Consider the following 72,089-nt stretch of genomic DNA (forward strand, 5'->3'; position numbering starts at 1 on the left):
CAGAAAAATGTTTCTGAATTCATCAAGGTGGCTGAAATTTCTCAACAGGATTGTACTAAGCTGCCACCTCAATACCAGCAGTTTAACGATGTCTGCAGCAAGAAGAATGCTGACCAACTACCACCTCATCGCCCTTATGATTGTCCTATTGAGTTACTACCTGGAGCAGCCATTCCTTTTGGGAGAATTTATAACCTCTCTGAACCTGAATTAAAAGCACTCAGAGAATACTTAGATGAAAATCTTAACAAAGGCTTCATTCGACCTTCTACATCTCCAGCTGGGGCACCTATATTCTTTGTAGAAAAGAAAGACTCAACCCTACGACCATGCATTGACTACAGGGAGCTAAATAAGATAACTGTGAAAAATCGCTACCCTCTCCCCTTAATTCCTGAGCTGTTGGAAAGACTCCGCTCTGCAAAGATCTTTACCAAACTAGATCTAAGAGGGGCCTATAATCTTATACGCGTTCGCCCAGGGGATGAGTGGAAAACTGCATTTAGAACTAGATATGGACATTATGAATATCTGGTAATGCCATTTGGCCTCTGTAATGCTCCTGCCACTTTTCAGCATTTTATCAATGATGTGTTTCGAGATTTCTTGGATCAATTTGTTATTGCTTATCTTGACGACATCCTCATATTTTCTGATAGCTTGGATGAGCATCGTAGACATGTAAATTTAGTCTTGGAACGTCTACAGAAAAATCACCTTTATATCAAACTGGAAAAATGTGAATTTGAACAAACTCAGATTCAGTTTCTTGGATATATAATTTCCCCAGAAGGTCTGACTATGGATCCCAGTAAAGTCAAGGCTGTCGTTGATTGGCCTACTCCAAGCAATTTAAAAGAAGTTCAGCGTTTTATTGGATTTGCTAATTTTTACAGAAAATTTGTAAAAAATTTTTCAAAAATCATTTTGCCAATCACTCATCTCACAAAGAAAGCAAACACATTTAATTGGTCTCCAGAAGCACAGGTTGCATTTGAGAAACTAAAGACTCTTTTCACTTCGGCACCCTTACTAGTTCATCCAAATCCGGAATTACCTTTTATTGTTGAGGTTGATGCCTCAGAATCTGCAGTGGGAGCAGTATTATCCCAACGAATCGGTGACAAGATGCAGCTTCATCCGTGTGCATTTCTTTCTCATAAAATGTCATCTGCAGAAAGAAACTATGACATTGGAAATAAAGAACTTTTAGCCATAAAGGTTGCCTTCTCAGAATGGAGACATCTCTTGGAGGGAGCTAATCATCCAGTAACAGTCCTTACAGACCACAAAAATTTAGAATTCATACGTACTGCAAAAAGGCTATCTGCAAGACAAGCACGATGGGCCTTATTCTTCTCTAGATTTAACTTCATCATCTCTTATCGGCCAGGTTCAAGAAACGGCAAAGCCGACGCCTTGTCCAGGACTTTTACTGAGTCTCAAGAGAGATACAAGTCAGAGGGTACCATTTTGTCTCCTAAAAACTTTCTAGGAATACTTGACTTTAAAGAATTTTTGACAATGCTTAAAGATGGCTACCAAGATGATTCTTTCCTTAATCATCCTCCTAATGATGTGGATCTCTTTTTTAAGGAGGGGTTTTGGATGCAAGAACATAGGCTATATGTCCCCGAATCTGTTCGACTTGAAATCCTCAAGTTGGTCCATGATTCCAAACTTGCTGGACATCTTGGAATCAATAAAACTTATGAATTACTACTCCGTTCATTTTGGTGGCCTAACTGCAAGAAAGATGTTAAAAAATATGTATCCTCTTGTTTAACATGTGCACGAAACAAGACCCCACGATACCCCTCTTTAGGACTTCTTCAACCACTTCCAATTCCATCCAGGCCTTGGGGCTCAATTTCCATGGATTTTATTGTTGATCTTCCCTCTTCTAAAGAAATGACTGCTGTCCTCGTGGTGGTGGACCGACTTACAAAAATGGCTCATTTTATTCCAACTAAAGGGATTCCAACTGCTGAGCAAACTGCAGAATTAATAATCAAAGAAATATTTAGACTACATGGAATTCCTGATAATGTGGTTTCAGACAGAGGTGTACAATTTACTTCAAGATTTTGGAAAAGTTTCTGTACAGCCTTAGGAGTAACTGTTAATTTGTCTTCGGCCTTTCATCCACAATCTAATGGTCAGACTGAAAGGACCAACCAGACTCTTGAACAGTACCTTCGCTGCTTTATTTCATATCTTCAAGATGATTGGGTAGATTATCTACCAACAGCAGAATTTGCATACAACAACTCTGAACATAGTTCTACCTCTCAAAGTCCATTCTATGCTAATTATGGCTTGCATCCTGTGTTCATTCCTAACCTCCCACTCAATACTCCAATTCCTGCTGTTACTGAAAGATTATCAATGTTGCAAAAATCTCACAAAAAACTAGTAGAGATGTTACAAGAAGCCCAAAAGAACTACAAGAAAGCAGCGGATAAACATCGCAAAGCTCCACCTACATTTCAGGTTGGTGATCAGGTCTGGTTGTCCACAAAGAATTTGAAGGCTCATGTACCATCTCCTAAATTGGGGCAAAAATTCATTGGTCCTTTTAAGATTTCTGCAAAAATCAATGAAGTTGCTTTTCGTTTAGAACTTCCAAACAAACTGAAAATTCATCCTGTATTTCATGTATCTCTGCTTAAACCATTTAATGAAAATCCTTTTCCAGGAAGAAACCAGCCACCTCCTCCACCTGTAAATGTTCAAGGGGAAGAAGAATTTATTGTTGACAAGATTCTGGACTCTAGAATTTTTAGAAACAAATTGCAATATCTCATTCAATGGAAGGGATATGAGCCAGAAGAAAATTCCTGGGAGCCAGAGGAAAATGTCCATGCTCCTAGGTTAACAAAAGCATTTCACCAACAGCATCCTGAAAAACCAGCTCCTAGGATGTCCAGAGGCCATCTTGGAAGGAGGGAACTACTGTCAGGATTTGAACCTAGTGACTCCTGCACTCCAGGCTGCAGCTCTACTCACTGAGCCACTGAACCTTGCTGGACAGCTCCAGTTCTGAATATATTGGTCAAGATCATGTTTCTTTAGTTCCCAGTCTTGAATCCTTAATTGGCTCCACCCCTGGACTTCCTATATAAACCCAGCCTTTCCACTTCCTCCTTGTGAGATTATTGTGCTTTTGCCCTTAATCAAGCTACTCCTTACTCTGCTCTGCTGTTGTTACTTACCTGTGTACCGAACTCTGGCTAGTTATCTGACTCCGATTCTGCCTTATCCTCCAACTATATTGCTGCTCTCTGTGCACCGGACTCTGGCTAAGTATCTGACTACGCTTTGTATAAACCTCCAAACACATTGCTGCTACCTGTGTATGGACTTCTGGCTGACTGCTGACCACGCTTGTCTCCACCACTTCACTGCAACCTGTGTAGCGACCTCCAACTAACCAAGGTTAGTCTCTTGTACTTTTGTCTACATCCAGTGTTGTTATTGCTATTGGGCTCCAACCCAGACTAGACCACTAGACCGTTACAATTAGTGACGCAAAAAATAAGGGGTCATGGGGGTTTCTAGGTGGAAAAATGCAAGTGCTATGACCTTTTAAACACAAGGAGGAAAAACCGAAAACGTAAAAACGAAAATGGGCCATGTCCTTAAAGGGTTAAGAGCGGCTTGGGTACCGTCTCTTTAAGAGCGGCTTGGGTACCGTCCCTTTAAGAGCGGCTTGGGTACCGTCCCTTTAAGAGCGGCTTGGGTACCGTCCCTTTAAGAGCGGCTTGGGTACCGTCCGTTTAAGAGCGGCTTGGGTACCATCCCTTTAAGAGCGGTTTGGGTACCGTCCCTTTAAGAGCGGCTTGGGTACCGTCCCTTTAAGAGCGGCTTGGGTACCGTCTCTTTAAGAGCGGCTTGGGTACCGTCCCTTTAAGATCGGCTTGGGTACCGGTTCTTTAAGAGCGGCTTGGGTACCGTCCCTTTAAGAGCAGCTTGGGTACCGTCCCTTTAAGAGTAGCTTGGGTACCGTCCCTTTAAGAGCAGCTTGGGTACCGTCCCTTTAACCCATAGCTGCACCAGGACGTTATTGAACGTCCTCGTGCCGCTATGGGAGTTCAGAGGGGGGTCGCGCGGCGACCACCCTCTGAACTGCCGCGATCCCGGGTGCCGCGAGTAGCCCGGGCTCGCGGCTATTAGCGGGCACGGTCCGATCGCCGTGCCCGCTAATTAAGTACTTAGAAGCAGCTGTCAAAGTTGACAGCTGCTTCTAAATACTTGCTGTTATACATGCCTGGTGGTCTAGTGGGGGGATCGCCCCCCTGCGGCGCGATTGCGGGGGGGCGATCCCCGCATCCATCACGGGCCGGGGTCTGCTCCGTAATGGCGCTGATCCCGGCTCGGCATTCTATTACTTTTGGCTGCAGCAGCCAAAAGCAATAGAACACCGATCTCATGGATTCATGCAGTATAACTATACTGCATGGATCTCTATGAGAGATCAGAGTACATATACTAGAAGTCCCCCAGGGGGAATAACCCTAACCCCAGGGGGAATAACCCTAACCCCAGGGGGGCTTCTAGTATATGTGTAAAGTAAAAGAAAAATGTATTTTTAATAACACAAAACCCCCTCCCCTAATAAAATCTGAATCACCCCCCTTTCCCCATTTTATAAATAAAAATAAATAAATAAATTAATAAACAAACATGTTTGCTATCGCCGCGTGCGTAATCGCCTGAACTATTAATTAATCACATTCCTGATCTCGCACGGTAAACGGCGTCAGCGCAAAAAAATCCCAAAGTGCAAAATTGCGCATTTTTGGTCGCATCAAATCCAGAATAATTGTAATAAAAAGCGATCAAAAAGTCATATATGCGCAATCAAGGTACCGATAGAAAGATCATATCATGGCGCAAAAAATGACACCTCACACAGACCCATAGACCAAAGGATAAAACCGCTATAAGCCTGGGAATGGAGCGATTTTAAGGAACATATATTTTCTTTAAAAGGTTTTAATTTTTTACAAGCCATCAAATCAAATAAAAGTTATACATGTTACATATCGTTGTAATCGTAACAACTTAAGGAACATATATAACGAGTCAGTTTTACCCCAGGGCGAACATAGTAAAAACAACCACCCCCCAAATAAAAAAAAACATTTTTTTTTTCAATTTCACGACACATATAATTTTTTTCTGGTTTCCCGGCACATTTTAGGCAAAAATTACATCTGCCTTAGCAAAGTACAATTAGTTGCGCAAAAAATAAGGGCTCATTTGGGTCTCTAGATGGAAAAATGCAGGCGCTATGGCCTTATATACACGAGGAGGGAAAAACAAAAACGCAAAAATGAAAACTGGCTGTGTCCCCTAAGGGTTAAGAGCGGCTTGGGTACCGTCCCTGCTACATGGCTGCCTCAGCTCTTCTTTTTTTACTGACTGACCTCTGCTACTTATAATGGTAAAGATCATTGCTCGGTTACCATGACAATCTTACTCATGTCAGTGAGACAAAATCGTTAAAGACCTTCCATGTATTACATCTTCTATTGGCCAATAGTGGACATGTGACTGTGGATGGTGTGATACATTGCCTGACAAGACCTTAGAGTTCCTATTGGCTGCTATATTTCAGCTATTAATAAATAACCAACACCGCACTCTCTAAGCAGTATATCAGTCCATGCACATCAATCTTCTCAACCGCGTATATACATGGGCGGAAGAGAGGAGGCGGATTAGACAAGATAGACAAAAAGAAAGAAGTATAAGATCTTCAGAATCCACAGATTACTTATCAGAGGCTTCGAGTGGGGCTGACAGTCGCTCAGGAAAAACACAGAAAAAACAATTGCGTTTTTTAGAGAAAACAACAAAACAGAAAGACATTGCAGGAGATCCGGAGACGAGCTCACAGTCAGAAGAGGTGGAGATACAAAACACAACGAAAGAAAAGAGAGAGGTTGTAAAAACCCGAGGAAAAGAAAGAAAGAAAAAGTGAAGAGAATTGGAGATATGTGTAAAGGGGACAGCCTAGTGGTTAATATTTCGGATAGACCACTTAGCCAAATGGAACTCCAGGTTCTAGACCGTGGGTTGGGTTTTGTCCCGACCAAGGACATTACCGAATTTGACTTCCGCGTGGAATTGTATAAATTCTGCAGGCAGATGAGGATCAAGGTTCATTTTTTTGACATAAAAAGATCCGAGAGATGTTTTTCATCTCCATTAGATGTGGTCCCCATCTCCTTGCAGAAACATAGTACTTTTGATCCTATGGTCAACAATGAATCTCTGCTGATGTTTGAACGCATGGTACTGGATGAAGTACATAGTAAATGAGAAGGTATCCCAAAAGGTCATGGTAACCTCACTAGAGCAGAACAGCAAGCTCTTCAGGATTTAAGGAGTGATCCTTCCATAGTTATTAAGAAAGCAGACAAGGGAGGTGCGATTGTGGTTCAGAATCGCACCTCCTATGTCGCTGAGGCCATGCGTCAACTTTCGGATGAGAAGGTATATCGCAAGTTAAGCCAGGACCCTACGGTAAAATTTAAAAGAGAGGTTGACACATATGTAGAAGATGCTTTGATGTCAGAAGTTATTACAGAAAGGACCGCTAGAATGCTGCAAGTAGATCACCCTAGGGTTCCTGTGTTATATCTCCTCCCCAAAATCCATAAGGACTCCAGCAGCCCACCTGGTCGCCCCATTGTTTCGGGGTCCGGGTCGCTGCTGCAGTCCTTATCGGTGTATGTGGACTCGTTTCTCCAAGACATAGTTAAAAACCTGGGACGTTGCTTGCGTGACACTGGACACTTCCTCGACATCCTGGATAGTGTAAGTTCCAAGGAGGTGAATTTTATATGCACGTTAGATGTGCAAAGTTTGTACACCAACATTCCCCAGGACGAGGGGATGTCCTGTGTCAGGCAGCAACTTTGCAGGAATGCCCGATTGGACAATAGGATGATTAATTTTCTTATGGGATTGTTAGACTTGGTGCTTACCAGAAATTATTTTAGGTTTGACAATGATTTTTTCTTACAGTTACATGGTGTGTCCATGGGGTCTTCGGTAGCACCAAGTCTCGCTAACATTTTCATGCACGAATTTGAAGAAAAGTTCATTGGTGAGTGTGGCATGCCCACATCGTCCACATGGGTTCGTTATGTGGACGACGTGTGTCTGTTCTGGACAGAAAGTGAGAGTGCTTTAGTACAATTTGTCTCTAGGCTGAATGCCTGTCATCCTTCTATACAATTTACACTTGAATACCACTGTAGTGTGATTCATTTTCTAGATGTTGAGGTGAGGAAAAATGAGAGCGGTTTTGATACCACTCTGTACTCGAAACCCACGGATAGGAACAATACACTGTTCCGCAGTAGTCATCATGCCCCACATGTGTTTAAAAGCCTTCCTAAATCGCAATTTATCCGTGCCAAGAGGATTTCGAGTACAGAAAGTGAGTATCTAAAAAACGCAAAGGTACTTAAAAATAAATTTACACAGAGAGGGTATAGAGAACGAGAATTAAAACCTGTTGAAAGAGAAGTCAGAAAAATGAAAAGAAGTGAAGTGAGAAAACAGAAAAAGAAGGAAAGTAAGAGGGACAGTAGGCTATTGTTCAGCTCGACATATGATAGACATGCGAATTTGATTAAAAGTTCCATATTGAAGCACTGGGGCTTGCTGGCTAGCGACCCCCAGTATGGTAAAATTTTCAAAGAACGTCCTATTTTTGGTTATAAGAAAAATACGGCAATAGGTAATCTACTAGTTAAAAGTGACATACAGAAAAAGAAACAAAACAGACAGACCTTTCTGGCATCCAGCAGAAAAGGTACATTTGCGTGCATGAATTGTCAGCACTGCCATAACATAATTAGAGGAGACACGATCTATCACCCAAGCAAGGGGACAAAAATAGACGTAAGAGGATTTTTCACATGCAATGATAAAAATCTAATTTACCTGCTGAAATGCCCATGTGGGCTAGGCTATGTTGGCCAAACTAGCAGACAAATTAAAATACGCCTGAATGAACATAAGTCAGCAATTAGGAAGTTCAGCGACAATAAGGATAAAAAGGATACAAAGGAATTCGGAGAAACCACAGTGGCACGCCACTTTTTTGAAAACCGTCACAGTGTATGTGATCTTAGATGGCAAATATTGGAACAACTTGAGTTATGTAGCGATGTGGAGGAGAATCGCAAGCGATTGCTCCGGAGGGAAACATGGTGGATTCTGAGGCTGGAGACTCTCAGTCCTATTGGTCTGAATGAAGTCTGCAGCTTCAGAGCCTTTTTATAATATGTATGCGGGAATTTAACATGGTTTAGTATTCTCTTCCATCATGCATCATGCGTCTTTACTATGTGCAATATATAATGTTTGTATATAGATATTAGGTATTTCACCTGGATGATCCAGGTAACGTTGGATCATGTGATCTTTGTTAGAGTCTTAAGGCGTTCCTTACCTGTACGTCCTCGCGCATGAGGAAGGAGGAGCCTGTCCTCCGAAACGTCCGCCGCGAGGTTGGATGGTTTGGACTGAGAGGAGAACACGCCAGCCTGTGAGCATTTGAATTTGTCCTGTACGAGATACCGATTAAAGACAAATAATTGAAAGCAAAGTCTGCATCTGTGTGAGTACACGTCCTGATGATTTGGAGTGAACACCGATAAGCTGCAACATTAAGGTATTTCTCGTACATTAGACACATCTTACTAAAAGTATATTTCAGCTATTTGCATATGTGCTGTGATTGGCTGTTAGCGGTTAGAGTGTGGCCATTATTTGCAATAGGCCATTATTTTCTATGGGAAATTCGGGGTCTTTAAACGTAAATTTCTTAAAAACGACAAATCCGATCGAAACGAAAAATAGCACACCACACACCGCCGAGGGCTTCGAAACGCAGTTTGAACAGAGTGTGTGCACAAAGCGGTTCGGGCTGTATTACGCGCAGAAAAATGGCTGGAAGAAGAAACGGAAGAAGAAGAAGAAGAATACGGATTACAATATAGGGATTTTCAAGCACTATAATTAGCCTGGATAGAACAAAAATAACGCAAGGTCTACGTATTCTATCTCGCAATGCAGGTGACACCAGGAAACTTCGGACACTTAGCTTCACTCAGAATAACCGTGATAGTTAAAAGCATCGCAGAGTTATCACTACATAGAGTGACAGGTCAGATTTGAAAAATAGCCCCCGGGTATTAAGGCCAAAACAGGCTGAAGAGGCAAGGGGTTAATAATTTATATTGTTCAATACTAAATGTTGTTAATCTGCGTCCATAAAGTTTATCCAATTTATTTAGTTTAGTAAGTTGTGGGGTTTGCACTTCTGTGTACACTGAACTATTTCACTATAAAGTGGCCAACCCCTTTAACCCCTAACTGCCTGCAGGACTAACAGGCTATCTATAATTCTATATTCTGTCACTGTCCTCCTCATTTATAAGGTTAAGTAAAGGAAGTGATAGTAGCAGAAGCCGACCCCTTCAGGACACATGGACCAAGATCTACGGCATTATAGAAAAAAATGGCAGATCGGTACGTGGCTGAACGTGGGATATAAATAGACATTGTGAAACTAAAAATCCCCCTCCCCCTCACTTATAGTTCACGGCAGCCCACATAATATCAAGACCAACAAAAGAAACCGACTGATGGATGAACAAAGACGTCACTAGGCAGGTAAGTTAAATAAGTCGTTTTTGGTTTATTAAATACAGTTCTATGTTACAATGATACATATTTGTTATACTGCGGCTGCTTCCCGGCAATGGAGGATCCCAGCCAGGATGTGTGTAGAAGATAAGTCAGCCATAGAGATAAGAACGCTCCAGTTACACTCATGTCTCTTTCACTCTTAAAGGGACCCAGGTCACTCTTAAAGGGACCCAGGTCACTCTTAAAGGGACCCAGGTCGCTCTTAAAGGGACCCAGGTCGCTGTTAATGGGACCTATTTCGCTCTTAAAGGGAACAATTTCACTCTTAAAGGGACCCAGGTCACTCTTAAAGGGCCCCCGTTGCACTTAAAGGGACCCAAGTGCCTCTTAAAGGGACCCAGGTGGCTCTGAAAGGGACCCAGGTCGCACTTAAAAGGACCCATTTTGCTCTTAAAGGTACATATTTTACTCTTAAAGAGCCCCAGGTCGCTCTTAGAGGGACCCAGGTCACTCTTAAAGGGACATATTTTGCTCTTAAAGGAACCCATTTTGCTCTTAAAAGGACATATTTCGCTCTTAAAGGGACACATTTTGCTCTTTAAGGGACATATTTCGCTCTTAAAGGGACCCAGGTCGCTCTCAAAGGAACCCATTTTGCTCTTAAAGGGACATATTTCGCTCTTAAAGGGACCCATTTTGCTCTTGAAGAGACCCATTTTGCTCTTAAAGGGACATATTTTGCTCTTAAAGGGACCAATTTTGCTCTTAAAGGAACATATTTCGCTCTTAAAGGGACCCATTTTGCTCATGAAGAGACCCATTTTGCTCTTAAAGGGACACATTTTGCTCTTAAAGGGACCCAGGTAGCTCTTAAAGGGACACATTTTGCTCTTAAAGGGACCCAGGTAGCTCTTAAAGGGATCCATTCTGCTCTTAAAGGGACCTATTTTGCTCTTAAAGGGACCCATTTAGAGCGACTTGGGTCCCTTTAAGAGCTACTTATGTAATTCCCCTTACACAGCGACTTGGTTACCGTCCCTTTAAGAGCTGCTAGGGTACTGCCCCTTTAAGAGTGGCTTGGGTACCGTCCCTTTAAGAGCGGCTTGGGTACGTCCCTTTAAGAGCGGCTTGGGTACCGTCCCTTTAAGAGCGGCTTGGGTACCGTCCCTTTAAGAGCGGCTTGGGTACCGTCCCTTTAAGAGCGGCTTGGGTACCGTCTCTTTAAGAGCGGCTTGGGTACCGTCCCTTTAAGAGCGGCTTGGGTACCGTCCCTTTAAGAGCGGCTTGGGTACCGTCCCTTTAAGATCGGCTTGGGTACCGTCCCTTTAAGAGCAGCTTGGGTACCGTCCCTTTAAGAGCGGCTTGGGTACCGTCTCTTTAAGAGCGGCTTGGGTACCGTCCCTTTAAGATCGGCTTGGGTACCGTCCCTTTAAGAGCGGCTTGGGTACCGTCCCTGCTACATGCAGGGCCGCCATCAGGAATTTCGGGGCCCCATACAACCAAAGTGTCTGGGCCCCCCACATTAAAAAAAAAAAAAAAATAGTGTGTTGGCCCCACGCCTTGCTGGGAGGTATAATTTGGTTCTGGCTCATATTCCCCATTTCCCCCAGTGGCTTAAAATGTAACCTCTGTTATACAGTTATAAAATTGTAGAAACTAAATGTGAACAAGGTGCAATCTAAATGTCACCATACAGACACTTACTTGTATAGCTGCCTCTTGTGCTCTGTATGCAGTGCATTATATTCACCCTTGCAACGTACAATTTATAGCGTGTCTACAAGCCCAGCGGGGCTCATTATGATGGAGACTAAAACTTATACAAGAGTGGGGTAGGGGTTCCCCTGTATTCAGAATGCTGTTGAGTACTAGGCAATGCCCCGTTTGGGGTTACTGAATTTCGAGGGTCTGGGGGGCTGTTTGATTTGTATATGTTCACCAATATCAGCCCCCCCCCCCCCCCCCCCCCCCCCCGGTAAGCTCACTAACATAGAATAAGTTGATAAGGCTAATATAATGAGGCTGTTCCATGTTAGTGAGCATATACAAATCACCCCCCCCCCCCCCAGGCAGACTAGTTTAGCTCACCCAAGCCAGTGATAGCGAATACATGGCGGTGAGCAGGCCTGTATTTAGATTTCATGCTGCCCTAGGCACTTTGCACGCAGAGGCGCCCCCCCCCCCCCCACGTTGCTGTACATGCATGGTATATACCCTGGCACTTGGGTGCCGCTCTGCTTGATGCCCGCTGTTCTCATCAAACACGTGATGGAGGAAGGAAGGAGGCCGGGGACGTCTTAGTTTGGGGACTGGTTCTGTCCAGTGTTGGACTGGGGTACCTGGAGCCACCAATATACAACCAGTGAGACACGACATGCTGACCCGCTTCTTTCCTGAATTCATCTGTATCTGTGACAAATCTCAGAACACCCTCCATTTATACAGCTCTCAGGGTATGCTGGGAGTTGTAGTCTCTGAGAGGACAACCCTATAATAAACCACTGTGTGCAGAGGCTCCTGGTGGCTGCAATCTGTGGGTGACAACCATGAGCCCTGAAGGTCCAGCAATACATCTGTCTACAGCGGCAGTTATCATAGGATTGTACTACTTTACTACAACTCCCAGCATATCCTGAGGGCTGCAGACTGTCAGTACATGCTGGGAGTTGTAGTGCCTGCAGCTGTTGTAGTTGGGTCCTAGGTGCATTATACACTGGATGCTTTGTGGCATATAAGAATACATAGATCTGTGGGGGCTCAGTGCAGGGAAGTGACCCCAGAACAGCACTAATAGGGGATAGAACAAAAACATCTCCCCCTATATCTTATTAGTGATGTTCTGGGGTCACTTCCCTGCACTGAGCCCCCACAGATCTCTGTATTCTGATATGCCACAAAGCATCCAGTGTATGATGCACCTAGGACCCAACTACAGCAGCTGCAGGCACTACAACTCCCAGCATATCCTTAGGGCTGCAGACTGTTCTGGGAGTTGTAGTGCCTGCAGCTGTTGTAGTTGGGTCCTGGAGGCGTTGTGGGAGATCAGAATACATAGATCTGTGGGGGCTCAGTGCAGGGAAGTGACCCCAGAACATCACTAATAGGGATAGGGGGAGATGTTTTTGTTCTATCCCCTATTAGTGATGTTCTGGGGTCACTTCCCTACACTGAGCCCCCACAGATCTATGTATTCTGATCTCCCACAACGCCTCCAGTGTATAATGCACCTAGGACCCAACTACAACAGCTGCAGGCACTACAACTCCCAGCATTTACTGACAGTCTACAGCCCTCAGGATATGCTGGGAGTTGTAGTGCCTGCAGCTCTTGTAGTTGGGTCCTAGTTTAAAAGTTTGGGTTAGTGTACTGTAGTGTCCGCATGGCTGTGTCAGTACACTACCGCAAACAATACACTGACCCATTGAGACCCCAATGGTACACAGGCTCTGCACACTATAGAAGTGATTACAGTGCAGTTACTAATGACTCACAGGTGACGTCTTCTCGAATTGCTGTCGCTAACTTTTTGCTTTCTTCTCCATCTGGCGCAGCATCATGAAGACTTCTCTGACCATAACTCGTCTGCAGGCGGGCAGCTGGGGGTGACTGGGGCAGGAGGGCAGCTGGGGGTGACTGGGAAAGGGAGGCAGCTGGGGGTGACTGGGGAAGGGAGGCAGCTGGGAGGAGACTGAGGAAGGGAGGCAGCTGGGGGGGGGGACTGAGGAAGGGAGGCAGCTGGGGGGGGCAGGTGAGAGGCTGGGGGGGCAGGTGAGAGGCTGGAGGGGGCAGGGGAGAGGCTGGGGGGGCAGGGGAGAGGCTGAGGGTTAGGTGGAGAGGCTGAGGGATCAGGGGAGACGCTGGGGGGCAGGGGAGAGGCTGGGGGGGCAGGGGAGATGCTGGGGGGGGCAGGGGAGAGGCTGGGGGGGCAGGGGAGAGGCTGGGGGGGGCAGGGGAGAGGCTGAGGGTTAGGTGGAGAGGCTGAGGGATCAGGGGAGACGCTGGGGGGCAGGGGAGAGGCTGGGGGGGGCAGGGGAGACGCTGGGGGGGCAGGGGAGAGGCTGGGGGGGGGCAGGGGAGAGGCTGGGGGGGGGGCAGGGGAGAGGCTGGGGGGGGCAGGGGAGAGGCTGAGGGATCAGGGGAGACGCTGGGGGGCAGGGGAGAGGCTGGGGGGGGGGCAGGAGAGAGACTGGGGGGGCAGGGGAGAGGCTGGGGGGGGCAGGGGAGAGGCTGGGGGGGGGCAGGGGAGAGGCTGAGGGATCAGGGGAGACGCTGGGGGGCAGGGGGGGGCAGGGGAGAGGCTGGGGGGGGGCAGGGGAGAGGCTGGGGGGGGGGGCAGGGGAGAGGCTGGGGGGGGGCAGGAGAGAGACTGGGGGGGGGCAGGGGAGAGGCTGGGGGGGGGGCAGGGGGAGAGGCTGGGAGGGGCAGGGGGAGAGGCTGGGAGGGGCAGGGGGAGAGGCTGAAGAGGCAAAACAGGCCAAAACAGGCTGAAGAGGCAAGAGGTTAATAATTTATATTGTTCAATACTAAATGTTGTTAATCTGCGTCCATAAAGTTTATCCAGTTGATTTAGTTTAGTAAGTTGTGGGGTTTGCACTTCTGTGTACACTGAACTGTTTCACTATAAAGTGGCCAACCCCTTTAACCATACCCCCCAACTTTTGCTGAGAGGAAAGAGGGACAGTCACGGCAATGCACCGCGCCCCTGTAGCCACGCCCTCCCCATAACCACGCCCCCATAGCCACACCTATTACCATTATATAAAAAACAAATATCACCACATCATGACTTATACCCCCCATACCATTACTACATAACATCCACTATATAAAGACCAGTATCTCCACTACACTGACCCATATGGAGGTAGATACAAATGCTGCACAGGCTCCTTACACCATATACGTGATTACAGTACAGCTACAGTCAGTGACTCACAAGGGGCGTCTTCTCTGATCGGAATTGCTCACTTTTTCTCTTCCTCTCCATCTGGTACAGTCCATCATGAAAACCACCCCTGGTAATACCTCATCCCTGAACAATCTGACCGACAAATATTTTAGGCTTTTTGCTTTTGCACCATCCTCACCATCTATACTAAGTCCCCATCTATATCGCTTTGCACTGTAACAGTGCTCACTCTATGCCACCCTATAGTGTTAAGGCCTACTGTGGACCCTCAAATAGTACTTAGGCCCCTCTGTGCCCTCATATAGTAGATACACCACCTCTGTGCCCTCATATAGTGGATAAGCCACCTCTGTGCCCTCATATAGTAGTAAGACCCCTCTGTGCCCTTATATAGTAGATACCCCACCTCTGTGCCCTCATATAGTATATACGCCACCTCTGTGCCCTCATATAGTAGATACACCACCTCTGTGCCCTCATATAGTAGATAAACCACCTCTGTGCCCTCATATAGTAGATACCCCACCTCTGTGCCCTCATATAGTAGATAAGCCACCTCTGTGCCCCCCATAAGGAGATAAGCACAGGGGCACAGAGATGGTGGAGATAAGCACAGGGGCACTGAGAGCTGGTGGAGATAGGCACAGGGGCACAGAGCTGGTGGAGATAAGCACAGGGGCACAGAGCTGGTGGAGATAAGCACAGGGGCACAGAGCTGGTGGAGATAAGCACAGGGGCACAGAGCTGGTGGAGATAAGCACAGGGGCACAGAGCTGGTGGAGATAAGCACAGGGGCACAGAGCTGGTGGAGATAAGCACAGGGGCACAGAGCTGGTGGAGATAAGCACAGGGGCACAGAGCTGGTGGAGATAAGCACGGGGGCACAGAGCTGGTGAAGATAAGCACAGGGGCACAGAGCTGGTGGAGATAAGCACGGGGGCACAGAGCTGGTGGAGATAAGCACGGGGGCACAGAGCTGGTGGAGATAAGCACAGGGGCACAGAGCTGGTGGAGATAAGCACAGGGGGCACAGAGCTGGTGGAGATAAGCACAGGGGCACAGAGCTGGTGGAGATAAGCACAGGGGCACAGAGCTGGTGGAGATAAGCACAGGGGGCACAGAGCTGGTGGAGATAAGCACGGGGGCACAGAGCTGGTGGAGATAAGCACAGGGGGCACAGAGCTGGTGGAGATAAGCACAGGGGCACAGAGAGCTGGTGGAGATAAGCACAGTGGCACTGAGAGCTGGTGGAGATAAGCACAGGGGCACAGAGCTGGTGGAGATAAGCACAGGGGCACAGAGCTGGTGGAGATAAGCACAGGGGCACAGAGCTGGTGGAGATAAGCACAGGGGGCACAGAGCTGGTGGAGATAAGCACAGGGGCACTGAGAGCTGGTGGAGATAAGCACAGGGGGCACAGAGCTGGTGGAGATAAGCACAGGGGGCACAGAGCTGGTGGAGATAAGCACAGGGGGCACAGAGCGGGTGGAGATAAGCACAGGGGCACAGAGCTGGTGGAGATAAGCACAGGGGCACAGAGCTGGTGGAGATAAGCACAGGGGGCACAGAGCTGGTGGAGATAAGCACAGGGGCACTGAGAGCTGGTGGAGATAAGCACAGGGGGCACAGAGCTGGTGGAGATAAGCACAGGGGGCACAGAGCTGGTGGAGATAAGCACAGGGGGCACAGAGCTGGTGGAGATAAGCACAGGGGCACAGAGCTGGTGGAGATAAGCACAGGGGCACAGAGCTGGTGGAGATAAGCACAGGGGCACAGAGCTGGTGGAGATAAGCACAGGGGCACAGAGCTGGTGGAGATAAGCACAGGGGCACTGAGCTGGTGGAGATAAGCACAGGGGCACAGAGCTGGTGGAGATAAGCACAGGGGCACTGAGAGCTGGTGGAGATAAGCACAGGGGCACAGAGCTGGTGGAGATAAGCACAGGGGCACAGAGCTGGTGGAGATAAGCACAGGGGCACAGAGCTGGTGGAGATAAGCACAGGGGGCACAGAGCTGGTGGAGATAAGCACAGGGGGCACAGAGCTGGTGGAGATAAGCACAGGGGGCACAGAGCTGGTGGAGATAAGCACAGGGGCACAGAGCTGGGGAAGGAGGGGGGGATAAGCACCATGCACAGCTGAGGGACACCTGACAGACCCCCCTCCCCGGAGCACTCACCACTGCTCTGCTCTCCCTCCCTCCAGGCTGATGCAGGTCATGTGCTCTGGACCCTGGCAGCCTCCTCCTCCGGCCCCAGCTCTCTCTTCCAGGTACTGATGGTGTATAGGGGGCGCACCATAGACCTGTGATAATCCGGCCCTGGGAGCTATGGGGGAGAGAGCGGCCTCTTGTGGCCGGAGGCAGAATGACGCCTTCGGCCACAAGAGTTTTAGCAGAGCAGGAAGCTGATGTTTCCTGCTCTGCCAGTGTGCGGGGGGGCGGCGGGACACACGGGGGCTGTACCGGGACAGCGGGACGTGACCCCAAAATCGGGACCGTCCCGCTGAATCCGGGACAGTTGGGAGGTATGCGGGCTAACAGGCTATCTATAATTCTATATTCTGTCCTCCTCATTTATAAGGTTAAGTAAAGGAAGTGATAGTAGCAGAAGCCGACCCCTTCAGGACACATGGACCAAGATCTACGGCATTATAGAAAATAATGGCAGATCGGTACGTGGCTGAACGTGGGATATAAATAGACATTGTGAAACTAAAAATCCCCCTCCCCCTCACTTATAGTTCACAGCAGCCCACATAATATCAAGACCAACAAAAGAAACCGACTGATGGATGAACAAAGACGCCACTAGGCAGGTAAGTTAAATAAGTCGTTTTTGGTTTATTAAATACAGTTCTATATTACAACGATACATATTTGTTATACTGCAGCTGCTTCCCAGCAATGGAGGATCCCAGCCAGGATGTGTATAGAAGATAAGTCAGCCATAGAGATAAGAACGCTCTCTCATCGTCTCATCAACAACAACCATATCATCCCAGTACAGAACCTAGACACACCCAGTATACACTGCACACGCTGCAACTCTGCATGGACCAAAAGGACCTAGATAAATAGCAGGAGATGAACTATGTTTTCAAAAAATGGCTGGAGATTAGTAGAAAAGGCCATAGTATCGGTCATAGTAATTAAAGTGTAAAAAAAAAAAAAAAAAAAAGACGTGGAGCAAAAAGTAAACAAAAATAAATAAATAAAAACTGCTATTAGTAAGAACCCCTCAAATGAGGAAAAGTCAATGAACCACAAGTTTCAGAACCGCATAATGAATATTTAAAAAAATATCAAATTTCAAATTCGGCCATTTTTGACCGAACAGAACAGCAGGGTAAACTACTATACACGTATAATGTTCCGGTCATTTTTTAACGGGGCCTATTAGAGTGTGGATTTTTAACTAATTTAAGTGTTTTATTTGAATTTCTTTTGCATTATTAGGCTATGTTCACACATCGTATAGGACCGACCGGGTCACGGAGCCGCCGGTCTCTGCAAAGATCAGTAGTACCAACCGGGATGATCTTTCCGGCCGCAGTGTTCTGATGCGGGCGCATCAGCGCGCCCGCATCAGAACTCTCATAGCACACAATGAAGGATGTGGCCGGAGCCGCTCGCTCCATTGTGTGAACTGACAGGCCTTTACTGAAATGTCAGTTCTTTGCGCCGTTTGGGATCCCGGCCAGAGTGTATACTATGTATATACGCTCCGGCCGGGATCCCATAGAAGAGAAGTCAGTGTTCTTCAGCGTACAAAGTACGGCCGCTGTTGCCGATGGCAACAACGGCCGTACTTTTACCCTGTGTGAATATACTGTATGTGAACATGGTTGTTAATAAACAAATTAAAAATGAAATAAAAAACTTAATTTTTATTTTGTTGTGTCAAAAAATGTTACATGGTTTTATTGCATTATTCATGCGTATTGCATATTTGCACAAAAAAAATCTTTCTAAGACTGTAAACTATAACTAATAACATCAAACGGTATGTAAATCTATTTATAAAAAAAAAAATAAAAAAATAAAATAAAATAAAAAGTCTATTTTTTTCCATATAAAATGGGAAACGACAGCAATGATCATCAGCTGATCGTTGCCTTCTATTTCACGGGATGAATATTGGCCGTAACGGCCGATATCGGACGAATATGGCCGATAATCGTTCCGTGTAATAGGGCCTTAACACTCACAGTACTTGGCAAACAGAGAGGTAAAGCTTCTACTATCAGGAGGCAAAGAGTCGAACAAAGTTCCAGACAAAATGTGCCCCCCCCACCTGACCTTGAAAAAAAAGCTTTATCAAACATGGCGTTAAGTAGAACTGGCTCAGTTGCCCCTAGCAACCAATCAGATTCCACCTTTCATTTTCCAAAGAGTCTGTGAGGAATGAAAGGTGGAATCTGATTGGTTGCTAGGGGCAACTTAGACAATTCTTATTTACGATTTATTCCTTTAAACGCTGATCGTTATAAAAACCGAATAGTTGCTTCAAGATTGTTAAACGATCGATTGGGCGAATTATCGCTTTGTGTAAATGGACTATTAGAGACGGCTATACAAGTAAGAGTCATCTTGACATTTCAATTGCACCTTATTCACATGTGTTTGAATATTTTTAAGTTTTTAATAATAGAAGTTACACAGGGTATATACACTAGTTTTCTAGAATTGTTCTCAAACATTTGAGGGCCGACACTTTTCAGGCCCCCTTCTTACTTTCCCCCCATCTATAATGTCCAAAACAGTAATCCTGTCCCCTTTGTGATTTGCCTGGAGCTTGTATGGAGGCGTCTAGATTATATATACACAGTCCAGGCTTTCACTTTCTCTTCCCGTAACATGTACGTGGAAATCCCCAAACTATTTCTGTTTTGCTCAAGCTGGGAAGGGAGCCACCTGGTGGCCAAGACTTTACAGCTGCCGTTCTGTCACCTAAAAGTTACAAATTTTAGATATTTTTTGATCCTTTTTGTAAGGTTACCTTTATATTTCAGAAATAGGGATCGGCAGTATTGTAATATGCTTAAAATCCGATGGTAATATTTAATCAGAGTGTAGCTCAAAGGAGGTGATCACGTCATGACACATGCGGCATATATCTTCACATGATTTATTCAGAATCCAACATTAAAATGCCCATGCCAATACTAAACTTGCAGTACCGTACAGGTAGTCATGTACAATGCACCGAAATATCAATACCACTATCGATATTCCAGGGGGGAAAAAAACAGTTCGGTAGTAGGATTTCCTGGTATTCGATGCTTTATGTTAAGCTGCGTAACAGTGCAACTTAACATAAAGTATAGAGAACACGGTGGGCGCTGGGAGTTGTAGCGCACAATAAGGTATTCTGAGAGATGCAGTTGTGCAGCAGCGGCCAATATAAACACAACTCCCAGCATACCTCGTTGTGCACTACACCTCATTGTGCACTACAACCCTGTAGCCTTTCAACACAACTCCCATCATACCTTCTATTGCACATCGGGCTAGCCGGGGGAGCTCGGGGGGACGTGGCAAGTCGGGGAGGAGGCCTAGCCTCCTCCTGCGCCTCATTTATCATGATTTACGTCTGCTTGCAGGCATAAATCATGATCCAAATCTACACCTGCTGAAAGCTACCAGAAGGTCTACGTATCCTATGTTGCAGGTCAGGTAACCAGGAAGGCTCGGAAGCTTAGCTTCACCTAGATAAACACGGCTGGGGCTTGTATCACCCTATTAGGACAGGTAACTCGACACTGTAGGGCAGAAGGTGTTCAGACTAAAGTCTATACACGGGTACAAGTAAACGTCTCACCCTCAAGTATTCTCTCCAGATCCGGCACATTGCTACATTGGGTTAGGACTCCCTTGACCAACGCTTCTCCTCTATGCTACTCTACTCTTCTTCCAACTCTTCAAGCATCGCTACAACTACCTCTACTCTACTCGACTTCTTCAGGCATCTCCGCAGCACAAACGACTTCAAGCACTAAAGTCTGTATAAAGATTTATCTATTTGCTGCAAAAGTTTTCTGTATTATCCAGAGACTGTACAGTAAAGCTGTCATATTTTTATATCACTGGGACTCTGTCATCTTTTCCTCTGCACCAGCACCTATACACACTAACCGCATACCTTGGGTTATTTTTCCCCTTTCTGTGGGTGGCGGTACTGATAGTCTGGGTGGGTCAATTGTCACTCAGGGCCACCATGACAAGAGCCCAAGGGACCCGTCACAGCCCAGCAGGTCCCGGACCATATTGGGAAGTACAGCCAGCCATAACACAAAGCACTGCCGTCACTACACTTATCATCTCTGGCCGAGCTGTACGGCAAAACTGATAACAACCATCAATCAGTAGTAGCACGCACCACACATTTATATTATTACTGAAGTTTATTGTTCTAAAATTTAGGAAATTAAAAAAAAAAATAACCAGTGTTTGTTTTTTCATTTGTAAAAACTTTATTTAACAGCAGTGTTATTACAAACCAGACTTGTGTAACAGACAGTAATGGATATGGTACGTCTACATTATATCCTCATCTACTCCTAGATTCCAGATCAGCCACACAGAAAATTGTAGCTATTTGGGACCAGTCAGACGGGATATACAAATACCAGGCTGGAAATGGCAGCCAAAATTACCGATATCTGACAATCCTTTAAAAATCACAGGCAACCGATGTAAGTGTCGCTAAAGGTCATGAAATCTGAACTTCCAAAGAAACAAATAGAAAAGTCAAACACAGGTTTGAAAATTCTTGACCCCAAAGATACAGTAGGTCCAGTCCTGCATATTCAGTATGAATTACACATAGGTATATTAAGAGACTACATAAAAGCTTAAACTCTATCTTATCTTTTTCTTGCTTTAAAGGGGTACTCCGGCAAAAAATATTTTTCTTTCAAATTTACTGGTGTCAGAAAGTTATGTAGATTTGTAATTTATTCCCATTTAAAAATGTCAAGTCTTCCCATACTTATCAGCTGCTGTATGTCCTGCAGGAAATGGTGTATTCTTTCCAGTCTGGAGAGAAGGAGATGTTATCTAATATGGATTTGCTCCTGCTCTGAGCAGTTCCTGACATAGACAGAGGTGGTAGAAGAGAGCTCTGTGTCAGACTGCAGAGAATATACCACTTCCTGCAGGACATACAGCAGCTGATTAGTACTGGAAGACTGGAGATAAAGTAAATTACAAATCTATATAACTGAATCCAGTTCATTTGAAAGAAAAAAATCACTAGAGTACCTTGAAAAGCAACCAGTGGTTCCAAGTACAGTAATTTCATGAAATCGTAAAAGAAACTAAAAGATCTAGGCTGGGGCTACACAGAATTCCCAGTTGGGTGACCAGAAACCCCCATGTCGCACTGTCTGATTGTGTTACTCATAGAAATGATCCCACAGTCACAAAAAAGTCAGATATTCAGGCGTCATCTATGTAAGCAGAGGTATACAGCACGGTGACTGAGGTCATGTAAAGAAATGGTCAGGATCCCAGTAACATCATGTAGTGATCGGCACTACTACCCCCATCAGATTATTATTAGAGTTTAGACGTCTTACTACAGCTTTATCATGGCTCCCATGCTGCTGCTGTGTACAGAGACAGTGCAGGATCTCCTCCTCTATCTGTGCAGACACCATAGACATCAGGCTCTGCCCACCAGTACTGGGAGAACTGGAAATGACACATTAAGCTTACAGAGCAGAAATCTGCAGAGACTGTCATATATAAGTTATAGATATAGTGCTACTCCTCGTGTACACACATGGACGATCTGAAATATCATGTACACTACGTGAACACTACACCCATTCATTTTCCCTATTAGGTAGGTCCCCATAGCAGATAGTTCCCCCTGCATGTAGTTTCCCCTATTGCTAAGTCATTAGGTAGGTCCCTTCAGCAGATAGTTTCCTCCAATAGGTTATTCCCAATTATGAAGGTTTCCCCCGAGCCAAGACTACCCCCCCAACCAAAACAAACAAAAAAAACAATAAAGAGAAATTCTGTGCTTTATTGTTACTTTTTTTTTTTTTTTTTTTTACAAAGCATTGTACATATGCTAAAGGGTTAACTTTAGCCAAGTACAAATGACTGCCACCTCTGGCCGATACAGGAACTGTCCAGAGTAGGAGAAGTTTTCTATGGGGAACTCATAGAGTTCCTCTCTCGGCCAGAGATGTCAGCAGAGAGCAGTGTTTAAGACTGAAAATAAAACAACATTTCCTGCAGGGCATACAGCAGCTGATAAGTATGGGAATACTTGAGATTTTTTAATAGAAGTAAATTACAAATCTTTATAAATTTCTGATATCAGTTGATTTGAAAGAAAAAGATTTTTGCTGGATAACCCCTTTAAATGCTATGTGTGAACACAGCCCTAAGGTATTCTGGTATTGTGTGAGGCTTCTGTTTCAGCAGGACACAGGTGACAGGTTCCATTGAAATAAAGAAATCCTGTGGTGCAGCCTTTATTCTTACAGAAGTGGAAGGTCTAATAAAATGACCTAAAACCTTTTGATTACAGAGGGAAGGTATTTGTACACAGTGTTAATAGGGACGATCTTTTCCTCTAAATGAAACATTTATTCTAAGGTTCATTTATGTAATTTTTTTGTCAGTTCTCTTTACTTACCCTTAGGGGGGATTATTGGAGGTATCCAAATCTGAAAATAAGTAAAGGTTTATTACACACATATGTAAGACATAGTAAAACATAATATACTCTGTTATTCCAGCATCAGGCAGTAGTAGTGGAGGATCAGACATTAGTAATGAAGCATCAGGCAGTAGTAGTGGGAGCATCAGACAGTAGTAGTGGAGCATCAGGCAGTAGTAGTGGAGCATCAGGCAGTAGTAGTGGGCCATCAGACAGTAGTAGTGGAGCATCAGACAGTAGGAGTGGAGCATCAGACAGTAGTAGTGGAGCATCAGACAGTAGTAGTGGAGGATCAGACATTAGTAATGAAGCATAAGACAGTAGTAGTGGGGCATCAGACAGTAGTAGTGGAGCAGCAGACAGTAGTAGTGGAGCAGCAGACAGTAGTAGTGGAGCATCAGGCAGTAGTAGTGGAGCATCAGGCAGTAGTAGTGGGGCATCAGACAGTAGTAGTGGAGCATCAGACAGTAGGAGTGGAGCATCAGACAGTAGTAGTGGAGCAACAGACAGTAGTAGTGGAGGATAAGGCAGTAGTAGTGGAGCATCAGACAGTAGTAGTGGAGCATCAGTCAGTAGTAGTGAAGCATCAGACAGTAGTAGTGGAGCATCAGACAGTAGTAATGAAGCATAAGACAGTAGTAGTGAAGCATAAGACAGTAGTAGTGAAGCATCAGGCAGTAGTAGTGGAGCATCAGACAGTAGTAGTGGAGGATCAGACAGTAGTAGTGGAGGACAAGGCAGTAGTAGTGGAGCATCAGACAGTAGCAGTGGAGAATCAGACAGTAGTAGTGGAGGATAAGGCAGTAGTAGTGGAGCATCAGACAGTAGCAGTGGAGGATCAGACAGTAGTAGTGGAGGATCAGACAGTAGTAGTGGAGCATCAGACAGTAGTAGTGGAGCATCAGACAGTAGTAATGAAGCATAAGACAGTAGTAGTGAAGCATAAGACAGTAGTAGTGAAGCATCAGGCAGTAGTAGTGGAGCATCAGAGAGTAGTAGTGGAGGATAAGACAGTAGTAGTGGAGCATCAGGCAGTAGTAGTGGAGGATCAGACAGTAGTAGTGGAGGATAAGGCAGTAGCAGTGGAGGATCAGACAGTAGTAGTGGAGCATCAGACAGTAGTAGTGGAGCATCAGACAGTAAGAATGAAGCATCAGGCAGTAGTAGTGGAGGATCAGACAGTAGTAGTGGAGGATCAGACAGTAGTAGTGGAGCAGCAGACAGTAGTAGTGGGGCAGCAGACAGTAGTAGTGGGGGATCAGACAGTAGTAGTGGAGGATCAGACAGTAGTAGTGGACCAGCAGACAGTAGTACTGGAGCAGCAGCAGACAGTAGTAGTGGAGGATCAGACAGTAGTAGTGGAGCAGCAGCAGACAGTAGTAGTGGAGGATCAGACAGTAGTAGTGGACCAGCAGACAGTAGTAGTGGAGCAGCAGCAGACAGTAGTAGTGGAGGATCAGACAGTAGTAGTGGAGCAGCAGCAGACAGTAGTAATGATGTAATCATTGATAGGAACGTTTTTAAAATGGCAATACAATGCTAATTAATAAATGTGAAGATAACCACATAATGGCTTGTATTTCTGGTAGCTTAGAACTGAAACAGATAAGGAACAATTTGGAGCAGTTCAGATGTTGATCTCAATGTCTTTATAAAGCAACAATAGAAGGATTCATGAGATTTGTTGTCCATGTCACCTTTTTGTCACCATGGGATCCATGTAACATCTCAGCAAACACTCAAATCTTTTTATGTATAATAAATTTATGCTGGAATAACTTCCATAAATAACTCCAAATTGGTTCAGCAGTATCTGAAATGCTCACGTATGTGAGTACAGTGACAATACACATTCTGTACATGTCAGTGTAAGATTGCTGATACTCACTGTTTATAGCATGGACAGATGAGAGAACAAGAACAATGAAGACCACCACACTTACAATCCCAGACAGGATGAAAGCCAGGGAGGAGCCCTGCTTCATTTCTGCAAGATAAAGGAGAGTATTTTACTCATATGGTTATAGTGACCGGGGAAGATGGTTGTTGTTAGTTGTTATAGTGCTCGGTCAGATGAGACAGGAGCTATGGTAAGAGGATGATGATGCACCCACGGGCTGGCTTGGACCTCAGATGTTCTACAGCAGGGATGGGAAACCTTCGGCCCTCCAGCTGTTGCAAAACTACAGTTCCCACCATGCATGGACAGCCGAAGCTAAAGCTCCGGCTGTCCAGGCATGATGGGAATTGTAGTTTTCCAACAGCTGGAGGGCCGGAGGTTCCCCATCCCTGCTCTACAGCCAGAGAGAGTGAGGGGTGCGAGGCAATAGGAGCTTCTGCAGGGCTTCAAACTTCCTGCTCTTCCTGGTACTGAGGTTAGGGGGCTCCACCAATGTGTTTGTCAACGGTGTGGACCATACTGCGTCTGACTGTTAATAAGATGGTAGGGTGCCCAAGAAGGTGTAATGTAAAACTAGACACTGGGAGACTAGAAAGGAGGTGGTGCAAACCTTTACTGAGGACTTTTACGGGAAAAAATAGCACCTTACAAACAAGCTATCCAAGCTTTTAATCCTGGATTGCGTTGAATAGGTTTGAAGAGGTTTTGGCTGTTGTACAAAGTGCGTCATTGGTCCTGTAGTCACTGCTCGGGGGGTGACATACCTCCCTTACGCAGGGGTTTTTACTCTATAAAAGTACAAGTCCCTACTTGTGTTTCCTCACTCCCATTTGGGGGGTTAGGGTATGTGCACACTATGAAATACCGGCACACCGTATCTTCTCCTCAAATTGGTGCAGGTGAGGGATGGCCTACAGATGGAAATGACGTGCTGTGGGACACCTGCCGCTATCAGTTTCTTGAAACTGTCCATCTCCACCAGCCTGAATGGGAGCATTTTAAAGCACAGCAATTTTGCAATGCTTGTGTTCCGAGCCAGGGCTCCTGGGTGTGAAGGGGGGTATTTGCCCTTACTCTACAGGGTTTAGGGGATGGAAAGTTGCACGCTTCTCTCGGATGGTGTGGACATGGTTGGTGATGCTGGTGGTGCTGATGCGACATTCTCCCTTTGTAGGTGGCCCCTTCCCTGGAGAGGGTGATGAAAAGGTCGAAAGAACAGAAGGGTGCAGAGGGGATCTGATGCACTGCAGCTCATGCCTTGCTTTTTGGTGCCTTCTCACACAGGTGGTGCTCAGGTTATTGATATTTTGCTTGAGGCCATGTTGGTACAGCTCACAAACCATCCACGTCTTGTCTTTAGTAGAGATGATCGAACATCGGAAAATCTAAGGTTCTACTGCCATTGATTTAGTGGCCCATCCATCTGCCCCAGTTGACCTGGAATGCTGTGATCCACATAACAGGAGTAGCTGTCGCCATCTTTGGGGATCACTTCCGCGGTGACCCTGATCTGATAGGTGCCGTCAGGATTGGGGAGGACAGGTGTGGACTCATCTGTGGGGACGTCATCTATCCCGTTCTTCCTCCACTTCACATCCACAGCTCGGGGGTGGAATCCATACACCAGACAGTGAAGCTTTGTCACCTCTCCTGATTCCTGATGTGAGACCTTTACCTCGGGCCGAACTACAAGAGAAATATTGCAAAGTCTTCTGTACAGAGGTCACTGATGCGGGGAAAAGATCCAGTCTATGTATAGATTGAGGATGGGACAAAGTCTTTTCCACTGTTCCAGTTATGACTCCACAGGGGCCCATTGTGATGGTGGACAGAGGCAACCATGAGTATCCTGACTGGGCCACAGATACACAACAAGCTGCCATGTTCTGCCATCTGACACTCTTCGTTTAGATCATTCTACAGTAAATCTTCAGTGGATTTAGACTAGACTATTTAGGCTTTTCTCCTCACACACCACATTGGGCTGGCCCACCAAAGGCTCCTCTGGTAAGTCCAGGCTCCAACTGAGCTGCTAGCTGACTCAAGGCCCAGTGGTAGGAAGATCAGCACACATTTACTGCCAGCTCTCCCCGTTTATCAATACATGTTTACTCATACCCTATGGTCACAGTGACCGACCATACTGACCCAATAATGATCTTTCTCCTCCAAATATTAAATTGGTTTATGATTCTATGTTACTTCTCTCTGTCACTGTATTGCTTATAGTGTATTCAGTGTGTATCAAGCTAGGCAGGGGTTTCCTGACTTAACCCCTGGCAGAAGAGAAGAACTCTCCTACATACCTCGCAAGGTGAGAAGGTGAAATATAGAGGACCCCCTCTTCCCTTATAGTGGAAGCTCCATTAAGGGGTCTTGCATTGTTTTTGAGTTATAGATGAAAAACACAATATTTAAATGAGCCGGCTTGGTGCACTGAGGCCGTTGCCCGGCCCCTCAATGTATCGGCCTACAAGCTTGTTTTGCCATCAAGTAATGAGGTCTTCTAGATCCCGGCGCTGTTACTGTGCAACCCTGAGATCAGGGCTGGGGAAAGCATGCAGGTACAGATTGCATGATTATACATACCGTATAGAACAGTCAGGAGGACATTGCATGAAGTCAGGTATTACTGTAATCTGGATAAGTAGAGAGTAATGTGTTAGATCTAAGAAGCAGAAAATCGGAAAAGCGGAAAATCTTAGGTTCTATAGAACTGGAACCTTGTCGAACCTTCCGCATTTGATTCCCGCTGCCTTCCCGGTCCGCGGGGAAGGAGGAGACAGCTCTGGTACCGCCTATTACCTCGGCTGAATTCCGGAATTCCAGGCGGTACCCGGGCTGTCTCCTCCTTTCCCACGGACCGGGAGGGCATCGGGAATCAAATGCGGAAGGTTCTACAAGGTTCAAATTCTATAGAACCTAAGATTTTCCGAAGTTCGATCATCTCTAGTCTTTAGCACTTTGGAAGAAGAAATGCCATGCCAGAGAGCTCCCCTGAACAGGCTTTGGTATGCTCAGTCCCTGGGCACGGTGGTCAGTACCAGCCGAGGTACTGTCCATGGGCAATCAATGGCAGTGGAGTCATTAAAGAGTAATAGCGGCATGGGGACCTAGTTATCATGGATCATTCACCGGTTGTATTGAACCTATTCCCATCCTGCCCGATGGGTAACGAGTATATCTGGCGGTTTCCCTCCTTTATGACGGAGGATGAAACGTTCGTTGAGCTTTTGAGGGGGTGGTGGATGGAGTTCGACTATTATAATGCGGAACACAAATCCACTCCTCAACTATTCTGGGAAACTAGTAAAGTCGTCCTCAGAGGTAAATTAATAGCTCATGTCACCTCAATGGAAAAAAAAACCGCCGCCCAATACAAAAAGGCGAGTGATCACCTTAGAGGCGCTTACACAGCCTTCCTGGGGGACTCATCTGACTCCAACAGGGAGGCCTGGCAAGCAGCAAAGGCTGACTATGAGCTATGGCTAGACAGGCGGGATAGGATGTATCGCTCCCAAGGCGTGGTGGAATTTTTCCGCTACGGTAATAAGGCGGGCAGACTCTTGGCTAGACTAGCAAAAGGTAGACATCCCCCGGCCCATGTACTGGCACTGAGAGACCAACAGGGGACCCTGCACACTACCCCGACCCAAATAAATAAAATTCTAGGGGATTATTACACATCACTCTACTCCACACCCCCCTTGGAGACGGGTACCTTGTCCACTTTCCTAGCGGATTTATCACTTCCCTCCCTCTCTGAGGAGCAGCAGGAGGTGCTAAACTCAGAAATCACTGAGGAGGAAGTTCGTAGGGCTATAAAGGCCTCCTCAAATGGCAAGGCTCCCGGACCCGACGGGTTCACGGCGGAATTTTTTAAAACATTAATAGACCACATCGCACCTAGCCTCACTACACATTTTAACTCTATGTTCACCACTGGCAATGTCCCGGCAGGAGCAAAAATGGCGTACATAAAAGTTCTCCCTAAGTCGGGTAAAGACCCCACGGACCAGGGATCATACCGCCCAATCTCGCTAATAAATCATGACATTAAATTGCTGACCAAAATACTGGCGGACCGACTAGCCAATTACATGCCTGACCTGGTGGGGGAGGCGCAAGTGGGTTTTATTAGAAATAGGTCGGCAGTTACTAATATTAGAAAAGTGCTGGTGGTCTTGGATAGGATCCGACACCGCCCTCAGCCAAATGACAACCCTGCTTTATTATCTCTAGACGCGGAGAAAGCGTTCGATAATGTTCGTTGGGATTGGCTGTGGGCGGTGTTAGAAAAATTCTCCATTGGAGGGCGCTTTCAGACATTTCTGGGGGGCCTATACACTGATCCGATAGCGAGGGTCCATACCCCGGGGCTCTTATCAGCCCCAATCCCATTAGGAAGGGGCACCCGACAGGGATGCCCGCTTTCCCCTTTATTGTTCGACTTGACCATAGAGCCTCTAGCCAAATATTTAGAAACCTCGGACATGTTCGAGGGTATTCAGGTGGGTGGCAGATCAGTTAAAACGACCCTCTTTGCAGACGATCTCCTGATTTTTCTTAATAACCCCCACATCAGCCTGCCCACACTATTTTCTTTCCTGACTGATTATGGCAAACTTTCAGGATATAAAATAAATTTTGCAAAGAGTGAGCTTCTCCCTCTGGGTCCATCTCCCCCCCCTTGGGCGCGTGTAGATAGGCCATCTTCTGTACAGGTAGCTAAGTCACATATAACCTATCTAGGGATCAAGGTGGGGAAAACGCCAGATTCTCTGTACTCATTAAACTACCCCCCATTATTGAATAAAATCTATGCAGAACTGCGTAAGTGGGCACAGCTACCAATCACCTTTATGGGGCGATGTCACCTGGTAAAGATGGTCAGTTTTGCGCGGTTGTTGTACCCACTCCAAACCCTACCCCTGCTTATAAAACATACTGATATAAATAAACTTCGCCAGACTTTCTCCAAATTCATATGGGCGGGTAGACGCCCAAGAATCGCCTTCCAAAAATTGGCCCTATGCAAATCGGATGGGGGGCTCAACTTCCCAAATGTTAGGGGATACAATATAGTCTGTCTTCTCCGTCATGTTATCGACTGGCTACATGGTTCCTCCTATCATTCTAACTTCCCCCTTGAGTCAGCACTTCTTCAGCCTTGGAACCCGGTAGCACTTCTTCACACCTCTCACTCCCGAATGCCGACGCAGCTTAAAAGCTTTACCATTCTGAAAGATACAGTAATGGCGTGGAGGGAGGCACGAAAGATATTTAAACTTCCTTTTCTGTTGTCCAAAAGGATGCCTCTCTTTGGACATCCAGAACCCCCTTGGGGAAGTTCCCCTGGATGGGCTGTGACATGGGTGGCCAGGGGAGTCACCCAGGCGGGCCATTTAATTAATCCTGAGAGTAGGCAGTGGTTTACCCCATCGGAAATCCTGTCTAAATTTGATCTTCCTCAGTCTCACTTCCTCTATGTCCAGCAGGTGTATGCCTTCTGCTCTACCAGATTGCGGAACTTGGGGGAAGAGGCTCAAAGCCATACTTTAGATGACATCATGGGAGCCACTCCTGGAAAGACCTCTATCTCAGTGTTGTATAATGCCCTTAGAAATTCTTTCCTAAAAATTGATAGGGCAGCCTTGTTTCCGACCTGGGCTAGATGGACGTCTGATCAACAAATCCAGGAACATATCTTGCAAGGGTGGCAAAAGGTCAGAAAATGCATAATAAATGAAAGATGGAGAGAAACTTATTTCAAATTAGCACATAATGCACTCTATGGTTTCAACATACTTCCCTCTCCGCAGTTTCCTGACAGAATCACAGCCTGCCCAAAATGTGACCATCCCCTCACTAATCTGTGGCATGGGGTGTGGAGTTGCACGCATACCCAAACATACTGGAGGGCCATAGCTACCTATGTTCACACGCACTGGAAGATAGAGATATCACACTCCCCCCAGGCCTTTCTCTTCCATCAATTAAGACCCCCGGAGGAAGACACAATGGTAAAGGTACCAGACGTAGTACACATAGTCATACATGTAGCATTGCGGTGTTTGTTCCAGGAGTGGCTCTCAAGTAGGATTCCAGATGTCCCTATGGTAATATCTCAGTTAAAAAGACTATTTGGCATAGATAGAGTTTATGCTGAAAGACACAAACACACAGGGATTAAGGGGTTTTTCGACCGTTGGCGGTCCTTCTTGGAAACCCATCACACAGCTCAGGAGATACATGACATAATGTACCCTTTTAGATATACTGAGTGGTACTGTCGACATGATCTGGCAGGAACTTTGGGGTGTCTACGTGTCCGGCAGTCAACTCTAGTAGTCCCTGACCGCAATGTATCTCCTTAGCTGTCCTTGTGTCCCAGAAGAGGGCTGGGTGATGGGACAAGGGAGGCGAGGGGGGGGGGGGAATTTTTCTAACTACTTGTTATGGTACCTAGATATGGAAGATTATCGTGCCCAGACACGAATGTGTATTCAGTCGTTTTGTGTTGCCCTGTGACATGCCAAATGTCTCTGTCCCTTTACCATATGTTTTTACATGTACCTCAACTGTGGAATTTCAGTTTCTGTTATTTCTCTCTTTTTCTTCTTTTGAGAGAAGTTGTGTATGTAAAAACTTGAAAATTGAATAAAAATTATTAAAAAAAAAAAAAAAAGAGTAATAGCGACCGCTCCATGACTTGGGGCTCTTAGCGTTATGAAAATTTGCACGGCGGTGAGGTGGAGGGCTCTATGCTTTCAGCAGCAGAGGAGCAAGTGGAAGACAAACCCATGGAACCGGAGGAACACTGTGCCATAAAACCAACCAAAGCCTCCACTTGCTCCTGACTGACCATGCTCCGAGCTGTACTGGGTCCTAGTAAATGATGCTACAGACCCTGGCACTTGCATCAGAAGGAGGTGTTATATTTTCTGGCATAACAGGCGTAGCTCTATCTGTTCCCTACAGCAGCTCCAGCACCACCAGCAGCAGCACCATGTCCCTATTTTAGCTTCCTTGATATTTTTCATTAAAAAAATTGCCTAACTCCGGCAACACTTGTATATATAAGCCACGCACCGATGGCCTAACAGATGCATAACAGCATTCTGGGACACTTCTTACATGCAATATTCAAGGTAAAGCAACACATAATGATCAATTCCTGAGAAACTTATAATGGCTGACAATCAGTATGGCTGCACTTCCTGTTGTGACTTTTTTTTTTAGGGGGTGGGGGTGTCCTTCTTTAACACATTGCAAAAGTCATGTAGAGTAGACAAACCAAACAATTAAGGTTTTCACCATCTTTCTTGGTTTCTCCCAAGTGGAGATGAAACTCACCCCATCTGACAAGGAGCGGCTCCCCCAGTATGGATACAACTCACCCCATCTGACAAGGAGCGGCTCCCCCAGTATGGATACAACTCACCCCATCTGACAAGGAGCGGCTCCCCCAGTATGGATACAACTCCCCCCATCTGACAAGGAGCGGCTCCCCCAGTGTGGATACAACTCACCCCATCTGACAAGGAGCGGCTCCCCCAGTATGGATACAACTCACCCCATCTGACAAGGAGCGGCTCCCCCAGTATAGATACAACTCACCCCATCTGACAAGGAGCGGCTCCCCCAGTATGGATACAACTCACCCCGTCTGACAAGGAGCGGCTCCCCCAGTATGGATACAACTCACCCCGTCTGACAAGGAGCGGCTCCCCCAGTATGGATATAACTCACCCCATCTGACAAGGAGCGGCTCCCCCAGTATGGATACAACTCACCCCATCTGACAAGGAGCGGCTCCCCCAGTATGGATACAACTCACCCCATCTGACAAGGAGTGGTTCCTCCAGGCTGCTGTGATCCACATAACAGGAGTAGCTGTCGTCCTCTTTGGGGATCACTTCCGCGTTGACCCTGATCTGATAGGTGCCGTCAGGATTGGGGAGGACAGGTGTGGACTCATCTGTGGGGACGTCATCTGTCCCGTTCTTCATCCACTTCACATCCACAGATCGAGGGTGGAATCCATACACCAGACAGTGAAGCTTTGTCACCTCTCCTGATTCCTGATGTGAGACCTTTACCTTGGGCCGAACTACAAGAGAAATATTGCAAAGTCTTCTGTACAGAGGTCACTGATGCGGGGAAAAGATCCAGTCTATGTATAGATTGAGGATGGGACAAAGTCTTTTCCACTGTTCCAGTTATGACTCCACAGGGGCCCATTGTGATGGTGGACAGAGGCAACCATGAGTATCCTGACTGGGCCACAGATACACAACAAGCTGCCATGTTCTGCGATCTGACACTCTTTGTTTAGATCATTCTACAGTAAATCTTCTGTGGATTTAGATCAGACTATTTAGGCTTTACTCCTCACACACCACATTGGGCTGGCCCACCAAAGGCTCCTCTGGTAAGTCCAGACTCCAACTGAGCTGCTAGCTGACTCAAGGCCCAGTGGTAGGAAGATCAGCACACATTTACTGCCAGCTCTCCCCGTTTATCAATACATGTTTACTCATACCCTATGGTCACAGTGACCAACCATACTGACCCAATAATGATCTTTCTCCTCCAAATATTAAATTGGTTTATGGTTCTATGTTACTTCTCTCTGTCACTGTATTGCTTATAGTGTATTCAGTGTGTATCAAGCTGGGCAGGGGTTTCCTGAGTTAACCCCTGGCAGAAGAAAAGAACTCCCCTACATACCTTGCAAGGTGAAAAGGTAAAATATAGAGGACCCCCCCCCCCTTCCCTTATACTAGAAGCTCCATTATGGGGTCTTGCATTAGAATACTGTAATTATAATATAGTTACACTATAGTTCACACTGAGCAAAATCTCTATAGGAGGGCTCGCTCGCCTCCGCTTTTGCCCTTCTCCACTCAAAGAATTGACATGTCCGTCCATTTGACAGATGGGATTCTGAGAGCTCCGCCACAGAATTCCGCCGAACTTGCTCAATGTGAACTGGCCCTTACGTTATTTTAGGAAATTTGTCCCCGCTTACCGACCACCATTTTAAAAGCAGTGATCAGATTGATATTTGCAACAATATTTAAAGGGTAACTAACAAACTCTGTACATACAAACCCGCTGTTATGTACCTGTTGGGGATGCGACGTAGATTCCACCGATATTTATTCACTTTCGATCCGCACTGTTTTTGAGTTATAGATGAAAAACACAATATTTAAATGAGCCGGCTTGGTGCACTGAGGTCGTTGAACGGCCCCTCAATGTATCGGCCTACAAGCTTGTTTTGCCATCAAGTAATGAGGTCTTTTAGATCCCGGCGCTGTTACTGTGCAACCTTGAGATTAGGGCTGGGGAAAGCATGCAGGTACAGATTGCACGATTATATTATAGGACATTGCATGGAGTCAGGTATTACTGTAAGACTGTAATTTGGATAAGTAGAGAGTAATGTGTTAGATCTAAGAATCAGAGACAATAAGTAGAATCACCTCTTCTCTCCAGCTCTTCTCTCCCGTACGCAATGAATCTCTTCAGCCTTTGGATACATTCACTTTCTAGGTAATGCTTGGTTCTTCTCGCAAATCCTATATCCGGCATGTTCCATCTCTGTGTAACGCTCTGAGCATCAGCCATCATAGGGATAAATGTTCCTGTTGGCTTGTCATAGTACATGTATTCTCTCCCGTCATATCTGTAATGCTCAGAACTTACGTTGCTGCCGTCATCTCTCAGCTCACAGCTCTGGATCATTTGCAGGAAATGGAAACCTGTATGTGAGGTAGGAAAGTGTTAGACGTAGTGCAGAGTGCTCCTATGCCGATCCTAAGGCTATGTTCACACGTATAAAAAGTGGCGGAATGCCGGTGTAGCAGGCCAGTTTAACCCCCGTCCAGATTATACCCAGGTATAAAATAGCCTAGGCCAGAGTATACCCCGGGGGATATATTTTCATACCCAGGGGTGTAATATAGCCTAGGCCAGACTATAAACCTGGAGACAGTCTAGCCCAGGCCACAATATACCCCGCCAGACTATATCCCTCCAAGTTATCAGGTCACTGTTTTTCTCAGTTCTGACCCAGGCTACAGTATACCCCAGGGGATACATTCTATACCAGGGGTGTAAAATAGCCTAGGACAGAATAGGTCCCTCCAGGTCATAATGTTATCACTTCAATGTTTTTTCACTTTATCTCTAATTTGTTGAAAAGTGCACAGAATTTTTTTTTTTATTATTATTATCATACTCATATCATATCATAGTTTTTTATGGGCTGTGCAAAATTTTACGGTTGTTGCGCAAAAATCATCATTAGACGCAAGTGCCTTGATACATCTTGCAAAATTTATTGCACAATTTATGGTTTTTTTGCAGTCTTTTTTTTTATCCTTTTTTGCAACAAAAAAAAAAATGGATTGAAAACGGATCAAAACACATTTTTTTTAGTGTACACAAAAATGCGGTCAACCACAGTATTTGTATATGCTAAAAAAAAAAACGATGCATTTTTATCCGTTTTTTTTTTTTTATTATGGAATGGAAAAACTGATTAATGGAAAAACTGATCAAAATGGAGGCACACAAACGCTTCCTTTTTTCTTATCCATTTTGCAAAAAACTAATGGGAAAAAAATGGACTGCAATAACACATTGTGAACCCAGTCTAAAACAGCTTGGATACAAAGCTATGCTAGGGTAGGATTTTGCGCAAATTTTTTTTAATTTGCACTGATGTAAAATTACAAAACTGATGTAAACTAGCACAAAACCCTTAATACCTCTTGGACAGGTATTTATGTAGTGCACAAAATCTCCTTATTAGGCTGGGTTCACACTGCGTTTTGCAATCCGTTTTTTTCATCCATTTTTGCAAAAAACGGATGCATTTGTGTGCATCCGTTTTGATCCGTTTTTCCATTGACTTCCATTGTAAAAAAACGGATCAGTTTTTTTAACGGACACAAAAGTAGTGTCAGATAAGTTTTTGTGTCGATCAAAAAAACGGATCCTAGGCTATTTTATACAGCGGGGTATAGTTTGGCCTACACTATTTTACATCCCAGAGTATAGTTTGGACTAGGCTATTTTATACTCTGGCCTAGGCTATTTTATACCCCGGGGTATACTCTGGCCTGGAGGGGTATAGTTTGGCCTAGGCTATTTTATAACCCAGGGTATACTCTGGCCTGGAGGGGTATAGTTTGGCCTATGCTATTTTATACCCCGGCGTATATTCTGGCCTAGGCCATTTTATACCCGGGTATAATCTGCACGGGGGTTAATCTGGCCTGCTACACTGGCTGTACACTACCACTGATCCACTACCGTAGTGGTGTCACATTTCCATCCAAGTGACCGGCCCTCCCATCGCTACAACATCATCCGGGGACACACCACACTAGTAGTAATAGTCTATAGTACTGCACACTGCTACTGTGATGCTCACTAAGTTTCAAAGCAGGAAATGGTTGCTGCCTACATAGCCACTACCTTATATACAGCCTCTGACATCACCCTCCTATGTGCCCCGTGATTGGTTAACCCCTGTCATGTGACTCAAGTGCTTACCCACTATGTGCCTCTTGATTGGCTAATTTGTGCTACCCCCCGGTGTCATACTTCCTGGCCATGTGTTTTTGTTTTTTTTTTCTATTAGAGCCACCAAAAGTTCAGGTCCAACTCTGGTTTGGACGGTTCGGTTTGCTCATCTCTAAATATGATATCATGGATATGTTTCTACAGATGGAACAGTAGCGTCTACTACTCTATTTCATACATTGTTAGATGTATAGATATACTGCACACAGTAAACATATACATGGAGCCTATATAACTATATAGGATATTACATGTCTCACCTTCAGTGAGGTGTAGTCTCTCCTTCCCTAGCGACACCTCATGTCTGAATGCAGCCTCATTGGCTTTACTACTCCACGTCCGCCTATTCCAGTACTCGGGTTTCTCCTTCTTCATCCATTCAGCCACAGGGAGGCGTCTCTGTATATCACTTGTGTATCGCTCAGTCTGCTGATCATCCACGTATGCGGATAAAGAGAAGTCAGGCAGGCCGGATCCTGGGGCTGTGATCCCAGAGACACAATAGCGCAGAGTGTGACTGTCTGAGAGAGAGATATGGAGGGTTACATATAGCACCATCATCATCATCTACAGGGCCATGCTCACATCTATGTCTATGTGTTGAACTGATATTCCCATATAGTTATACTTGTAGGACTCATCAAGTTATTAAAGGTAAATTATGAGCGGAGTATCTAACCTGCTGATCTGTCCCTATAGCCCACGAGGAGCTGACGATGAAGGTGAGTTTCTTACCTTGATCCTTGAGCCATTTTCAGAGTATTAGTATTTCATTATATATGCTAATGAGGCAGTTAGGTGCCTGAGAGCCATAGTCCCACCCCCAGGGCACCAAACCGCCTCATTAGCATATATAATGAAATACTAATACTCTGAAAATGGCTCAAGGATCAAGGTAAGAGACTCACCCTCATCATCAGCTCCTTGTGGGCTATAGGGACAGATCAGCAGGTTAGACACTCCTCTGATCACCACTTTTCTCTACAAGCAGTGGTCTCGCTATATATTTAACTTTAAAGCAAATGTACCATCAGGGACATTCGCTTTAAGGCTATGTTCACACTGCGTACGAATCCGTACGCATTTCTTACGGCACCGTACATGTGCGGCTGAAGCTACGGGCGTGTGAATATTCGATATGCGGCCGGATGCGTACGCATTGCGAACGTACGCCCGTAGTCTACTTACGCTTCCTGAGCCCCCTACGAAGCGATCTGACAGCGGTCTTTTACTTGGAAATCTTCGGCTAGCCCCGGACACCCCACAGAACCTTTTGGATCGGCATAGAAGAGTGGAAAAATGAAGAAATCACCATTACGTACGGATCCGCGCGATACGCTACGGGCGTAAGTTACAGCCCTCCAGCCGGAAACAATGGTCTGGTTCATTTCTTACGGCGCCGTATATGATCCGGGCGTACATTCGTACGAAGTGTGAACTGTGCAGCCGGGAGCGTATACTTTGCATTGTACGCTAACTACGTAAGTTTCCGACCGCATATTCACGGAACGCACTACGGCCGGAAGCTTACGTAGTGTGAACATAGCCCAAGTGTGTGCAATAGAAAGACAGATAGAGATAGGCTAGAAGTAGAGAGCATCTCCTTTAGGTTGGCAAGAGCACATGGTACACATAAAACAGTAGCCAAAAATTGTATCAACATCACGCGCCTATGTACTACTACAATACTGGCGTCACGAATAACAACACAACATCACACCTGTGTACTACTACAATACGTCACGAATAACAACACAACATCACAGTGGCCCAGTACAAGACAGACACCTACCACAAGTATGTTAGGGATTTGGGCCGGCATAACCTATAGCCCACTGTCTGACACCTTGTGGTCTTCTTTAAAGTCCCCAGCAAAAGGTGAGAAGGGTCCTTACTGCCCTGCCCCCTCTTCCTAGTCAAAAAGCTCCTAAACATAATGCAAAGAAATTCTACAGTGCTGACAAAAAGCGAAAATCACACAAAACTACATCATCACCTATAATAATGACGTCATATGTAGTAATATAATACTCACCAGAATACACTCCCGACAAGCTCAGAACCATCAGGATCAGGACAGACATCTTCTACACGCTGAGTCTGACATAGGAAATAAATGTCCAATATTAGTGTAAAGAAGCAAAAAACGAGGCACTCGTCATAGTAGGCTGGGCTCTCCCCGAGAGGGTGTGTACACCAATCGGAAAATGAGGGTTTAGTTACCAGGCAGAGTAAAGATATATGAGTAATAGAAGTAGTAGGCTCTCTAGCGTAACTGAAGTTCCACAGTCCAGCACTTGGCAAAGAAGTTTTGTATTTATTCAGTTTCGTTGCAATGCACAGCAGAACACCAACATGCAGTGACCCCACAGATTAACCCTTAGGGGACACAGCCAGTTTTCATTTTTGCGTTTTCGTTTTTCCCTCCTCGTGTATATAAGGCCATAGCGCCTGCATTTTTCCACCTAGAGACCCAAATGAGCCCTTATTTTTTGCGCAACTAATTGTACTTTGCTATGGCAGATGTAATTTTTGCCTAAAATGTGCCGGGAAACCAGAAAAAAAATTATATGTGTGGTGAAATTGAAAAAAAAAAATTTTTTTTTTTTATTTTGGGGGGGGGTTGTTTTTACTCCGTTCGCCCTGGGGTAAAACTGACTCGTTATATATGTTCCTTAAGTTGTTACGATTACAACGATATATAACATGTATAATTTTTATTTGATTTGATGGCTTGTAAAAAATTAAAACCTTTTAAAGAAAATATATGTTCCTTAAAATCGCTCCATTCCCAGGCTTATAACGCTTTTATCCTTTGGTCTATGGGTCTGTGTGAGGTGTCATTTTTTGCGCCATGATGTGTTCTTTCTATCGGTACCATGATTGCGCATATATGACTTTTTGATCGCTTTTTATTACAATTATTCTGGATTTGATGCGACCAAAAATGCGCAATTTTGCACTTTGGGATTTTTTTGCGCTGACACCGTTTACCGTGTGAGATCAGGAATGTGATTAATTAATAGTTCGGGCGATTACGCACGCGGCGATACCAAACATGTTTGTTTATTTATTTATTTATTTATTTTTATTTATAAAATGGGGAAAGGGGGGTGATTCAGACTTTTATTAGGGGAGGGGGTTTTGTGTTATTAAAAATACATTTTTCTTTTACTTTACACATATACTAGAAGCCCCCCTGGGGTTAGGGTTATTCCCCCTGGGCTTAGGGTTAGTCCCCCTGGGGGACTTCTAGTACATGCACTCTGATCTCTCATAGAGATCCATGCAGTATAGTTATACTGCATGAATCCATGAGATCGGTGTTCTATTGCTTTTGGCTGCTGCAGCCAAAAGCAATAGAATGCCGAGCCGGGATCAGCGCCATTACGGTGCAGACCCCGGCCCGGGATGGATGCAGGGATCGCCCCCCGCAATCGCGCCGCAGGGGGCGCGATCCCCCCACTCGACCACTAGGGATGAATGTAAGCAAGTATTTAGAAGCAGCTGTCAACTTTGACAGCTGCTTCTAAGTACTTAATTAGCGGGCACAGCGATCGGACCGTGCCCGCTAATAGCCGTGATCCCGGGCTACATGCGGCACCCGGGATCGCGGCAGTTCAGAGGGGGGTCGCCGCGCGACCCCCCTCTGAACTCCCATAGCGGCACGAGGACGTTCAGTAACGTCCTGGTGCAGCTATGGGTTAATTATTTATTTATTATTATTTATTTATTATTATTATTATTATTATTATTATTATTATTATTATATTATTTATTGATTATTTAATCTGTGGGGTCACTGCATGTTGGTGTTCTGCTGTGCATTGCAACGAAACTGAATAAATACAAAACTTCTTTGCCAAGTGCTGGACTGTGGAACATTTTTCTTCAGTGTTGCATAAATACGCATCGAGCCATATGTGAGTCCGGGCACCAGAGAAGTTGGAATCGGTGAGCTGACACTCTTTTCTATATGTTCTCTAGCGTAACTCCCCTTAAATTATCCAAGTTAATATGTATAGTCTTAGATATATATCGTTTCTGGTTATATCATAAATGGTTGATTATAATAAGTCAGAATTGTGTGTAGAGATAAATAATTTTTATATTCATAAGATGAAACAAATAAAAAATAAAATTAACCAGTGAAGAATACAAGCAAAATTAAAAAACACACCTGTATCAAGATTCATAAGGCTCTATAGGCATATATATCAGTATATATCTTCATAGTATGATAATCACAGGAGTATGTATATTAAAATTCTTAGTGTAAAACACATATAAAAAACATAGCAAAGCTTGAAGGATGTTTCATAAAAAGGGGATCTTTGTGTAGTATATTTCATAAATGACTTTTTCATGAAATATTTATAAAATATACTACACAAAGATCACCTTTTTTTTATGAAACATCCTTCAAGCTTTGCTATGTTTTTTATATGAGTTCTTACACTTCCACTGAAATTACTTCCTTGTCGCTTCAGATGAATAAAACCAAATATATTAGAGAAATACAGACACCATCCACAACTTCTGCCACCTGATCTGTCATTAGGTGTATATACGGTACATGATGATGGATGATTTTATAATTTGGGAACCATATGGCGAGAGTAACAGTGCGGGTTAAATAAACAATCACCACAATCCATATCCGAGACGTTACCAACATCACAAGTACCACACAACACAACAACCACATTACCACAGCACCAACTATCCAACCAATCACAGGCATCACTCCACCTACCCTAACCCACCACTTCACAACCCACCTCCCAGACCTGCATACCATTCTGCCCAGAGATCCCCAGTACCCAGTCCCTCAATAACCAACCATCACCACTGAGTAAATAATCGAACCAACCCAGCAACCAATACCCCCAGGAAAGACCACACATAAGAGAATCAGGAGACGAAGATCCCGAAAGTCTACAACCAAAACCCAAACAAGAGAAAACATACTAGCAACTTCAATCATTAATCTTAGTTCCACTGAACTTACTACACCTCAAAAATCCCTCCTTGAGAAAGGACTCAAATTTGCCCCAAGTAACTCCCTCAATAGATTTGATACCTATATAGGATTAGAAAAGTATGTCCACAAACTATGTCTGTTTAAATATTTTTAAAAAAAGCCACTAGAGAGAACACAAACATCTAAAGACCAATAGAAACTCTTATGCGAACCAGCCTTAGAATCCGACATTCTAAATACAAAAGAATACGAGTTCATCATGGTCAACCAACGCAGACTTCCAGTATTCTACACCATCCCAAAATTCCACAAAGACCCACAAAACCCACCAGGCCGTCCCATCATTTCTGGTTTCGGTTCCCTAACAGCTAACTTCTCACAATACATAGACAGAATTCTTCAACCCTTGGTTCAGTCCACCCCCACCTACCTTAAAGATACCACTCAAGTCATTAAGGAATTAGAATTTTTCAACTGGCAACCCGATTACCTCTTAGCTACATTAGATGTGCAATCATTATACACTATCATAGACCACCATCAAGGAGTAGAAGCCACCAAACACCATCTACAAAAAAACAATATTCCACCAGAGCAAATCCTATTCATAACTGAAGCTATCTCATTCATTTTATCCCATAACTATTTTCACTTTCATGATTCATACTACCAACAAATAACAGGTACAGCTATGGGTACTCGCTTTGCCCCAAGCTATGCTAACCTGTTTATGGCCCATTGGGAAGAATCAGTCATCATGCCACACCTAGGAAATAACCTTCTTTTTTGGAAAAGATATATAGATGACATCATTTTAATTTGGAAAGGCACCCAAAACCAACTAGAACAGTTTCTCCTCCAACTCAATACCAACGACCGCAACCTTAAATTTACTCCTCACATCAGTCAAGAACAAGTAGAATTTCTTGATCTCAACCTCACCGTAAGAGACAATAAATTAACATGCCACACCTACAAAAAACCTACTTCCAAAAACAGCTATATACTCTTCTCCAGCTGCCATCTCCCTAGATAGCTTACCAACATACCTACCAGTCAATTCTGCAGATTGAAAAGAAACTGTACCTACAATGATCAATTTCTCAAAGAAGCGGAAGATTTCTCTAAACAATTCAGAGCCAAACAATATCCCGAACCAATCATACAAAAATCCCTCCAACTAGTCCAGCAATTAGACAGAACACAATTTTTCCAGCACACTGAGTGAACTACCCCCAACCAATACACCACATCAGAAACATCCAAAATCATAATACCATTCAACACTCAACATAAACAAATAGTATAAATCTTTGCCAAAAATTGGCCCCTACTCTGTCAGGCAAAGTCCTGGCCCCCCTCCTACCAGCAAGACCCCCTATTGTATTCACAAGAGCCCCAAATTTAGCCATTAAAGTAGCTCCTACAATCAGAAACCCTTCCCAAAAACAAGAAAAACCCAACTGGCTTACAACCAAGCGTTTTTATCGTTGCGGAACCTGCCCCTGCTGCAAATGCACACAGTTCCCCAAAAAAACAATTGAAGTCCAGTCAACTAGCAACGACTTCAAATGGACAATTCAAGAATTACTAACCTGCCACACCAAAGGAGTTATTTATATTTTGCAGTGCCCATGCAATAAACAGTATGTAGGACGCACAAAGAGGGAACTAAAAACCAGAATCAGTGAACACCTATACAACATCAGGAAGGGAAATGAGAATCATCCCCTATCTTTACACTTTAAGAAGTTTCACAATATGAAGACGGAAGGCATCACATATACAGCATTACATACAGTGAAAGTAAATTGGAGAGGAGGGGATTTCATAGCAGCCATGTCAAGGGCAGAAGCTAGATTAATCTATGACTTCGAAACCATCGCACCAGCAGGATTCAACGACGAACTAGAAGTATTTGGTTTCGTATAGCCAGCGTCCATCGAGACATTTTAAAACTCCTTATGCATTTGTAACAATTTAACTATACAAGCACAAGCTATAGTACGCAACCTAGCATAACTATCTATTCAATTAACTTGCAATAAGGAGCTCAAGTACAGTTAATCAACAAAACTACATAAACAATCATTGTGAACTGTACATAGACTGTAATAAACTGGCACGGCACAACAGTATTTTAAACTGATCATTGAAATAAGACTGCTAAAGCACTTTACCAACTTAGCAAAGCCGGCATAAAGCAGACATGAGACGAATTACGGCATAATTACAACACATTCGTCGCTGTTTACAATATATACAAATATCTATTGACTGGCACTTTATGAATTAAACAATTATTGCAACTAATTAAGGATCGTTACTGAAGATAAGAGGGATCATTTGGATGATATTAACTACATTTTATGAACTGAGACTCATATAACTACTTACAAATAATTTTTATATATTTTTTGTTTTTTGTTTTTCAATACCTCCATTTTTCATATTTTCATATCTTTTTTATCTATATATATTTTTTCATATTTTTAATTTTTTACTTTATAAACCATTTCCATATATTGTTATTTTAATTTTGTCTACTATGTGTATATCTTGTACCAAATGATTTTAATGTCGACTAGATTATAATGTTATTTAATTGATTTATGCGTTGTTTTTGCGCAGCAGAACACAGCCTATTAAGCAATGGGATCCCGGCCGGAGCGTACACACATCGTATACGCTCCGGCCGGGATCTGTGCGGCCCCGCAAATAACTGACAGGTCAGTTTTCTGCGGCCGGAATTCACTGAATTCCGGCCGCAGAAAGACCTGTCAGTTCACACAGTGAAGCGAGTGGCTCACTACACATAAAGAAGGGCCTCGTACTCAAAAACATGACCTCTTTTCCCCCCTCTCTTATCTCCAGGTCAGGTGTGGTTTGCAAGTAAGCTTAATTTACTTCAATGGAACCAAACCGCACCCAATCTGGAGACAAGAGAGGGGAAAAAGTGGCCATGTTTTTGTAGCGCTGGATAACCCCTTTTAACATAAAAACATTATTTAGGGTGCCTTCAAACGTAACGGATCTGCAGCGGATTTGACATTGTGAATTCGCAGCAAAATCCACTGCGGATCCAGTGCCATTCATCCCTATGAGAACACATACTCGCAGCAGGATTGAGTATGTGAATTAGCCCAGAGGTTTTATATCACATACTCACAGCGGGATGTAGTGTATGCTGTGAGAGTAGAGTAACTCCGCTCCTGCTCATTTGCCAGGAGAGACAGATCAGGTAAGTACATTAATTTGATGCCAAAGGGCCCTCTCACCCTTCCTGGAGTCCCAATGTCCAGGGTGCGCTCCGTGCTGATCTTGTCCTAGGTTGTGCAATAACCACAGCTTTCTTCTGCGATCGCCCTTTATTTCCGTCCTGCAGCCGTGGGGATACCCTGGCTGCAATGACACAATTAAATGGAGGATCCCAGCCAGGATGTGCGTAGAAGACAAGTCAGCCATAGAGATAAGCAGCTCCAGTTACACTCATGTCTTATCATCAACAACCATATCATCCCAGTACAGAACCTAGACACACCCAGTGTACGCTGTACACAACATAAGCTGTAGGAAGGTGCAACATCCTGTTAACACTTCACATGCCATACCTGGCCAGTGGCCACTGTACTAGTCATATATCTGTTCATGCCGCAGCCCAGTACGGTGCATGGTGGGAGAGATTCAGTGGGACGCAGGTGGAATGATGAGTGTTGTAGTACCTCCAGTGCTGGAGTATTGTATTAGGACTGACACAGTCATGAGGGGGTTACACGTCTAGGTTGCTATCTCCCAGATGATGATGAGGTGCAGAGACTGGGGTAACGTAAACCCAGTAACACTCACAGTACTTGGCAAACAGAGAGTTAAAGCGTCTACTATCAGTAAGGAGGCACAGAGTCTAACAAGGTTCCAGACAAAAGGTGCCCCCCCCCCACTGACCTTGAAGAAAACACTCTATGTCTACAACTCTATTACCCTTAATATATATAATATAAGTGATTGTAGTATAATTCTGTTAGAGACTTACATGCAGCTTCTGGTCAGAATAATTCTCCTTTGTTTTTCTTCTCCATTCGCACAGACCTCAGTGAGTACACTACCTGACAAACCTTTGAGGGCCCACGCTCTTCAGGCCCCCTCCTTCCGTTTTCCCCTTCTATATATATAAACAATAATCCTTTCCCCTTTGTGTTTTGACCTTGAGGCCTCGAGATTATATAAACACAGTGCAGGTTTTCACTTCCTCTTCCCGTTACGTGTACGTGCTAGTCCCTGCCCACCCCCACTTTCTGTTTTGCTCAAAATGAGAAGGGAGACACCTGGTGGCCAAGACTTTAGAACTGCATCTCTGTCACCAGAAAGTCACAATTATCAGATCATTTTCATCCTCTTTGTAAGGTCACATTCATGTTATTACTAAAGCTTATTTTTCTAAAAATTCCAAAAGAAAAAAAATTAATAACCCAGTGTTATTACAAACCAGACTTGTGTAACAGGCAGTAATGGATATAGCAATATAGCACGTCTACATTATATCCACATCTACTATGCACACTTTTGTCTTAATGCAATATCCTATATCCTATCATATACCTTGTGGTCAATTATTTGCATGCAGCTTCTCTGCTGCTACTACAGCTTTACTTACAATTTACACCAAAAGGAAAAAATGCTGAACTTACGTAGCAAGAATAATCAATCTTTATTAAATACATATATTTTAAAACAATTCATAAAAAAGAGAAAACCTGACATTAAAAAAGAACGGTGGCTATCCCGGAGGTGTTTATTCATATATAAACTCGTATTATTTGCTGTGATCCCTGACCCACAACACAAATCTTCCATGCAGATGGATAAAGTACAATATACAATAAATAACACTGAATAAATATAAAATTACAGTACCAAAAGTGCTAGTGCATAAAGTTCATTAGACTCACGTATATCATAACATTAGTTCCATAATCCGCCTATATTACCATTATTACCGCACTAATTCTGGGATGACCCCCGGACGAAGGCAACGAACGTCGGGGTGGTGGCGTCCCGGAGGAGCTACATAACAAATAGACCTGTAAGGTAGTATACTTGCTGTATCCCAGAATTAGTGGGGTAATAATGGTAATATAGGCGGATTATGGAACTAATGTTATGATATACGTGAATCTAATGAACTTTATGCACTAGCACTTTTGGTACTGTAATTTAATATTTATTCAGTGTTATTTATTGTATATTGTACTTTATCCATCTGCATGGAAGATTTGTGTTGTGGGTCAGGGATCACAGCAAATAATACGAGTTTATATATGAATAAACACCTCCAGGATAGCCACCGTTCTTTTTTAATGTCAGGTTTTCTCTTTTTTATGAATTGTTTTAAAATATATGTATTTAATAAAGATTGATTATTCTTGCTACGTAAGTTCAGCATTTTTTCCTTTTGGTGTAAATCCACATCTACTACTAGATTGAAGATCAGCCACACAAAAAGTATTGTAGCTATATGGGACCAGTCAGACGGGATATACACATACCATGCTGGAAATGGCAGCCAAAATTACCGATTAGAAATCACAGGCAACCGATGTAAGTGTCGCTAACGGTCATGAAATCTGAACTTCCAAAGAAACAAAAAGAAAAGTCAGACACAGGTTCGATGATCCCTGAATATTCAGTCCAGTCCTGAATATTCCATATGAATTTCACATAGATATATTAAGAGAATACAAAAAATTCTAAACAATAACTTTGTCTTCTTTTTCCTGTGTTATAGGGGTACTCCGGCGAAAATATTTTTCTTTCAAATCAACTGGAGTCAGAAAGTTAAATGGATTTGTAATTTACTTCTATTTAAAAATGTGAAGTATACTTATCAGCTGCTGTATGTCCTGCAGGAAGTGGTGTATTCTTTCCAGTCTGGAGAGAAGGAGAGGTTATCTAATATGGATTTGCTCCTGCTTGGGACAGTTCCTGACAGGAAGTGGCAGCAGGGAGCACTGTGTCAGACTGGAAATAATACACCACTTCCTGCAGGACATACAGAGGCTGATAAGTACTGGAAGACTGGAGATTATTAAACAGACTCCATTACTCACAAATTACTCACACAAAAATTATCCAGAAATACAGTAAGTCAGACATTCAGGCGTCATCTATATAAGTGTGGTGTACGCTCGACCGGTCACTTGCTAGATGGTGCTGTGTTTTGCCACTGCTGTGGTGGTTGGTCGGAATATAGCTCAGCCAGATGGTAGATTGTCGTGACGCCAGTGCCACGTGAGCACACAGGTATGGTGGCACACCTGCTTTTAGTTTAGAGTGGCGAGCTATACCCTTTCCCCTGTGGTCGGTGACTTGCCGGGCTGTTACGGGCTCCCTTGGGTACTTATCTCTGTGGTGCGGAGTGGAGTTGTGACCCACCCGGACTATCGGTACCGCCACCCACAGAAAGGGGAGGTGACCCAAGGATGTGATGTCTGCTGTGTAGGTGCTTGAGCAATAATCACTGAGTCCTGTTACCATAAATAAATCTTCTTTACTGAAAGAATACTTTGTACAGTAGCTGATAGCAGACTGTAGACTTGACGAAACAAAATCTGTACTGAGAATCTTTAGAGTAGAAGAGCTGAGAGCAGTAGAAAGGAGTTTGTACTAAGAGTCCAGAACAGTGGAAGGCGTTGGTGCTTCAAGTTCAGAGTAGTGGAGAGGAGTCTGTGCTGAGAGTCCCATCCCAGGGTAGAAGTGTGCTCTGCCGGAACTTTAGAAGAAGAAGTAGAATACTGAAGGCTTGAAAGTAGACATTTACTTGTGCCCGTGTTTTGACCTTAACCGTCGTGTACCACCTGTTGCCCACCAGTGTTGGGTGACCCGTCCTATGAGGGTGACACAAGCCCCAGACCTTGTTACCTGGTGGCCAAATTACCTGGTTACACCTGCGCTGCGAGAATCTTTGCTCTATCCGGATCAGTTCTTCTTGTTTCAGGATACTGTCCTGCACTTTTAGACTTGTTCTTGGCGTGGGTTAGGGTGTTCTCTGATTTGTCCTCTCCTGGGAGTAGCTTAACACTGCATAGTGTGTAGAAGTGCTGCTTTCAAGAAACTGGTGTCTGCGTCTCCCATGTGCGTCTGTTCACCACCACACTTCAGATTACACGGCTACTCTGACTAGGTGTGTGCTTCCTCTCCCTATGTGACAACTTCCTAAAGGAGGTGTAATGTCCCCTGTGAGTGGTGGAGAGGAGAGCATAGAAAGAAAGGAGCTTAGAGATAGAGAAGAAGAGAAGGTTCTCATTGGTGTACAGATTACAGCAAACAATAACCCTTTAGTTACCTACAGCTGTGCAATATACAAGTACAGTTACATACAACAGTGACATCTTGTGGCAAAACTTAGGTACTACTTCATTACCATAGTTACTTGGAGTACAGACTTGGAGTACAGGGGTGCAACATACTAGTAGCACCCGTGGTGGGACACCACATAAGCAGAGGTATACAGCACGGTGACTGAGGTAATGTATCCAAGTAATATCATGTAGTGATCGGCACTACTACCCCCATCAGATTATTATTCGAGTCACTCTGGGGCTCTGTGTACAGTTTAGACATCATACTGCAGCTTTATCATAGTTCCCATGCTGCCATATAGGCTTTTCCCTCATAAGATTTTAGATAGAACATTGTATCATTTAGACTGTTTTTTCCTTTATGTGGCGGATTTCTTAGAAATATATATATTTGATAAAACACGAGGTAACGGACAGTCAGGAGGTAGAACAACAGAATCTCCGCAGCTTATGTCCCCGGGTGTCCTTCATCTTCTCTCATTCCTACATCTAAAAATGATTAAAAGATATAGGAGACACGATCAGAAATCCGTAATATTTCCTAATCTATCAGACCGTCATCCCAGGCAAACCGTGCTGATAAATAATATGTAGCCCACCCTGGCGAAGCATCCAGTTATTACTCTTAAAGGGGTAGATATTCCTCAATAGCGGCCGGCACAAATGCTCCAATTGTTTTTTTCCCTTAAAATATTATATTATGCTTCAATTAAGGACTCAAAACTTAAGTATATTGTTAGATGAGGCAGCGGGAACAGGGCTTTATACGTTACTTCCTCATCCCGTGTTGCAGTTCTCTTGTCTGGGCAAAACCAATATTTTCTCCAGATTGTATAAAAATAATAAAAATACTATACTCACTCTTCTGCTATACTATATACTATACTCACTCTTCTGCTATACTATATACTATACTCACTCTTCTGCTATACTATATACTATACTCACTCTTCTGCTATACTATATACTATACTCACTCTTCTGCTATACTATATACTATACGTACTCTTCTGCTATACTATATACTATACTCACTCTTCTGCTATACTATATACTATACTCACTCTTCTGCTATACTATATACTATACTCACTCTTCTGCTATACTATATACTATACTCACTCTTCTGCTATACTATATACTATACTCACTCTTCTGCTATACTATATACTATACGTACTCTTCTGCTATACTATATACTATACTCACTCTTCTGCTATACTATATACTATACTCACTCTTCTGCTATACTATATACTATACTCACTCTTCTGCTATACTATATACTATACGTACTCTTCTGCTATACTATATACTATACGTACTCTTCTGCTATACTATATACTATACTCACTCTTCTGCTATACTATATACTATACTCACTCTTCTGCTATACTATATACTATACGTACTCTTCTGCTATACTATATACTATACTCACTCTTCTGCTATACTATATACTATACTCACTCTTCTGCTATACTATATACTATACGTACTCTTCTACTATACTATATACTATACTCACTCTTCTGCTATACTATATACTATACGTACTCTTCTGCTATACTATATACTATACTCACTCTTCTGCTATACTATATACTATACTCACTCTTCTGCTATACTATATACTATACTCACTCTTCTGCTATACTATATACTATACTCACTCTTCTGCTATACTATATACTATACTCACTCTTCTGCTATACTATATACTATACTCACTTTTCTGCTATACTATATACTATACTCACTTTTCTTCTATACTATATACTATACAATACTCCTTCACAGTTTCTATGCTGAAGCTCCTAATCCTTTGCTTGTCTCTGCTCCTTCTGGGTTGTGTGCCGTCCCAGCAGCAAAGGACCTGGCTGCCCAGCCAATCAGTGACTAAGACAGAACAGCACTGGGGCCACTGATTGGCTGAGCAGGCAGATTCTGTATGGAGAGGATCGCAAACAATCTGGAAGAAGCAGTGTAGAGATCAGCTGAGGAAGAGGGGCATCAGTGCTGCAACTCAGGGAACGAGGAAGTGAGTATGATGTGTTTATTATATTTATACAATCACCAGGCCAGGAGATAATTTTGCTTTAGCCCAGTGAACCCCTTTTTCAGCTGTCTAAAATATGTGGAATGTCATGTAGTATTGGAGCAGCAGACAGTAGTAGTGGAGCATCAGACAGTAGTAGTGGAGCATCAGACAGTAGTAGTGGAGCAGCAGACAGTAGTAGTGGAGCATCAGACAGTAGTAGTGGAGCAGCAGCAGACAGTAGTAATGGAGCAGCAGACAGTAGTAGTGGAGCAGCAGACAGTAGTAGTGGAGCATCAGACAGTAGTAGTGGCGCATCAGACAGTAGTAGTGGCGCATCAGACAGTAGGATAGGAGCAGCAGACAGTAGTAGTGGAGCATCAGGCAGTAGTAGTGGAGCAGCAGCAGACAGTAGTAGTGGAGCAGCAGACAGTAGTAGTGGAGGATCAGACAGTAGTAGTGGAGCAGCAGACAGTAGCAGTGGAGGAGCAGCAGCAGACAGTAGTAGTGGAGCATCAGACAGTAGTAGTGGAGCAGCAGCAGACAGTAGTAGTGGAGCAGCAGCAGACAGTAGTAGTGGAGCAGCAGCAGACAGTAGTAGTGGGGCATCAGGCACTAGTTATGGAGCATTAGACAGTAGTAGTGGAGCATCAGGCAGTAGTGGTGGAGCATCAGGCAGTAATAGTGGAGCAGCAGAAAGTACTAGTGGAGGTTCAGACAGTAGTAGGGAAGCAGCAGACAGTAGTAGTGGAGCATTAGACAGTAGTAGTAGTAGCAGTGGTGCAGCAGCAGACAGTAGTAGTGGAGCATCAGACAGTAGTAGTGGCGCATCAGACAGTAGTAGTGGCGCATCAGACAGTAGGATAGGAGCAGCAGACAGTAGTAGTGGAGCATCAGGCAGTAGTAGTGGAGCAGCAGCAGACAGTAGTAGTGGAGCAGCAGACAGTAGTAGTGGAGGATCAGACAGTAGTAGTGGAGCAGCAGACAGTAGCAGTGGAGGAGCAGCAGCAGACAGTAGTAGTGGAGCATCAGACAGTAGTAGTGGAGCAGCAGCAGACAGTAGTAGAGGAGCAGCAGACAGTAGTAGTGGAGCAGCAGCAGACAGTAGTAGTGGGGCATCAGGCACTAGTTATGGAGCATTAGACAGTAGTAGTGGAGCATCAGGCAGTAGTGGTGGAGCATCAGGCAGTAATAGTGGAGCAGCAGAAAGTACTAGTGGAGGTTCAGACAGTAGTAGGGAAGCAGCAGACAGTAGTAGTGGAGCATTAGACAGTAGTAGTAGTAGCAGTGGTGCAGCAGCAGACAGTAGTAGTGGAGCATTAAACAGTAGTAGTGGAGCATGAGACAGTAGTAGTGGGGCATGACAGTAGTAGTGGAGCATTAGACAGTAGTAGTGGAGCATCAGACAGTAATAGTGGAGCATCAGTCAGTAGTAGTGGAGCATCAGACAGTAGTAGTGGAGCATCAGTCAGTAGTAGTGGAGCATCAGGCAGTAGTAGTGGAGCATTATACAGTAGTAGTGGAGCATCAGACAGTAGTAGTAGAGCATCAGACAGTAGTAGTGGTGCATCAGACAGTAGTAGTGGAGCATCAGACAGTAGTAGTGGAGGATCAGACAGTAGTAGTGGAGCAGCACACCGTAGTAGTGGGGCATCAGACAGTAATAGTGGCGCATTAGACAGTAGTAGTGGGGCATCAGACAGTAGTAGTGGAGCAGCAGACAGTAGTGGTGGAGCATCAGCAGACAGTAATAGTGGAGCAGCAGACAGTAATAGTGGAGCAGCAGACAGTAGTAATGAGGCATCAGACAGTAGTAGTGGAGGATCAAACAGTAGTAGTGGAGGATCAGACAGTAGTAATAAGGCATCAGACAGTAGTAGTGGAGGATCAGATAGTAGTAGTGGAGGATCAGACAGTAGTAGTGGAGGATCAGACAGTAGTAGTGGAGGATCAGACAGTAGTAGTGGAGCATCAGACAATAGTAGAGGAGCAGCAGACAGTAGTAGTGGAGGATCAGACAGTAGTAGTGGAGCATCAGACAGTACTAGTGGAGCAGCAGACAGTAGTAGTGGAGCAGCAGACAGTAGTAGTGGAGGATCAGGCAGTAGTAGTTGAGCACTAGTTGCTGGTAATGGATGAACAATCTGTGGTAGTCGAATGTTAGTCCTGGATCACATTTTGACCCTAAATTTATCAGATTTAAGCTACAAAGCAAATACCAGAGTACTTACTGCTGGCCGCCGTGTAAGGGTGGTTCTTTCCTGAAACAAGACAAGGGACATCAAATTAGCAAAAAAATAATAAAATAAATGCCAATGTAAGTACTATGAGATGGATTGGGGGGGGGGGGGGTCCTTGGTAATGAGACCAAAAGTGTTAGAGGTTGGAATCCTCCTTTATCTGATCGGTGCAATGAGGGCTGAAGCCCCACCCGCAATGCACTAAACCGCCTAAGTTAGCTGAAAATGAAGGTAAGAAAATGACCTTGGTTCTCAGCATTCTTGGCCCCATGGGAACATAATAGCAGGTTACAGTCTTCTAAATAATATATCTTGAGCTCCCCCTAATGGTGACTGCAGGAAGTTAGAAATTTACCATTTATCTCAATGGTGGCATTTCCCCTATTGCCGCCATATGTCACTATACAAACTGCTCCAGCCCTTTATTCCGGACACTTACTTCTGTATATAAGTACAGCAACGACGGACGGGAAAACAAGGACAATGGCCACCGCACCAATGATCACAGCCAGGGGGGAGTGCTGCTTTGGTTCTTAAAGGAAAAATGAAGAATTAATGAGAAGATGCTAACACTTATAGAGATTCAATATATACATAAGAATAACATCTGTTATTCACCCCATCTGACCAGGAGCGGCTCCCCCAGTATGGATACAACTCACCCCATCTGACAAGGAGCGGCTCCCCCAGTATGGATACAACTCACCCCATCTGACAAGGAGCGGCTCCCCCAGTATGGATACAACTCACCCCATCTGACAGGGAGCGTCTCCCCCAGTATGGATACAACTCACCCCATCTGACAAGGAGCGTCTCACCCAGTATGGATACAACTCACCCCATCTGAAAAGGAGCGGCTCCTCCAGTATGGATACAACTCCCTCCATCTGACAAGGAGCGGCTCCCCCAGTATGGATACAACTCACCCCATCTGAAAAGGAGCGGCTCCTCCAGTATGGATACAACTCCCCCCATCTGACAAGGAGCGGCTCCTCCAGTATGGATACAACTCACCCCATCTGACAAGGAGCGGCTCCCCCAGTATGGATACAACTCACCCCATCTGACAAGGAGTGGCTTCCCCAGTATGGATACAACTCACCCCATCTAACAAGGAGCGGCTCACCCAGTATGGATACAACTCACCCCACCTGACAAGGAGCGGCTCCTCCAGTATGTATACAACTCACCCCATCTGACAAGGAGCGGCTCCCCCAGTATGTATACAACTCACCCCATCTGACAAGGAGCGGCTCCCCCAGTATGGATACAACTCACCCCATCTGACAAGGAGCGGCTCCCCCAGTATGGATACAACTCACCCCATCTGACAAGGAGCGGCTCCTCCAGGCTGCTGTGATCCACATAACAGGAGTAGCTGTCGCCATCTTTGGGGATCACTTCTGCGGTGACCCTGATCTGATAGGTGCCGTCAGGATTGGGGAGGACACCTGTGGTCTCATCTGTGGGGATGTCATCTATCCTGTTCTTCACCCACTTCACATCCACAGCTCGGGGCTGGAATCCATACACCAGACAGTAAAGTGTTGTAATGTCTCCTGATTCCCGACCTGTGACCCTCACCCCAGGCCGAACTACAAGAGAAAAAATAAAATGTATACAGTTTGTCTCCATAGACCATTATATGGTCTAAATTACACTAGATGAATGGTTATCAGTGTCCCTAAGCCAACTGAAACGGTATTGTATGACCATATACTGTATTGTATTCCATGCATAGTATAACGACAGTGTATGTTAAAGTGGCCAATTACATTAGATTAATTATGGGTAAACCTAATGATTTTGCAAGGACTGGGTGTCCAGATAATGTGTATGGGACGTCAAGACTTCCATTATAACAGATATATGGGGGCAAGAAGGATGGGGCAACTCAAAATGTCTAATCTCTGTTCTCCAGGGCAATATGGCCCCACCAGAGTTGATTCATAGCGGCTTATTCTCTTTCCCCTATTATGAACACCTTCACATTTAGCCAAACCAATAAGGCATCTGTATGGAGGGGAAGCAGAAAGAATAGTTGTATTTTTTGAGACTGCAAGGAAACAAGCCATAAGCTTTACATTGCTCATAGATGTATGGTGGGAAAACCCTAAGAGGTCGGGGATCCTTCACTCAACCCCAGCCTTCCTTAGCCTGAGGGAGTAAATCCTGTTAAAGCTAGTCAGTGTTGAGTAGGCTATAGTAGAGTAAGGGCCCTATTCCACAGTAACGATAATCGGCCGGATCGGCCCCATTTGGCCCGATTCGGCCGATTATCGTTCGGTGAAATAGAGAGAATGATCAGCCGATGATCATGTCATTGGCTGATCGTTCATTTAGGGCCAGACCTAAAATCATCGTTCCCCCACCGCGCATTGCTACGGTTGAATAGCGGTGCGCGGCGGGCGATCGACGATTTGAGAAGAAACAGCAGCAGAATCATCATACATTACCTGGCTGCAGGGCTTCTTCTCCGCGCTGTCTTCATCCCCGGGTCCCGAGCGCTCTATCTTCTGAATGGCCGGTCAGTTGACGGAGCACTCAGCCAATCACAGGCCTGGACCGCCGCGGCCTGTGATTGACTGAGTGTGGCCTGTCAGCTGACCGGCCATTAAGTAGATAGAGCGCGGGGGACCCGGGGAGGAGACGGAGCGGAGGACAAGCCCTCCAGCCAGGTAATGTATGATGCTGCAAGGGCTGCAAGGACATCGGTAACGATGTCCTTGCAGCCCTCGCTCAACGATCATCGGGCCGTGGAATAGGCCCAGTAAACGAGCGGCGATCTAGCAGATCGACACTCGTTTACATCGTTGATCGGGCCCTCCTCGGCCCGTGGAATAGGACCCTAAGGAGGTGAGTTGAGCAGCCTAGGTTCCTCTTCCCCGGAGTGGGCCTCAAAGCCAGAGTACACGTGAAGCTGAAACCCCTGCACGGTATTTAGAATGATCCCGTCCATAACTGAGGGGGATACCACCAGAGGAGGACAACAACGGATAAGCTGAACAGGAGCCCTCGCAGCATTCTAGGACATCCTGCAAGAGCCCATGTGACTGTGACCAGATGCGGCACTGCAATGCCCACCTTGTCCTGTCTGCAAATGGTGTTTGCTGGGGTACACACCACTGTAATACATTTAGTCTAGGCTTTTGGTGACATTAACTTTAAAGGAGAACTCCAGCCAAATAAAAAAATCCTGGGTGGGCACTGGGTAAGAGGAACATAATAAATAAATCATACTTACCTGCTCCCATGTCTCTGCAGTGCATTGTCACTGCTCACAGACCCTCGCTGGCCTCCTGTAGCTCCCGATCTTGTGATGTCAGTGACAGGGACAGGACATTGGTGACTGGCTGCGCAGGTACTTCTCCCCAGGACATGGCTATGCCTGAGGACGGGAGAAACTGAAGACCAGAGGCCAACATAGAGCTGGTAACGCTGTGCAGCAGGGGCACAGGGACAGGTAAGTATAGCTTCTTTATTGTGTTCGCCCCACCCTCTCCTCACCCGGGATTTTTAGATTTGGCTAAAGTTCTGCTTTAAGTCTAACTTTCCTGACATTGTTTCATCCTATCCCTGGTCTTACTCTAATAGCTATAAGCGCACTGTTTATGAGACGACTACTGGGTAATGGGCACCAGGTGTAGCCACATGAATGCAGGTGGCTCTTTGTTCTCTGGCACACATGCCTGACGGTTGCCTACAAGAATAAAGATTGTAAAGATAGAGAGATAATGATCAGTGCCGTCACCTTTCCGCTCCAGATATTCTCTTCCATACTTGAGGTATGTCTTCAGCGTCTCGATACATGTATTCTCTAGAGTAATCTTCTCCAATTCCCCCATTCTTACATCTGGACTGTTCCACCTGTCTGTAGTGATCTGAGCCTCGGCCATGGTGGGGATATATGTCGCTGTCGGTACGTCCAGGTACATGAAATCTCTCCCGTCGTATCTGAACTGATGATACCCATTGGTGCTGCCATCATCTCTCAGATCACAGCCGTACTTCACCTGCAGAAAATGGAAACCTGCACAGAACACAGGAACATGTTAAGATAACCCCTTTATTAGTTTTCCCCATAGCAGAAGGAGATGGTCAGCAGGACAATGCATCATCCACAAGAGTTGTATAGTCAATGATTGGAGCTTGGCTTCCTCGGCCTTTACAGCCCCCTGATCCTAAAAGGATATTCCCATTTCAAGACGTAGTTATCCCCTATCTACAGAAAATGATCAGAGAGGCCCATAGAGAATGAACGGGGAGCTGATCATCCACATTTTTGGGATCAGTGGGAGATGAACAGTTGGATCTCCTCCGTCATTCCCTGTACCCTATACTATGGGGCACGTCTGGGGTCTGGTAAAACTGTTAAGAACATGTCAAAAATTCCAGGCAATATTTAGCAACCATGAGGCGTAATCCTGTCCATTTGGGGCAATCTTCCTGCAGAACCATTTTGTCAACTTATGTAATCTATGCCTTAATAAGCTCTGAGGTTCTGAAGGACATAGAAGGTCCAGCATGCTACTATTAAATTTCACCATTCAGTGTTTGAATAGACGTAACCATATTACATGTGTAGTTCTGTCCCTTGGTGATCCATAGAAAATGCCATAAATGTCAGATAGTTGGGATCCCCTGACCCCGGCCACCATGGTTTTCATCATTGAAATAGATACCCTCTGCCCTGGGAGTCTTCCTTCCTTACTACACAGCAAGCTGACCGCTATGGGGTTTGCCTGGCAAAAGCAGAAATTATTTGATGCACAGTGCTCCTTAAACTTTCTGCTTCCGCCCGGGAACTTTTGATGTTTTTTTAATTAAATAACTTTGTTGTTGTTGTTATTGTTGTTGTTGTTGTTGTTGTTGTTACAGGAATCACCCGCTGGGATTCAGCGAAGCGATCCAATCTCAGGAACGGGCGGGTTGGGTAATGGGACTTCGGAACATAATAACGGCATGTCTGGAGACCAGGAGGTGGTGGCAGCTATTTGTGCCTCCTGGTTTCATTCATTTCAACTAATAACGGGTCCACCAGGGTATAAGTGTACTGTTAGCTAGAAACCCCCATTTAAAATGTATAATTTTATTCAGAAGCAATGTGAAAAATCTAAAAATTCCAAGAAGTACAGTATGTTTAGATGAATACATAGAGGATCAGATCTCCCACCTTCGCTGTGGTTGAACCAGTTTATCCCAATGTTCACTTCATGTCTGAAAAGAGCCTCGTCTTCGTTATCGCTCTTGCTTTCGTCTTCCCAGTACTCCGGAGCCACGTTCTCTTTTATCCACGGAGCCACGGGGACAGTTCTGCCAGTGTCACTGCTGTACAGCTCCGTCTGCTGATCATCCACGTATCCCACTCTGGTGAACTCAGGCAGGCCGGACCCTGGAGCTGAGACCCCAATGTAGTAATGCCGCAGAGAGTGACTCTCTAAGAGAGACATACAGAGGGTTACATAACACACAGACAACTGCAACATACCCCCATGAGGGGGGCTCGCGCGACATGACAGCGCCATGTCAGCAGAGGCGTGCGAGCCCTCCCATAGAGACACTGTTTGACACTGAGGCAGACGGGATTCCGCAATGGAGAGCTCTGCCACGTAATTCCGCCAATTTTGCTCAGTGTGAACAGGCCCAATAACCTTGAATTGTCACTGTTGTCTGAAACTATTGTCAGACAGATTCCCAGCATATTTGTACATTTACCAAAAACAACTTCTTACCCCCAAAACAGCTGGAAAATCAAAAAGTCAAATCTTGAATGTGTGAACACAGCCTGCACACAGCCTGCAAACTTTGTAAAATAGACACTGGTGTTAACTGCCCACATCAACCAATCACAGCTCAGCTTTTATTTTTACGACTGAGCTGTGATCGTTTACAGTGTTTATATCCTCCTCAAAAGTCGTCATTTATGATATATCGGCGTTACGGTCAGTAATATAGCAGACACCCGAGCAGAGGATATACTCACCAGAATAGACTCCATCCAGGCTCAGTAATATCAGGGGGAGGACGTACATCTCCTCCGAGCTGCATGAGATATAGTGAGTGTCTAACAGGAAGCGTAAAACCAAACAAGATCACATGCACACGAGGAAGGGGCTGCACGACCAAAGATCTGATCCAACAGGAAACGAATGTGCAGGCGATCAGCAGTTACTGGGAAGAGCGAAGGTAAAGAAGATAAACAACTATATATGACCAGGAACACTCACCGCCTCACACAGAATTCTTCTAGTTTTATTTAAACTCATAAACTTTATTGAAATGTTCACATACAATATTGGATTCCATTACATTCTACTGTGACGTCTTCTACAAAAAGTGCAGACTGAGTTTCATTCTCACCCAGTTATTCACCCATATAAATCTAGCGCTCATGTTATATACAGTCGTTGTTTGAAGAATAATGTATCGATTTAACAGCCTTGTACAATAAGGGGACATCAATTAAAGGGGTTATCCAGGTAACAAAAACAATATTCTATTCTAAACAGTCCCCCTTCTCAATACCACCCTACATCTAATATACATGTATAACCTATCTTGCATCCTTTCCCTGTCTTTTTTTTATCATAGTTACCCCTCTGGATGTCTAAAATCATCTTCTCTGTCTCCTGTTTGACAACGCGCTGCTCCCTCTTCCCCCTCTCTTTGTAGACACAGAACATGTGAGGAGATATTATCTGCATTATCTCAATGCACCTGTGCTGCTTCCATAGACTTACATGGGTCCCTGAGCCTTGGTCTCTGTTATATGAAGCATTATAGTTCTCTCTCTGATTGCTATCAGTGACTGCAGTTTAATGTACCTGTCTTTGTGTCACAGCTTTGCATATTGTAAGTGTTAAAGATGTTCTCAGAGTCTGGATGGAACTAGAATCAGGGAAATGCTCTAGGCCACGCCAGTTTGATTTCCCGTCCCACCATGCCCTATTGATAAAATTATTTTTTCTTCTAAATACTGGCACCGAGAGACAGGCCAACCCCCGAACCGGTCGCGGCTTGAGAAACAATGCTGTACTATTGGTTCAGGGTTGACATTTTTAAATAAAAGCATCCAGGCCTCCCTTGAACTTTTTTAGTGAATCAGCCATGACATCATGGGGCAGAGAGTTCCACAGTCTCACCGCTTGTACAGTAAAGAACCCGCGTCGATGCTGAGGGTGAAACTTTCTTTTCTTTAGATGTAGAGGATGCCCCCTTGTCATGGTTACTGACCTAGAAGTAAAAAGATCACTACAAAGATCTCTGTACTGTCCATTCATATATTTGTACATTGTGATCAGATCGCCCCTAAGACGTCTTTTTTCTAGTGTAAATAACCCCAAGCGTGATAACCCGTCCTGGTACTGTAACCCACCCATTCCCTTACTGACCTTTGTTGCCCTCCTCTGCACCCGCTCCAACTCAGCTGTGTCCTTCTTATATACCGGTGCCTGGTGCTGTATACAGTATATACCATGTGTGGTCTGACCAGTGATTTATAAAGTGGCAAAACTATGTTCTCATCTTTAGCATCTCGGCCTCTTTTGATGCATCCCATGATGTTATTAGCCTTGGCAGCTGCTGCCTGGCACTGATCACTAAAGTTGAGTTTACTGTCCACCAATACCCCCAGGTCCTTTTCGGAAGTAGTTTTACCCAGTGTTTTATTATTTAGCACATAACTGTACTTATTTTTTCTACGGCCTAAATGCACAACCTTACATTTATCCACATTAAACTTCATTTGCCATTTCTCTGCCCAAGCCTCCAGCTTCTCCAAATCCCTCTGTAATATGATATTATCTTCCTCTGTGGTGATTACTTTAAAACATGATCTTACTATATGATTACTTTACTATATGATCTTACTAGTGCTTAAGCACTGATTCTGCCAGTCTGTTTTTTTTTTTTTGTCAATCTGCAGTCCGGTTCATGATATCTTTGCCGTTTTATAAATATGATGGCTATGACTGTCCCAGGTAACGCACGCCTTCTGTGTTCCCCCAGTATCAGCTATGGCCCGGCTCTGCATGTCATCTCACGCTGCCTTTGAGCTCCATACATATTTATAAAACGCCAAAGATATCGGGAACAGGGCCGCGGGTTGACAAAAGGACCAGACCAGCAGAATCAGCGCTGTACCATTAATGAGGTTGAATTAAAAAAAAACTTAATATAAGCATTAACGTGGGACATTCCTTTTAAGAGCCGGCGTCTTGTATTATTTGGGAGGGTAAACACTGTGGGGAAGATTTATTAAAGGGTGTAAAATTTAGACTGGTGCAAGCTGCCCACATCAACCAATCACAGCTCAGCTTTCCTTTCAGCACTGCCTACAGCTGAGCTGTGATTGGTTACTGTGGGTAGTTTGCACCAGTCTAAATTTTATACCCTTTGATATATCCCCCCCTGTGAGTGGAGTATCGCCCAGTATCCGCAGTCTGTGAGCCGTGGTACATAGGTAAGTACTGATGGAAAATGCTTTGCTTTGGAAAACCAAAACTTATTGCTCTATGTCAATAAAAATGATAAAAAAAACACTATGAGAAGTCTGTATTTTTTTGAAATTTTTTTTTATGATTCAAGTTTTTTATTACATTTTCAGGAAATTTTTCACACTTGGTACATATTGGAGTCCATGGTACTTTTTGCAGAATGCTGTAGGTGTCACAGTTTTCTTCCCATTGACTTTTGTACAGTATATGAAAAAATTCCTTAAAAAAAAAAAGACAGTTTGAATTTTTTTTTTTTAATTATGGTGTTTTTTTGACAAGCCAAAATATGTATACCTAAACCATAGAGTTTGGAATCCTTTGTATCCCAGGGTGCTACATAGTAACAACATAATAGAAGATCAGCGAGTATACAGGAAGGTGCACACCATCGGTCAATGGGCGGTCTCGGCATCTCTCATCTTCATCTAGACAAAAAAAGAAAAATTACAAAAAGTATGTATAGAGCTCTAATAATAGCCTAAAATGACCATGGAGATTAGGGAGAGCCGTAAAAGGGTCACCAGAAGACAACACACTGACTGTAGACGATAACTGTGCTGGGACCCTCACAGTCCATGATTTCCACCATTTTCACATGAGGACCATTCAGCCGCATTTCTATACCAGTATTGCAGCAACAAGTCCTGGCCCAACCGCAGGTCTATAGTCCTGATCTGACAAAATCATTGCGCCAGGCCAAGGAGGTGCAGCTGTAATAACAACAGACAACTGTTCAATGCAAAAAAAGTGACATCTTTCCATCCATCTTTCAATGAATGTCTCTCTTGCCTGTGTGAACAATCTCCCTCCTTCCCTCTAATCAGAGACTTTATTATCAGGTGTAGTCATTCCAATACTTACCCTAAGACTTGAGTCAGAGGACGTGTCTGAAGCTGTGAAAATAAGAAAAGATTTATGACATAGACCTGAAGCAGCCTCCTAACATGAAAGAACTACATTGTAACAAATTTTAAGTCAGTATTAGAGGAGCATCAGGCAGTAGTAGTGGAGGATCAGACAGTAGTAGTGGAGCAGCAGACAGTAGTAGTAGTGGGGCAGCAGGCAGTAGTAGTAGTGGGGCAGCAGGCAGTAGTAGTGGAGGATCAGACAGTAGTAGTGGAGCAGCAGACAGTAGTAGTAGTGGGGCAGCAGGCAGTAGTAGTAGTGGGGCAGCAGGCAGTAGTAGTGGAGCAGCAGACAGTAGTAGTGGAGGATCAGATAGTAGTAGTGGAGCAGAAGACAGTAATAGTGGGGGATCAGGCAGTAGTAATGAATCATCAGACTGTAGTAGTGGAGGATCAGACAGTAGTAGTGGAGCAGCAGACAGTAGTAATGGAGCATCAGGCAGTAGTAGTGGAGCAGCAGACAGTAGTAATGGAGCAACATACAGTAGTAGTGGGGCAGCAGGCAGTAGTAGTAGTGGGGCAGCAGGCAGTAGTAGTGGAGCAGCAGACAGTAGTAGTGGAGGATCAGACAGTAGTAGTGGAGCAGCAGACAGTAGTAGTGGAGGATCAGACAGTAGTAGTGGAGCAGCAGACAGTAGTAGTAGTGGGGCAGCAGGCAGTAGTAGTAGTGGGGCAGCAGGCAGTAGTAGTGGAGCAGCAGACAGTAGTAGTGGAGGATCAGATAGTAGTAGTGGAGCAGAAGACAGTAATAGTGGGGGATCAGGCAGTAGTAGTGGAGCAGCAGACAGTAGTAGTGGAGGATCAGATAGTAGTAGTGGAGCAGAAGACAGTAGTAGTGGAGCATCAGACAGTAGGAGTGGAGCAGCAGACAGTAGTAGTGGAGCAGCAGACAGTAGTGATGGAGCATCAGGCAGTAGTAGTGGAGCAGCAGACAGTAGTAATGGAGCAACATACAGTAGTAGTGGGGCAGTAGTAGTAGTGGAGGATCTGGAGAGATAGCTGACTGTGCTGGAACATCTATCAAATATACATATAGCCCAACTCTGCATCTCTGTTTTATCTGATGAAGAGGACATATGTCTTCGAAACGCGTCATATTTGTGCTATACTAAAGGAACTTTTTTATTATATTAAGTTCATTTATTTAAGCTTTTGGCCACTTCTCTGTGTGGACAGCGCTGACCTAGATTACCTCTATTTCTTTTTTATTTTATTGACTTTTTGCTCACAATAGTGATATTAGACAGGTCTCCTGTGATATTGTAGATGAGTGACCATCACATATGACCCCCGGCAGCAGACTACACAGCACCGAGCACAATACTCACCACTGGCCGCACTGTAATTCTCCTTCTTTCCTGGAATAAGCAGAGAAGATGGAGGAGAGTTAGGAACAGAAACCAGAAGAGTCGTTGTATCCTGTGATCTCCAGGCCAGGCTGTCCCTCTCCTGAACCCTTTGTTCTCCAGACCCCTCAGTCTAATCCAGACTAGTATGTCACTTTTCAGACTTCTTTGTCTCCTCTAAACATATCTGTCCCCATCCATACTCAACTATCCCCATCCAGACTCCACTGTCTCCTACAGACTTCTCTGCCCTCCCTCGACCCTTCTGTTCCGTACACACCGTTCTTACCCTTCCCTTCTTTATCCTCTAGGTTACACTGAAGCTGGAAATCAATCAGAAATAATTTGTCTGGGTCTGATTTTCTTGCATGGCAAATACCTGCTAGCATTTTAACAGTGGATAGACTTTTATATCCCCTCTACATATCCATATACATCATAATGGGAAAGCTGACACTTACTTCTCCATCTTATGACTCCAGCAATGATGGATATGGGAACAAGGACAAAGAAGACCATCACGCCGATGATCACAAACAGAGAGATGTCCGGCTTTAATTCTTAAAAGTAAAAAGAGAGAGATATTGGAGTGTATAAGAGGATGGCCAGCTTTGGCTTGAGATTTACTTGGCTTTAGTGGAAGTGACCTGTAATATCCTTTGTTAATGCAGCAATAGTGACAGTGACTTATAAATAACCTGGTTTGTACAGCGATGGTGACTGAATCTGCTGGTTACGGGTTAGGGCCCTATCCAGACTCTTAGGTAATCAGCTGGGGCTGTGAGAGAAAAATCCTACATCTACAGGAATGAACATCTGCCTAAGCTATCTTGTGGGTACAGAGTGACACAGGATCATGGATGCAGGCCCACCTAGTGGGAAAGCTAGCTGTCAGGGCAACCCCTTAGGAAATCAGTAGCTTGCAGTAGCTACTAACTACTGACTTGTGAAATATCTTTTGCAAACTTTTGCAGTGAGCAGAGGAAGAAGAACAGTCAGCCAGCATGGATAGGGTTGGTCCCGCTTTTTACTGCAGCCGTACCGCAAGGTGCTTTAGTCAGACATGGCTAGAGAATCAGGCAGAAGAAATCAGAAACTTTGCCGAAAGTGGTTCCTGTTCGCCTGGCCAAGCCCTGGAAGAATTTCCTCAGCAAGCGCTCCTGCAACTAGTCCCAACCCCAAAATATATATATATATATATATATATATATATTGCTCTACAGGCGTATCTAATTGAGCAAGGGGCTAAGCTGACCCTCTGTGATAAGTTAGTGACCTCTGAGGAGTGGCATGAGTCATACAATAACCACAGTGTACAGTTAACCCTTAAGACAGTTTCTTCTTCAGCCGTGCAATATAAAGTTAGAGTGACATCAAGTGGTGGGAGCAGCATACTACAGGCTTCAGTTCAGAGCCTATAAGACACAGTACCAACCTATGTATGCTGACGTAACAGCAGTGGACACCCGCTCTGGGACACTGCACCCCCAGTATAGATGACACTCACCCCATCTGACAAGGAGCGGCTCCTCCAGGCTGCTGTGATCAACATAACAGGAGTAGCTGTCGTCCTCTTTGGGGATCACTTCCGTGGTGACCCTGATCTGATAGGTGCCATCAGGATTGGGGAGGACATGTGTGGACTCATATGTGGGGATGTCATCTGTCCTGTTCCTTACCCACTTCACATCCACAGCTCGGGGGTGGAATCCATACACCAGACAGTGAAGCTTTGTCACCTCTCCTGACTCCTGATGTGAGACCTTCACCCCAGGCCGAACTACAAAGGGGGGAAAAAGATACAGTATTAGAAATCTTACTGCATAGTAGACTCTGATCATTTAGGATACATAGGCTGAATTGCTGCTTTGTCCTATTGGAGTCAGTACCTAGCCTCAGGTATATTGCCCTGTGTGTTACAGAAGGTGTCCCTGACATGTACAAGGTTTTCCTCAGAGGACATCACTACCTGCTAAGGTTCTAGCACTGCAAGCTAATGGTAGTAAGCTGCATAAAAAGAATAAGTCTCTTGTTCCCTGACAAGGATCCTGGCCTGAGCCAGGCCCTGGCTTCACTGCAGCAGGAACTGCCCTCTGTGTTGGTCTCTCTCCACTGACTCAACAAGAACCCTCCCACCAGGAACTTGCTCCTAAGGTGAGAGAACAGTATTTTTTTCAGCCTCCCTCTCCCCATCACCCCCCCCCCCCCCCCCCCCTTACTCTATGTGCGGTTTTCTGCACTATCTACAGGCTTAGATGCTGCACATTAAATATATACCAATATAAAGCTTGTCTGCATCACTTTTCTGCTCTAAAATCGCTCTATTTCATCACTGAACAGTGCCAACTAGGCGGGGCTTCATGACCGTTGAGCCCATGAAGCCCCGCCTAGGTGACTCTGTCCAGCAATGAAATAAAGCAAGAGTAAGGGGGAGGGGGATGCGACAGTATCAGTATATGCAATGTTGCAATCAGCTTGGCACCCCTGCGTTCCTGGTCTCGCTCCCCCTGAGCCGAAACCAGGAAGCGAGAGCGGGTACGGTGGTGCCAAGCTGGAAAGGGGCAGATTAGAACACCCCCTTTAAGGATGATGAAAAGCTGAAGTTCTTATGAGTTGATGGGTTGTAAGTGGGAGCTGATATGGGGATGCTGCTGATCAGGCTGCTAGGGTTTATGCTTGCTTACATGGTGTGCAGTATAGATGGTTATTTCCCCTCCGGAGGTCATTGTCACATGTCTCCCCTCTGGTATCTCTTCTGCTCTCACAATATATCATACGGTGAGAAGACAGTGAGTGATTATAGTGTGGATTATAGTGATATAGAGGAACATGCAGGCAACTGGATATAGAGGCAATGTCTGGGGAAATAATTATGGGAATGCAATCATTTACAGTAATAATCCAAACCATAGAAAACCCTGGCAGCACGAAAACTACTGAGCTGCACAGAGCTGGACAAGACAACAAGGAAACGTCCACTACCTTAGGATATGGAGGCATCATCTGAGAAGAATTCTGACACAATGGTGCTTTTCTGTGAGCTCACAAAACTTCCTTAAAGGGATATTCCACTCAAACATAATTTTTCCTATGTTGCTGCCCATGGTAGCCAGGAAGATGTTGCATGGACTATAGACTAGATACTGTATATATCTTAGGTAATGAATATCACCTCACCTCTTCTCTCCAGATCTTCTCTTCCAAACTCAATGAATCTCTTCAGCCTCTCGATACATTCATTTTTCAGGCATTGCATTGTGGTTTTCCCAATTCCCTTGTCCTGTGTGTTCCACCTCTGTGTGACGTTCTGAGCCTCATCCATGGTGGGGATGAACGCTCCTGTCGGTAAGTCGTAATACATGTACTCCTCTCCATCGTATCTGAACTGTCGATAACTCGTAATGCTGCCGTCATCTCCCAGCTCACAGCCGGTCATCACCTGTAAGAAATGGAAACCTACACAGGACAGGACAGGAACAGCTTATAATATTGTACTGGAAAAAAAAATGGAAACCTTAAAAAAATTGGACTGGGGGGATGAACCCTGGTTTTGAGGGGCAGGGATATGCAGTATTTTTCTACACGTGAAGTAATAAGTTGTTGGGTAGTATTAGTCATATGCATGTACTGAGGTTACTATATATACGTGCTATTATTCACATTCCTTTGATGCAACCTCTGAAGAATTAAAAATACACACATGAGAGGTAGGTCACATAGCCTTCCTACATAGGTTTCTTATGGAAGCCACTAGAAGGTCCTATAGAAGAAGTCCTCACATCCAACCCTACCACTTCAGAGGGCAAAAACAAACTAGGAGTCTGGTATTGGCCAGAAAAGTACAAGGTTGTATCTGCCAATTTTGCTGATGATGAGTAGTCAACTTTAAACCTAGTTAACTAAGGGTCGGTCATGGTGTCTCCTCACAGCATTGTATTAAGTATGAGAGCCACAGGGACATAGACAATACCACAAGTGCAGACCCGCACTGATAAAGGTTGTATTGGCATGAGGAAGATGCCCAGGATCCAACCACTGCCCTCCAGCTACTATGACAATAACATCCCATCAAGAAGAACTACAACTCCTAGCTGGCCCTCCATAACACATCCATAATCTCTATCTATTAGTAAGACATAGAATAGGACTGTACTTAAAGGGAAATTGTCAGACCTAGAAATTTGCTCAGAGCTGAAGAGTTAAGAAGGCTGGGTTAAGACTCAAGATGGGATCCCTCTGGGGACACGAGACATGGCCATCCTCATTACTCATAAGACTCCTAGACATAATGTGTCCCTAAATAAGCAGGGGATGTGATATAGAGCAAGTTTGCAATTTACATTATTTTTTTTTAGTTCTCCTGCTTTATAACAAAGCTATACTTACTTGCATTCAGGTCCAGTCTCCTGAAGGCAGCTATATAACAGCTATACTTACTGTATCCAGGTCCAGTCTCCTGAAGGCCACTATATAACAGCTATACTTACTGTATCTAGGTCCAGTCTCCTGAAGGCAGCTATATAACAGCTATACTTACTGTATCCAGGTCCAGTCTCCTGAAGGCAGCTATATAACAGCTATACTTACTGTATCTACGTCCAGTCTCCTGAAGGCAGCTATATAACAGCTATACTTACTGTATCCAGGTCTAGTCTCCTGAAGGCTGCTATATACCAGCTATACTTACTGTATCCAGGTCCAGTCTCCTGAAGGCAGCTATATAACAGCTATACTTACTGTATCCAGGTCCAGTCTCCTGAATGCTGCTATATAACAGCTATACTTACTGTAACCAGGTCCAGTCTCCTGAAGGCTGCTATATAACAGCTATACTTACTGTATCCAGGTCCAGTCTCCTGAAGGCAGCTATATAACAGCTATACTTACTGTATCCAGGTCCAGTCTCCTGAATGCTGCTATATAACAGCTATACTTACTGTATCCAGGTCCAGTCTCCTGAAGTTTTTCAATCTTGTGCTGGTGTAAGAGACAAAACACAGGAATTCCAGTACAGAGAGTCACAGCTTAATGTGTCCGTCAATCACATGACTGCCTTCTCTGTGAGTGCAGATGACCGGCACTTCCTGTGTTTAGTCTCTTTTTTTTCCAAAGAGACTAAACACAGGTCCTGTGTTTCCTATGATAACTAAAAAAGAAATAATGAATTTAAATTGCAAACTTGCCTTATATCATGATCTAGATTTTAAAAGTTATAACGCTAGGTACACTTTAAGTCTTTGTATGAGAGTTCAACTAGGAGTCTTGTAGACAACGTATATTGCCCAGCCAGATTGCAGTCAAAACAGGCCCATATTAAAGGAGGAGTCCGACCATTTGAAAAAACTAACAGCCAGCAGGGGGTAACATAGTAAACAGCCATTCCTTCCTCTCCCGGTGCCCCAAAGCGCCGACTCACAGGCTTCGGGACCCCATCAGAAGTAATTTTCTCCCGAGTTGCAATGTCACCATGACTTGAGGGAAAATGCCCATCCTGGCCAATGGACTGCTTGCTCAGCCAATCAGTGACTGCAGTGATGTTTTGCGCCAATCACTGATTTGCTGAGTGGGCAGTCCATCAACCAGGTCATGACGTTGCTGCCAAAGAAGATCCTGTAGTCCAGCGGGGGTCCCGGAGCGGCAAGCGGGAGCGAGAGACACCGGGGAAGGTAAGTATGGATTGTTTATTATTTTCCCACCTGCTAGCTTACAATTTGTTCAATAGACCGGACTTCTCCTTAAAATGAAGAAGAAAATGTGATATGAATGATGCCTTACTAAGTATATAGGATATATAACATGTCCCACCTTCATTGTGGTTGAATTTCTTCTTCCATTGCGTCATCTCATGTCTAAAAAAAGCCTCGTATATTTTATTACTCCACGTCCTTCTCTCCCAGTAGTCGGGTCTCTCCTTCTTCATCCACTCAGTTGCAGCGACACATCTTCCGATATCACTTGTGTATAGCTCGGTCTGCTTATCGTCCACATATCCCACTATGGAGAGGTCAAGCACGCTGGATCCTGGGGCCGAGACCCCAAGGAAATAGTATCGCAGAGAGTGACTGTCTGAAAGAGACATGCAGAGCTCCATAAAATACTGGTCACGGTGTTGTCTTAACTACTTGTATATGTGTCTTCATGTTACGCTTATAAGGTTATCTCTGAAGGACAAAAAAGTTGTATATTAGCGGCTACTAGTGATGAGCGAATACTGTTCGATCGAATAGATATTCGATCGAATAGTAAGGTATTCGATCTATCAAATATTGTCGAATATTTCGCTGAATATTCGAAAAATATTCAATAAGCGTTCAAATTCGCTCATCACTAGCGGGTACATAGATTTATTAATACTGCACTGACTTACAGTCGGTAGAGGTTGCTGTATTTTAAAAAAAATTTTCCTGGTTCTGGCTAAAAATACTGACCACAAACCTATGTGTGACCCCAGACTAAGGGGTACCCCAGACTGGTACCTCTTAGAGGTGTGAGCAGCAGCATTATATGGAGAAAAGTATTGGGCTGATGGATGTCAGTGACTGGGGCGGGACACAGCTGCAGTCTCCGATTGGCTGAGTGGGCTAAATCCCTCCCTTGGTGACATCTCAAAAGGATTGTGATGTATCCCGAAGCCAAGAGAAAGCTACATCCATCAGGGTTCGGGAAACTGATGGTGCGGCACAGCGTGGACGCGAGGTAAGCATCCTTTCTTTGATATGTTTCCTCCACCCCCAGCCCAAAATGATTTGTTCACCCTGCACCGGACTTCTTCTTTAAAGTCTCCAAAAAGTTTTGGTTGGGGTCTGGATGCTGAGACCCGCAACAATTGCTAGACCCCCAACTCTTAGCTAACACTCCTCACTGCTATTGTCAAAATAGAGATTCTGGCGGAGATATATCGGACCTTGTAGAGAGGGGCAGCGGAGCAGTTACCATAGCAACCAATCAGATTACAGCTTTCATTTAATGTCTCTAAAACATGAAAGCTGGAATCTGATTGGTTGCTATGGTAACTGCTCCGCTGCCCCTCTCTACAAGGTCCGATATATCTCCGCCATCATTTTTCACAATTATATAGGAGTAACGCCAGTCGCTCATTTTTTTTTTTTTTGGGGGGGGGGGGTTGGGATTGTGACTGGGAGTCACATTGGGGACATTGTATTTTACATATATTGCAGCATATGTTATTTTCCCCTCCTTCTCTTTTTCCTTTCCTCTTTTTACTTTCCATTTCTCTTCTCTTCTATAAGTTCTTGTTTTTTATATATGGCCTTAGCCCCAGAGAAGGGAAAACATATGACTGTGTCTCATACAACGAGGTTCACAGAGCCATGGAGCGGAGCCCGGACCTCAACCCCATACAACAGCTTTGGGATGAACCAGAACTAGCATTGTGAGCCCGGCCTCTCTCACAAATGTCTTCTGGATGATTGGACAAAAATTCCCACAGACAGCTCCAAAGTTTTGTAAAAAGTCTCCAGAATAGTGGAGGTTTCTATATCTGCAAAGGGGGAGCATCTCCATATTGAGGGTTTAAATCAGTATTTACAGTCAGGAAACCATCAGGAATCCATCAGGGGTGCCTTCAGAATTGCCTGATCAGGAAAAAAAAAATCTGTTGTAGCATCCGCAGACTTCTAAGGGGCATCCGTGGCGGAATTCCAGATAAAAATAGGATAGGTTCTATAATTTCCTGATCTGTTTTACAGAATGGACACCCTTCAGGAAAATCCTGATAAGAAATCCTTAGGCCCCCTTTACAGACCAGGAAAATCTGTCCAGATTTCCTGACCCATAGTGTTGTCTTAGGTACTGACAACCTTCAGGATTTTTCATGAAGGGTGCCCGTTCAGAAAATTTTAGAACCTGCCCTATCGGATTTCCTGAACGGATGCCCCTATAGAAGTCTGTGGAAACATCTTGAAATACTGATGCTTTTCTATTGTAGAGGGGGCTAG

At 44.6% G+C, this 72,089-nt stretch overlaps 3 protein-coding genes and 1 long non-coding RNA gene across 4 annotated transcripts; all 4 read right to left on the reverse strand.

The window, feature by feature from the left end:
- Positions 1–32,948: 32,948 nt before the first annotated feature.
- Positions 32,949–46,013, reverse strand: LOC138766607 (major histocompatibility complex class I-related gene protein-like; the record flags this gene model as incomplete). The annotated part of the gene is made up of 6 exons (XM_069944198.1): positions 45,783–46,013; positions 45,031–45,154; positions 38,804–38,868; positions 37,029–37,289; positions 34,644–34,937; positions 32,949–33,280 (listed from the first exon to the last, which is right to left on the reverse strand). Coding segments are annotated over exons 3-6 (936 nt in total), but the record flags the coding sequence as incomplete, so codon positions are not given.
- A 2,263-nt stretch (positions 46,014–48,276) lies between these two features.
- On the reverse strand, positions 48,277–59,560 carry LOC138802334 (class I histocompatibility antigen, F10 alpha chain-like). Its single transcript, XM_069985524.1, has 7 exons — positions 59,369–59,560; positions 58,559–58,822; positions 57,137–57,415; positions 54,708–54,980; positions 53,825–53,917; positions 53,377–53,406; positions 48,277–49,596 (listed from the first exon to the last, which is right to left on the reverse strand). Exons 1-7 carry the CDS (start codon positions 59,415–59,417, stop codon positions 49,556–49,558), a joined length of 1,029 nt encoding a protein of 342 aa, XP_069841625.1. The 5' UTR covers positions 59,418–59,560; the 3' UTR covers positions 48,277–49,555.
- Positions 59,561–61,939: 2,379 nt separating this feature from the next.
- LOC138766001 (uncharacterized) lies at positions 61,940–62,779 on the reverse strand. Its single transcript, XR_011358666.1, has 2 exons — positions 62,742–62,779; positions 61,940–62,305 (listed from the first exon to the last, which is right to left on the reverse strand). It is a non-coding gene; the product is annotated as an uncharacterized lncRNA (long non-coding RNA).
- A 40-nt stretch (positions 62,780–62,819) lies between these two features.
- Positions 62,820–69,973, reverse strand: LOC138766608 (major histocompatibility complex class I-related gene protein-like). Its single transcript, XM_069944199.1, has 6 exons — positions 69,937–69,973; positions 67,309–67,611; positions 65,639–65,911; positions 64,593–64,691; positions 64,114–64,143; positions 62,820–62,833 (listed from the first exon to the last, which is right to left on the reverse strand). Exons 1-6 carry the CDS (start codon positions 69,971–69,973, stop codon positions 62,820–62,822), a joined length of 756 nt encoding a protein of 251 aa, XP_069800300.1.
- Positions 69,974–72,089: the final 2,116 nt, after the last annotated feature.

This window comes from Dendropsophus ebraccatus, chromosome 10, assembly GCF_027789765.1.
Source record: "Dendropsophus ebraccatus isolate aDenEbr1 chromosome 10, aDenEbr1.pat, whole genome shotgun sequence".
NCBI lineage: Eukaryota > Metazoa > Chordata > Amphibia > Anura > Hylidae > Dendropsophus > Dendropsophus ebraccatus.

What these genes read in the sequence shown, in the direction of transcription:
- LOC138802334 (XM_069985524.1), bottom strand. Translation starts at nt 59,417, where the DNA reads ATGTACGTCCTCCCCCTGATATTACTGAGCCTGGATGGAGTCTATTCT. An exon ending in CCTGGATGGAGTCTATTCTG is followed by an intron (nt 58,823 to 59,368) that starts GTGAGTATATCC and finishes TGTCTCTCTTAG; the next exon opens with AGAGTCACTCTCTGCGGCAT. An exon ending in CTGGTTCAACCACAGCGAAG is followed by an intron (nt 57,416 to 58,558) that starts GTGGGAGATCTG and finishes TGTTCTGTGCAG; the next exon opens with GTTTCCATTTTCTGCAGGTG.
- LOC138766608 (XM_069944199.1), bottom strand. Translation starts at nt 69,973, where the DNA reads ATGACGCAATGGAAGAAGAAATTCAACCACAATGAAG. An exon ending in GAAATTCAACCACAATGAAG is followed by an intron (nt 67,612 to 69,936) that starts GTGGGACATGTT and finishes CAATATTATAAG; the next exon opens with CTGTTCCTGTCCTGTCCTGT. An exon ending in AGAAGATCTGGAGAGAAGAG is followed by an intron (nt 65,912 to 67,308) that starts GTGAGGTGATAT and finishes CCCCCTTTGTAG; the next exon opens with TTCGGCCTGGGGTGAAGGTC.